A 72089-nucleotide genomic window follows, 5' to 3' on the forward strand; every position below is an offset into this window, starting at 1 on the left:
TCTTTTCATGTGTGTTGGCTGCATAAATGCCTTCTGAGAAGTGTTCGTTCATCTTTTGCCCACGTTTCCTTTTTTTTTTTTTGAGATGGATTCTTGCTCTATCTCCCAGGCTGGAGTGCAGTGGCACTACCTCTCCTCACTGCAACCTCCACCTCCTGGGTTCAAGTGATTCTCCTGCCTCAGCCTCCCGAGTACCTGAGACTACAGACGCCCACCATGATGCCTAGCTAATTTTTGTATTTTTAGTAGAGGCGGGGTTTCACCATATTGGCCAGTCTGGTCTTGAACTCCAGACCTCAAATGATCCACCCACCTTAGTCTCCCAGAGTGCTGGGATTATAGACATGAGCCACTATGCCTGGTCTTTGCTCACTTTTTGATGGAATTGTTTTTTTTCTTGTAAATTTTTAAAAGTTTCTTGTAAATTCTGAATGTTAGATCTTTGTTAGATGGGTAGATTGCACAATTTTTCTCCCATTCTGTAGGTTGCCTGTTCACTCTGCTGATAGTTTCTTTTTCTGTACAGAAGCTCTTTAGTTTAATTATATCTTATTCTTCAATTTTGGCTTTTGTTGCAGTTGCTTTTGGCATTTTCGTCATGAAGTCTTTGCCCATGCCTATGTCCTGAATGGTATTGCCTAGGTTTTCTTCTAGGATTTTTATGGTTTTGAGTTTTACATTTAAGTCTTTAATCCATCTTGAGTAAATTTTTGTATAAGATGTAAGGAAGAGGTCCAGTTTCAGTTTTCTGCATATGGCTAGCCAGTTTTCTCAGGACCATTTATTGAACAGAAAATCCTTTCCCCATTGCTTGTTTTTGTCAGGTTCGTTGAATATCAGATGGTTGTAGATGTGTGGTGTTATTTCTGAGGTCTCTTTTTTGTTCCATTGGTCTATATGCCTGTTTTGGGACCAGTACCATGTTGTTTTGCTTACTGTAGTCTTGTAGTGTAGCTTGAAATCAGGTAGTGTGATGCTGCCATCTTTGTTCTTTTTGCTTAGGATTGTCTTGGCTATATGGGCTCTTTTTTGGTTCCATATGAAATTTAAAGTCATTTTTTTCCTAATTCTGTGAAGAATGTCAATAGTAGTTTGATGGGAATAACATAGAGTCCATAAATTACTTTGGGCAGTATGGCCATTTTCATGATGTTGATTCCTTCTATCCATAAGGATGGGATGTTTTTCCATTTGATTGTGTGCTCTCTTACTTCCTTGAGCAGTGGTTTGTAGTTCTCCTTGAAGAGGTCCTTCACATTCCTTGTTAGCTGTATTTTTAGATATTTTATTCTTTTTGTAGCAGTTGTGATGTTTATTTATGATTTGGCTCTCTGATGGTCTATTGTTGGCTTATAGGAATGCCTGTGATTTTTGCACATTGATTTTGTATACTGAGACTTTGCTGAAGTTACTTATCAGCTTAAGGAGTTTTTGGGCTGAGATGATGGAATTTTCTAAATATAGAATAATATCATCTGAAAAGAGAGAGAATTTGACTTCCCCTTATCCTATTTGAATACTCTTTCTTTCTCTCGCCTGATTGCCCTGGCCATAACTTTTAATACTGTGTTCAATAGGAATGGTGAGAAAGGACATCCTTGTCTTGTACTGGTTTTCAAAGGAATGCTTCCAGCTTTTTCCCATTCAGTATGATATAGGCTGTGTGTTTGTCATAAAAGCTCTTATTATTTTGAGATATATTCCATCAACACCTGGTTTATTGAGAGTTCTTAACATGAAAGAAAGTTGAATTTTATCAAAGGCCTTTTCTGCATCTATTGAGATGATCATGTGGTTTTTGTCTTTAGTTCTGTTTATGTCATGAATTTTGTTTATTGATTTGCATATGTTGAACCAGCCCCACATCCCAAGGATGAAGCTGACTTGATCGTGGTGCATAAGGTTTTGTTTTTGTTTTTTTGAGACGGAGTTTTGCTCTTGCTGCCCAGCGCAATGGTGCAATCTTCGCTCACCGCAACCTCTGCCTCCCAGGTTCAAGTGATTCTCCTGCCTCGGCCTCTCGAGTAGCTGGGATTACAGGTATGCACCACCACACCCGGCTAATTTTTTGTACTTTTAGTAGAGACAGAGTGTTTCTCTGTGTTGGTCAGGCTTGTCTCAAACTCCTGTCCTCAGGTGATCTGCCTACCTCAGCCTCCCAAAGTGGTGGGATTTCAGGCATGAGCCACTGCACTTGGCCTGGTGGATGTTTTTTGATGCGCTGCTGGATTCGGTTTGCCTTTTTTTTTTTTTTTTGACAGTTTCATTCTTGTTGCCTAGGCTGGAGTGTAATGATGCAGTCCCAGCTCACTGCAACCTCCGCCTCCTGGGTTCAAGTGATTCTCCTGCCCCAGCCTCCCAAGTAGCCTAGATTACAAGTGCCTGCCACTACACCCAGCTAATTTTTTTTTTTCTTTTTACTTAGAGACGGGGTTTCACCATGTTGGCCAGGCTGGTCTCGAACTCCTGAACTCAGGTAATCTGCCTGCCTCGGCCTCCCAAAGTGCTCAGATTACAAGTGTGAGCCACTATGTCCGGCCTTGGTTTGTCAGTATTTTATTGAGGATCTTCACATCAATGTTCATCAGGAATATTGGCCTGAAGTTTTGTTGTTGTTGTTGTGTCTCTTCCAGGTTTTAGTATTATGATGATGTTGATGTCATAAAATGAGTTAGGAAGGAGCCCCTCTTTTTCAATTGTTTGAAATAGTTTCAGAAGGAAAAAAAGCTGCTCTTTGTACCTCTGGTAGAATTTGGCTATGAATCTGTCTGGTCCTGGGCTATTTTTGGTTGGTAGACTATTCATTACTGCCTCAATTTCAGAACTTGTTATTGGTCTATTCAGGAATTTGACTTCTTCTTGGCTTAGTCTTGGGAGGGTGTATATGTCCAGGAATTTATCCATTTCATCTAGATTTTGTAGCTGATTTCCACAGAAGTGTTTATAGTGTACTAGTCTAGCCAGCAGTCTATTTTGTTAATTTTCTTTTTCTTTTTTTTTTTTTTTTTGAGACAGAGTTTTGCTCTGTGGCCTGGGCTGGAGTGCAGTGGCACAGTCTTGTCTCACTGCAACCTCCACTTCCCAGGTTCAAGCAATTCTGCTGCCTCAGCCTCCCAAGTAGCTGGGATTACAGGCGTGCGCCACCATGCACAGTTAATTTTTGTATGTTTAGTAGAGACAGGGTTTCATCATGTTGGCCAGGTTGGTCTCGAACTCCTGACCTCAGGTGATCCCCCCATCTCGGCCTCCCAAAGTACTGGGATTACAGGGGTGAGCCACCGCGCCTGGCCCTATTTTGTTAATTTTTTCAAAAATATCTCCTCTATTCATTGAGGTTTTTTTTTTTTTTGAGGGTTTGTCATGTCTATCTCCCTCAGTTCTGCTCTCATCTTAGCTATTTCTTATCCTCTACTAGCTTTTGGAATTGGATTTCTTTGCTCCTGCTTTCTAGCTCTTTCAGTTTTTCGTGTTTTTTTTTTTTTTTTTTTTTTGAGATGGAGTCTCACTCTGTCGCCCAGGCTGGAGCGCAGTGGCATGATCTTGGCTCACTGCAACCTCCGCCTCCTGGGTTCAAGCATTTCTCCCTGCCTCAACCTCTTGAGTAGCTGGGATTATAGGCATCCACCACCACAGCTGGCTACTTTTTCTATTTTTGAATAGAGATAGGGTTTTGATATATTAGCCAGGCTGGTCTTGATCTCCTGATTTCAGGTGATCTGCCTGCCTCAGCTTCCCAAAATGCTGGGATTACAGGCGTGAGGCACTGCACCATGACTTATCACTTTTCATTGTGATGTTAGGGTGTTGATTTGAGATTTTTCTAGCTTTCTGATGTGGGCATTTAGTGCTATAAATTTCCCTTTTAACTCTGTCCCAGAGATTCTAGTGTGTTGTGTCTTTGTTCTCATTGGTTTCAAAGAACTTCTTGATTTCTGCCTTATTATTTACCCAGGAGTCATTCAGGAGCAGGTTGTTCATTTTTATGTAAATGTGCGCTTCTCAGTAAGTTTCCTAATCCTGAGTTCCAATTTGACTGTGCTGTGGTCTGAGAGACTGTTTGTTACCATTTCAGTCCTGTTGCATTGGCTGAGGAGTGTTTTACTTCCAATTATGTGGTTGATTTTAGAAAAGTGCCATGTGTCACTGAGAATAATGTATATTCTGTTGATTTGGGGTGGTGAGTTCTATAGATGCCTATTAGGTCCACTTGATCCAGAGCGGAGTTCAAGTCCTGAATATCCTAGTTAATTTTCTGTCTTATTGATCTGTCTAATATTGACAGTGAGGTGTTAAGTCTCCCACAATGATTGTATGGGGATCTAAGTCTCTTTATAGGTCTCTAAGAACTTGTTTTATGAGTCTGAGTGCTCCTGCATTGGGTGCTTATATATTTAGGATAGTTAACTCTTCTTGTTGAATTGATTCCTTTACTATTAAGTAATGCCCTTCTTTGTCTTTTTTAAATTGTTGTTGGTTTAAAGTCTGTTTCATCAGAGACTGGAATTCCATCCCCTGCTTATTTCTGCTTTCCATTTGCTTGGTAAATTTTGCTTCATCCCTATGTGTGTCTTTGCACATGAGATGGGTTTCCTGAATATAGCACACTGATGGGTCTTGACTCTTTATCCAATTTGCCAGTCTATGTCTTTTATTTGGGGCATTTAGCCCATTTACATTTAAGGATAGTATTGTTCTATGTGAAGTTGATCCTGTCATCATGATGGCAACTAGTTATTTTGCACACTAGTTGATGCTGTTTCTTCATAGTGTCATTGGTCTTCATGGTGAGTTTTGTAGTGGCTGGTACGAGTTTTTCATTTCCATATTTAGTGCTTTCTTCAGGAGCTCTTGCAAGCCAGACCTGGTGGAGACAAAATCCCTCAGCATTTGCTTGTCTGGAAAGGATTTTATTTCTTTTTCTACTCATGCAGCTTAGTTTGGCTTGGTAAGAAATTCTGGGTTCAAAATTCTTTCCTTTAAGAATGTTGAATATTGGCCTCTATTGTCTTCTGGCTTGTAGGGTTTCTGCTGAGAGGTCCACTGTTAGTCTGATGGACTTATTTTGTAAGTGACCTGGCCTTTCTCTCTGGCTACCCTTAACCTTTTTTTGTCATTTCAACCTTGGAGAATCTGATGATTATGTTTCTTGGGGTTGATCTTCTTGTGCAATATCTTAGTGGTGTTCTTGGTATTTCCTGAATTTGAATGTTAGCTTGTCTTGCTAAATCGGGGAAATTCTCCTGGATGATATCCTGAAGCGTGTTTTCCAGCTTGTTTCCATTCTCCCCCTTTCCTTCAGATATTCCAGTCAGTCAATTGTAGGTTTGGCCTTTTTTTGTAGTCCCATATTTCTCGGAGGCTTTGTTCGTTCCTTTTCAGTCTTTTTTCTCTAATTTTGTCTGCATGCCTTATGTCAGCAAGGTGGTCTTCAAACTCTGATATTTTTTCTTCTACTTTGTCAGTTTGGCTATTGATACTTGTGTATGCTTCATCAAGTTCTCATGCTGTGTTTCTTAGCTTCATCGGGTCATTTCTGTTCCTCTCTAAACTGGTTGTTCTAGTTAGCAGCTCCTCTCTCTATCTTTTTTTCAAAGTTCTTAGGTTTTTTGCATTCAGTTAGAACGTGCTCCTTTAGCACTCAGTGGAGTTTGTTATTGCCCATCTTCTGAAGCCTACTTCTCTCAATTTGTCTATCTCATTCTCCGTCCAGTTCTGCACCCTTGCTGGAGAGGCACTGCAATCATTTGGAGAAGAAGAGGCACCCTTGCCTTTTGGGTTCTCAGTGTTTTTTTTATTGTTTCTTTCTTGTCTTCATGAGTTTGTCTAGTTTCGATCTTTGAGGCTGCTGACTCTTGGATGGGGTTCTTGTGGGGACTTTTTTGTTGCTGTTGTTCATTTCTGTTTGTTTTTCTTTCAGTGGTCAGGTCCCTCTTCTGTATGGTTGCTGTGGTTTGCTGGGGGTTCACTTTAGGCCCTATTTATCTGGTTCACTCCTGCACCTGGAGATAATACTCAAGGAGGCTGGAGAACAGCAAAGATGGATGCCTTCTCCTTCCTCTGGAATGTCTGACCTCAAGGAACACCAATCTGATGCCAGTAGGAACACAGCTGTATAGGGTGTCTGACAACCCCTGTTGGAGTATCTCACCCAGTTGGGTGGCACGAGGAACAGGACCCATTTAATGAAGCACTTTTATTGTCCCTTGGTGGAGGGGGTATGCTTCACTGGGGTTAAACCCACTCCTCTGGGTTGCTTGGATTCCTTAGAACTAGCAGAAGGAAAAGCTAAGTCTGCTCATCCACAGAGACTGCAGTCACCTCTCCCCTTAGGGACTCAGGCCCAGGGAGATCAGAGTTGTGTCCCTGAGCCTCTGGCTGAAGCTGTTGGAGTTCCTGCAGGGTGGCCCCACAAAGTGAGGAGGGATGGGTCAGAGTCAGGCCTAAAGAGGTGCTGTAGCTGCAGTCTGGCACAGCCGGTGTGTTGGGCTGTGGGGGACACCTCTTGGAACCAAGCCGTCCAGCATCCCTGTCTCCAGCAGGGGAAAAGCACCGCCAGGAGCTATAGAGATGGCTGCCGCCCTTCCCCTGCCCAGGGAGCCTAGTGTGTTAGACAGCTGTCAGTCCCAGTACTGGTTGCTGCCCCACCCCCAGGAGCTCAAATGGCTTAGACAGCAGGCAGCCACAGCTGTGGTGCTGGTCACCCCTCCCCTGGGAACTCAGCAGGCTGAAACCGATTTTAGCGGAGAGGTTGTTGAGAATCTGCACAGCTCTGGGGTTGGGACCGTAGGTCCTGGTGGCATGGGTTCCCGAGTGAAATCTTTCAGTCTGTGGGTTGCACAGTTCCTTGGAAAATGCATGGTTTTGTCAGCTAAGTAGCACACTCATTCACCGCCTCCCTTGGCAGGAGGGTGGGGGCTCCCCTGCCCTGTGCGGCTGTCAGGTGGGTGGCTGCACCACACTCTTCTTTCTTCCTCTCCATGGGCCATGCCAGCTGCCTAGTCAGTTCTGATGAGAGAACCTGGATACCTCAGGTGCCAGTGCAGGATGCACAGGCCATTATGGTTCTTTTCGGTGGGAGCCTCTGATCGCCGCTGCTTCTAGTTGGCCATCTTTGCCCCGCCCCTAAAAAATTTTTTTTGTTTCTTGTTTTTTAAGCTAAACATGTCTCAGGTGAAGAGCTGTGTCCACTCTGCCTCCTGGAATGCCATGTGTTCAATACTTGCAGAGCTTTACTTTTCTACTTGTGCTTTTTCTTCCTAATGAGTTTAACTACTTTTTCATTCTTATTATAGTCAAGGGGGTCTGAAAAATATTTCTTTCCTGTATACCAGAGTCTTCTCTACATTCTCAACATCATGCCTTCTTATATGTCATAAAGAATTCTCACCGTGAATTTATGAACTGCAATATTAAGAATGTTTCTTTCGTGGCTGTGGAACATGGAAAGGTGTGGATACTCAGTATTCCTATTGGGGAAAAGCTGGGGTCCTTAGTAAAGACGGAGAGCATGTGATGTTCAGGTTCCATCTCTGTTCTCCATTAGGTGTATGCAAAACAGGATTAAGAAAATACTGGTTTAAACGGGATGGCATTTATTACCCAGACAGTTTTGAAAAAAAAAAATTATTAGGAGATACTTACTCTTTAGGGTCTGAAAATCACTATTAAAATGTACAGAACATGGCAGATACTGGTATCTGGAACTTTGCATAAAACCAATGTTTCTATATGATTAAATTCAGGCTGTAATTTACTTTTGGCTGGGAGTTACCATAGCAGTGATGCCGTGTCCTTCTCTGTGCATCAGCACACCATAAACATTTGTCTTCGTGCAGTTGATGTTAATAACTCACTTGGTTAATGAGCTCTGTGACATAATTTTTTTTTCTATAGAGTTAATTATTTTTCTCTTAATTATTATCTTTATTCAGCAGATGTGCATGAACAATCACATTTAATCTGGTAGCTGACCTTTCTTAGGTTTTCTTTTCATTTATCTGTCTTTAGAAAATGAAAGCTCTCATCTTTGTTTATAGGCCAGAAAAACTGAAAAACACACAGGCTCTTCCACTTACTGGATGTTTGACAAAATAGTTTCCTTGGACCAAAAACATGGGCATTACTGGTGAGCTTGTTAGAGATTCAGAAACTCAGATTTTATTCCAGATTTTCTTTTCTTTTCTTTTCTTTTTTTTTTTGAGACGGAGTCTTGCTCTTTCACCCAGGCTGGAGTGCAGTGGCGCGATTTCACCTCACTGCAAGCTCCACCTCTGGGGTTCACGCCATTCTCCTCCCTCAGCCTCCTGAGTAGCTGGGACAACAGGTGCCCGCCACCACGCCCGGCTAATTTTTTGTTTTTTTTTTTTTTTTTTAGAGACGGGATTTCACCGTGTTAGCCAGGATAGTCTCGATCTCCTGACCTCATGATCCATCCACCTCAGCCTTCCAATGTGCTGGGATTACAGGCGTGAGCCACCATGCCCCAGCCCAGATTTTCTGAAAAAATAATCTGCATTAACAAGATCTCCAGTTTATCATACACATTAATATTTGAGCAGTGTTTTCTGAATATGTCTTTTCCATCTGAAACATTTACACAACTTATTCTGTATGATGTAAATATAGCACTAAAAAATGTACATGTTAGTGTTAATGCCCTCAATTTTATACTTCATCATCCAGAAAAGTATCATCTATACATTGATGTTGTGGATCTTATACTACTCTCTTTTCTCAGAGTTAGAGAATACATTAGAGAATATTTCTGTGTTGAAAGTTATTTATTAAATATTTTCGGTCACTCCTATAAGTAAGAACCAGTTCTCTTTACTCTTGTTTTGCCTTGAGTCAAATTAAAAATTCTGTTCCTGGCCACTTGGTAAATATGTGTGTGTGTGTTTGTATGTTTTTCAGGGAGTGTTGACATTTAGGGATGTGGCCATAGAATTCTCTCTGGAGGAGTGGCAATGCCTGGACACTGCACAGCAGAATTTATATAGGAATGTGATGTTAGAGAACTACAGAAACCTGGTCTTCCTGGGTGAGGATAACTTCAGTACACAATTCCCTAATATACCCTATAAGTTTTATTTCTCTTTTTTGTAGAATGGTTTTTGGTAATGTATGCTTTCAGATCTCTGTTTTTTTGTTTGTTTGTTTGTTTTTTTTTTGTTTTTTAAACTTCAAGATTTGTCTATGTAGAAAGGAATTTCAAGATGTTTCATTTTGACCTGAACTTTCCACACTCCTGAGCTGATCTGTGTCCTTCACTCTGGATTAGTGTTAATTTTAGAAATTTAGTGGCATAACATAACTGTTGCCCACATCTTAAAATGTAATTGCCACTACCAATTTTTGATTTAGTAGAACCAGGTAGTAAATTTAAGAACGTACAAAATTAGGCCGGGCGCAGTGGCTCAAGCCTGTAATCCCAGCACTTTGGGAGGCCGAGACGGGCGGATCACGGGGTCAGGAGATCGAGACCATCCTGGCTAACACGGTGACACCCTGTCTCTACTAAAAACTTCAAAAAACTAGCCGGGCGAGGTGGCGGCGCCTGTAGTCCCAGCTACCCGGGAGGCTGAGGCAGGAGAATGGCGTGAACCTGGGGGGGCGGAGCTTGCAGTGAGCTGAGATCCGGCCACAACACTCCAGCCTGGGTGACAGAGCGAGACTCCGTCTCAAAAAAGAAAAAAAAAGAACGTACAAAATTAAAATATTTCCTAAATATTTAACATTTTTTGTTGTAAATTAGTATTTTGGAATTAATTCACTAGAATATTCTATTACATCCTTTTCACTGAACCCATTACCAAATTGATAATTGGAGGATATGAGCATGATTCATGCTATTTTTAGTAAAACAGGTATTGCTGCCTCTAAGCCAGACCTGATCACCTGTCTGGAGCAAGGAAAAGAACCTTGCAATGTGAAGAAACATGAAGTGGTAGCTGAACCCCCAGGTAGGTGAGAGTGAAAGTGAATACAACAGACAACACAGATGAGAGGTCCAAAGCAGAAAAAAGAAAAGTCCTTAAAATGATTTGAAATCTGTGTTCCAAAGGAAATAGTTTCTAGGAAGCCTGAATTTTTTTTTATTTTGCTCTCACAAAGAAGCATCTTCTGTCTTATCTTTGTAAAATTGCTAAAGATTTTACTTTCCCTTTGGTGACCTTCCTTCAAGTTTACAGTGACAGCCAAGACAGTCCTCTTCGTGGCATATAAGAGACTGCAAAATCTGACTGCTTGTTTTTGAAAACACACAGATAACCTGCATAATTTTGAGAAACTCTGTTAAACTGTTTTTTAAGTTCTCTTTTTACATCATGTCCTAAGTGTGTGAGAGTAGTGGTTTCTGTTCCGTTGTCTTTTTATTGCTAATTTTTCTGCACATTGCATTCTGTCTTCTTCTTATAGTCTTGAAGTATAGTTTGCAATTACAAAGTATGATGTTCTTGTGCTTTGTTCTTTTTTTTTTTTCAAGATTGCTTTGGCTATTCAAAGTTTATTGTAGTTCTGTGTGAGAATTGTATTTTCTTTTTTCTGTTGTTGTTTGAGATGGAGTCTCGCTTTGTCACCCAGGCTGGAGTGCAGTGGCACCATCTCGGCTCACTGCAACCTCTGCCTCCTGGGTTCAAGTGATTCTTCTGCCTCAGCCTCCCGAGTAGCTGGGACTACAGGTGCGAGCCATCACACCTGGCTAATTTTTGTATTTTTAGTAGAGACGGGCTGTCACCATATTGGCCAGGCTGTTCTTGAACTCCTAGACCTCATGATCCGCCTGTCTTGGCCTCCCAAAGTGCTAGGATTACAGTCATGAGCCATCACCCTAGCCGAGAATTGTATTTTCTATTACTGTAAAAAAAAAAACTGGAATTTTGATAGGGAATTTATTGAATCTAGAGATCACCGTGGATAATATGGCACTTTAATAATATTCTTTCAGCTGGGCGTGGTGGCTCACACCTGTAATCCCTGCACTTTGGGAGGCCAAGGCAGGCAGATCACCTGAGGTGATTTTTGACCCTGACTCAAAAACACTGTACATTTCAGGCATGTGAAGTATATTTACATTGTTTTATAAAAGACTTCTAGAAATTTTACAATACACATTAAACAACTACCAATTTTTCCCATTTCCTGGCACTTTTCAAATACCATTCTGCTTTCTGTTTCTAAGAGTATAACTGCTTTATATATCTCATAAAATCTCTTGTTTGTGGCTGGCTCATTTTATTTTGCATAAAGTCATCAAGATTTACTTTTTTTTTTTTTTTTTTTTTGAGACGGAGTCTCGCTCTGTCGCCCAGGCTGGAGTGCAGTGGCCGGATCTCAGCTCACTGCAAGCTCCGCCTCCCGGGTTTATGTCATTCTCTCGCCTCAGCCTCCCGAGTAGCTGGGACTACAGGCGCCCGCCACATTGCCGGCTAATTTTTGTATTTTTTAGTAGAGACGGGGTTTCACCGTGTTAGCCAGGATGGTCTCGATCTCCTGACCTCGTGATCCACCCGTCTCGGCCTCCCAAAGTGCTGGGATTACAGGCTTGAGCCCCGCGCCCGGCCAAGATTTACTTTTATAGTTGTTAGAATATTTCCTGGTTTTTTTCAAACTGAGTAATATTTTGGTATTTTTATATTTCAAATTATATCTGCTGAACGATTTGGTGACCGAAATTTGCCTTGCTTTTACCTATTGGCTTTTAGTAACAATGCTAAAATAATTGTGGGTATGCAAGTTGACTCTTCATGTGACCATGTATGTGAGAGTTTATATATGTGCTGCATTCTATTTTATTAGTCTACTTTTTCACCTTTATACTCATACCAAATTGTTTTAATTCTGTAGCTTTGTGATGTGTTTTGAAATCAGGAACTGTAATGCCTCCAACATTGTTTTGTTTCATTTTTAATATTTTTGGGTATTTTACTGTCTGTAGAGATTCTGTATACTCGAGGGATTGCTGTTTCTGTTTCTTCAAAAATGTAATGAGAAATTTGAAAAACATTGCATTAAATCTGTAGATTGTATTGAGCAGGATGGACATCTTTACAATATTACCTTTTTCAACCTTTCACAAGAGCGTGCTCAAGAGTGTGTTAATTTCTATATATTTGTTAATTTTTCAGTTTTTTTTCCTCTTATTGTTGTATACTCATTTCATTTTGGTGATAGAAAGTAATTTATAAAATTTCAGTTTTAAAAAATTTGGTGAGACTTATTTTCTTTTTTTGGCATAAGAGGTGGTCTATCAAGGAAAACGTTGTATTAGCTATTGAGAACCATGTGTGTCGTGGTGTTGAGTGTTTTCTATACCTCTGTTAGAAATAATTGTCTTATACTGCCTGGAAGCCCTCTATTCCCTTACTAATATTCTCATTTAATTTTTATTGCAGAAAGTGCAGTGTTGAAATACCCTACTATAATTACGTTGCTGTCTATGTGTCTCTGTTGTTCTGTCAATATTTGCTATATATGTTTGGAGCCCTAATGTGAGATGCGCACACACACACACACATACCCACACAGATGTATATACATATTTTTCATAGGTTCCCAGTGAGTAAATCTAAAGTCGTTGTTGTTGTTGTTGTTTTGAGACAGAGTCTCACTCTGTGTCCCAGGCTGGAGTGCAGTGGTGTGATCTCGGCTCACTGCAACCTCTGCCTCCTGGGTTCAAGCAATTCTCCTGCCTCAGCCTCCTGAGTAGCTAGGATAACAGGTGGCCGCCACCATGCCTGGATAATTTTTCTATTTTTAGTAAAGACAGGGTTTCGCCATGTTGGCCAGGCCAGTCTCAAACTCCTGACCTCAAGTGATCAGGAAGATCACTTGATCCTGCCTCGGCCTCCCAGAGTGCTGGGATTACCAGCGTGAGCCACTGTGCCCAGCCTAAATCTGTAAGTTTTAATGTCCTTTTTTGTCTCCTTGGAGTTTTGACTTCAAGTACATTTTATAAAATATGACAGTTTTTGACGTAAGATGCAGCTTGCATAATATTGATTTCTTCTGCTCTCATTTGATTAATATTTGCATGAAATGTATTCTTCCGTCTTGCCCCTTTTAGTGTTTTTTATCATTAGATCTCTACTGACTTTTGTAGAAAAAAAAGTTGGATCTTGGCTTTTAAAAATTTTAATAAATCTATTTATTGAAAGTGTCTCTTGATTTGAAAGTTAATTTGATATATATATTTAAGTAATTATCTGATAGAGACCTTACTGTTATGTTTTTAATTATTTTATTTGATTCTTGCATCTTTGTTTCTCATTTTCTCTCTTTGTGTCTTGTGATTTTTGTATTGATATGCTTTTACTTATTTCTAATTCACTTTTGTATATTTGTACAGATTTTTTTTGTGTGTGTGATACCTTGGGGCTTCCATAAAACCTCTATAAGAAACAACAGTATATTTTTAATTTGGTACAAAATCAACTTCAGTTGAATAAAAAATTCTTCCTCATTACATCTGCCCTGAAATTTGTCATTGATGTTGCTAATTATGTTTTTGCATTGTATATTCATTAACAGATGTTTATAATTTCTGTGCTTTTATTTTCCAAAATTTAGAGAATAATTTAAAATGTTTTCTGCACCATTATATAATGCCACAAGATTCTATTTTTGTGTATGTGCATATTTTTCCCAGAAAATAATGTATTTTTATTTGAGTATTTTTTTTTTTTTTAATCCTTTTACTTTCAGGTTAAGGAGCTTCTTTCATCATCTTTTATATGCAGGGCATATGCAGTGCTAATATACTTTTTCAGATTTTGGTTGTTTTGGAAGGTTTTTCCTTTTTATTTGGCAGGACAGATTTGTTGATGGTATTATTCTCACTTCATAGCAGTTTTTTGTTGGTTTTTTTTTTTGTCTTTTTTGTTTTTCAGGACTTTGTGTCACACAGTTTCTTTCTGGCCTGCAAAATTTTTGTTGATAATTCACTGGTTATGTCATAAGACTATGTTTGTAAATGACACATTACTTTTATCTTGCAGCTCCTAAGACTTTCTTCTTGTGAGTGATTTTTGAAAATGTGCTTAACATGTATTTGTTATAAATATCTTTGTGTGTATCCTAATTTGCTTGTTGAACTTCATTTTAACATCATTTTTCTTTTAGGATTTTCCAGTTATTTTTTATTTTTCTATTTTTTACCTCCAAATTGTTTTTTTAAATATTTTGATATTTTTGTTTTTATTCTCATTTTTGTGATTTTCTACAGTGGACTGACTGTATTCCTGTTTCACTCATTGGATATTATTCAATTTATTAGTGTTTAAAATTAATGTATACATCTTTTTTATGGTTTCTGTCTGGAATTTACACAATGTTTTTGATGAAATCATACTGCTCTGTTTTGTATACATTGTAATCTTTGAGATTTGGACATTTTAAAAAGCTACCTGTCACAGTCTTTAAAATGCATTTTTTTCTGACATAGTCTGAAAACAATTATCTTGGCTAGAGATTCTAGGAGTCTCTCAAACATGTTCTTAGGATGTGCCTTGTCTAAAATTTTATGTTTACTTTTAGTCAAAGGAGTTTATTCGTGTTGTTTCGTCTTCTTTTTTTTTTTTTTTTTGAAACAGAGTTTTGCTTCTGTCACCCAAGCTGCAGCGCAGTGGCATGGTCTCAGCTCGCTGCAGCCTCCGCCTCCTGGGTTCAAGTGATTCTCTGGTCTCAGCCTCCCACTTAGCTGGGATTACAGGCATGTGACCCCATGCTCAGCTACTTTTGTATTTTTAGTAGAGACAGTTTCACCATGTTGTTCAGGCTTAGTCTCAAACTCCTGACCTCTATTGATCCACCCACCTTGGCCTCTCAAAGTGCTAGGATTACAGGTGTGAGCCACCACACTCAGCCTATTCATGTTTCTTCTTAATAACCAATAATCACTTGCTATAATTGTTTCCTGTCTGTAATACCACAGTCTTTCTGCTGCTGTAAAACTTACCTTTCTTATTTATTTATTTATTTATTTTTATTATACTTTAAGTTCTAGGGTACATGTGCACAACGTGCAGTTATATTACATAGATATACATGTGCCATGGTGGTTAATGCTATCCCTCCCCCAGCCCCCACCCCCCAACATGCCCAGTGTGTGATGTTCCCCACCCTCTGTCTAGGTATTCTCATTGCTCAATTCGCACCTATGAGTGAGAACGTGTGGTGTTTGGTTTTCTGTCCTTGTGATAACTTGCTGAGAATGCTGGTTTCCAGCTTCATCCATGTCCCTGCAAATGACATGAACTCATCCTTTTTCATGAGTGCATAGTATTCCGTGGTGTATATGTGCCACATTTTCTTAATCCATTCTATCATTGATGGACATTTGGATTGGTTCCAACCAAGTCTTTGCTATTGTGAATAGTGCCGCAATAAACATATGTGTGCATGTGTCCTTATAGTAGCATGATTTATAATCCTTTGGGTATATACCCAGTAATGGGATGGCTGGGTCAAATGGTATTTCTAGTTCTAGATCCTTGAGGAATTGCCACACTGTCTTCCACAATGGTGAACTAATTTACACTCCCACCAACAGTGTAAAAGCATTCTATTTCTCCACATCCTCTCCAGCACTGTTGTCTCTGACTTTTTATGATCGCCATTTTAACTTGCCTGAGATGGTATCTCATTGTGGTATTGATTTGCATTTCTCTAAGATCAGTGAGATGAACATTTTTCATGTGTCTGTTGGCTGCATAAATGTCTTTGTTCACATCGTTTGGCACTTTTTTTTTTTTTTTATTATACTTAAGTTCTAGGGACATGTGCATGACGTTTATATCATGTATAACTCCCAATGCAATCCCTCCCTCCTCCCCCTCCCATGATAGGCCCCGTGTGTGATGTTCCCCTTCCCGAGTCCAAGTGATCTCATTGTTCAGTTCCCACCTATGAGTGAGAACATGCGGTGTTTGGTTTTCTCTTCTTGTGATAGTTTGCTAAGAATGATGGTTTCCAGCTGCATCCATGTCCCTACAAAGGACGCAAACTCATCCTTTTTGGTGGCTGCATAGTATTCCATGGTGTATATGTGCCACATTTTCTTAATCCAGTCTGTCACAGATGGACATTTGGGTTGATTCCAAGTCTTTGCTATTGTGAATAGTGCCGCAATAAACATACGTGTGCATGTGTCTTTGTAGTAGAGTAATTATAATCCTTTGGGTATATACCCAGTAGTGGGATGGCTGGGTCATATGGTACATTTAGTTCTAGATCCTTGAGGAATCGCCATACTGTTTTCCATAATGGTTGAACTAGTTTACAATCCCACCAACAGTGTAAAAGTGTTCCTATTTCTCCACATCCTCTCCAACACCTGTTGTTTCCTGACTTTTAATGATTGCCATTCTAACTGGTGTGAGATGGTATCTCATTGTGGTTTTGATTTGCATTTCTCTGATGGCCAGTGATGATGAGCATTTTTTCATGTGTCTGTTGGCTGTATGGATGTCTTCTTTTGAGAAATGTCTGTTCATATCCTTTCCCCACTTTTTGATGGGATTGTTTGTTTTTTTCTTGTATATTTGTTTGAGTTCTTTGTAGATTCTGGATATTAGCCCTTTGTCAGATGAGTAGGTTGCAAAAATTTTTCCATTCTGTAGGTTGCCTGTTCACTCTGATGGTAGTTTCTTTAGCTGTGCAAAAGCTCTTTAGTTTAATTAGATCCATGTGTCAATTTTTGCTTTTGCTGCCGTTGCTTTTGGTGTTTTAGACATGAAGTCCTTGCCCATGCCTATGTCCTGAATGGTACTACCTAGATTTTCTTCTAGGGTTTTTATGGTATTAGGTCTAACATTTAAGTCTCTAATCCATCTTGAATTAATTTTTGTATAAGGGGTAAGGAAAGGATCCAGTTTCAGCTTTCTACTTATGGCTAGCCAATTTTCCCAGCACCATTTATTAAATAGGAATCCTTTCCCCATTTCTTGTTTCTCTCAGGTTTGTCAAAGATCAGATGGCTGTAGATGTGTGGTATTATTTCTGAGGACTCTGTTCTGTTCCATTGGTCTATATCTCTGTTTTGGTACCAGTACCATGCTGTTTTGGTTACTGTAGCCTTGTAGTATAGTTTGAAGTCAGGTAGCGTGACGCCTCCAGCTTTGTCCTTTTGACTTAGGATTGTCTTGGCAATGCGGGCTCTTTTTTGGTTCCATATGAACTTTAAAGCCGTTTTTTCCAATTCTGTGAAGAAAGTCATTGGTAGCTTGATGGGGATGGCATTGAATCTATAAATCACCTTGGGCAGTATGGCCATTTTCACGATATTGATTCTTCCTATCCATGAGCATGGTATGTTCTTCCATTTGTTTGTGTCCTCTTTGATTTCACTGAGCAGTGGTTTGTAGTTCTCCTTGAAGAGGTCCTTTACATCCCTTGTAAGCTGGATTCCTAGGTATTTTATTCTCTTTGAAGCAATTGTGAATGGAAGTTCATTCCTGATTTGGCTCTCTGCTTGTCTGTTACTGGTGTATAAGAATGCTTGTGATTTTTGCACATTAATTTTGTATCCTGAGACTTTGCTGAAGTTGCTTATCAGCTTAAGGAGATTTTGGGCTGAGACGATGGGGTTTTCTAATATACCATCATGTCATCTGCAACAGGGACAATTTGACTTCTTCTTTTCCTAACTGGATACCCTTGATTTCTTTCTCTTGCCTGATTGCCCTAGCCAGAACTTCCAACACTATGTTGAATAGGAGTGGTGAGAGAGGGCATCCCTGTCTTGTGCCAGTTTTCAAAGGGAATTTTTCCAGTTTTTGCCCATTCAGTATGATATTAGCTGTGGGTTTGTCATAAATAGCTCTTATTATTTTGAGGTACGTTCCATCAATACCGAATTTATTGAGCGTTTTTAGCATAAAGGGCTGTTGAATTTTGTCAAAAGCCTTTTCTGCATCTATTGAGATAATTATGTGGTTTTGTCTTTGGTTCTGTTTATATGCTGGATTACGTTTATTGATTTGCGAATGTTGAACCAGCCTTGCATCCCAGGGATGAAGCCCACTTGATCATGGTGGATAAGCTTTTTGATGTGCTGCTGAATCCGGTTTGCCAGTATTTTATTGAGGATTTTTGCATCGATGTTCATCAGGGATATTGGTCTAAAATCTCTTTTTTTGTTGTGTCTCTGCCAGGCTTTGGTATCAGGATGATGTTGGCCTCATAAAAGAGTTAGGGAGGATTCCCTCTTTTTCTATTGATGGAATAGTTTCAGAAGGAATGGTACCAGCTCCTCCTTGTACCTCTGGTAGAATTCAGCTGTGAATCCATCTGGTCCTGGACTTTTTTTGGTGGGTAGGCTATTAATTGTTGCCTCAATTTCAGAGCCTGCTATTGGTCTATTCAGGGATTCAACTTCTTCCTGGTTTAGTCTTGGGAGAGTGTAAGTGTCCAGGAAATTATCCATTTCTTCTAGATTTTCTAGTTGATTTGCGTAGAGGCATTTATAGTATTCTCTGATGGTTGTTTGTATTTCTGTGGGGTCGGTGGTGATATCCCCTTATCATTTTTTATTGCGTCTATTTGATTCTCTCTCTTTTCTTCTTTATTAGTCTAGCTAGCGGTCTGTCAATTTTGTTGATCTTTTCAAAAAACCAACTCCTGGATTCATTGATTTTTTGGAGGGTTTTTTGTGTCTCTATCTCCTTCAGTTCTGCTCTGATCTTAGTTATTTCTTGCCTTCTGCTAGCTTTTGAATGTGTTTGCTCTTGCCTCTCTAGTTCTTTTAATTGTGATGTTAGAGTGTCAATTTTAGATCTCTCCTGCTTCTCTTGTGGGCATTTAGTGCTATAAATTTCCCTCTACACACTGCTTTAAATGTGTCCCAGAGATTCTGGTATGTTGTATCTTTGTTCTCATTGGTTTCAAAGAACATCTTTATTTCTGCTTTCATTTCGTTATGTACCCAGTAGTCATTCAGGAGCAGGTGTTCAGTTTCCATGTAGTTGAGCGGTTTTGATTGAGTTTCTTAGTCCTGAGTTCTAGTTTGATTGCACTGTGGTCTGAGAGACAGTTTGTTATAATTTCTGTTCTTGTACATTTGCTGAGGAGTGCTTTACTTCCAATTATGTGGTCAATTTTGGAATAAGTGCGATGTGGTGCTGAGAAGAATGTATATTCTGTTGATTTGGGGTGGAGAGTTCTATAGATGTCTATTAGGTCCGCTTGGTGCAGAGATGAGTTCAATTCCTGGATATCCTTGTTAACTTTCTGTCTCGTTGATCTGTCTAATGTTGACAGTGGAGTGTTGAAGTCTCCCATTATTATGTATGGGAGTCTAAGTCTTTGTAGGTCTCTAAGGACTTGCTTTATGAATCTGGGTGCTCCTGTATTGGGTGCATATATATTAGGAGAGTTAGCTCTTCCTGTTGAATTGATCCCTTTACCATTATGTAATGGCCTTCTTTGTCTCTTTTGATCTTTGATGGTTTAAAGTCTGTTTTATCAGAGACTAGGATTGCAACCCCTGCTTTTTTTTGTTCTCCATTTGCTTGGTAGATCTTCCTCCATCCCTTTATTTTGAGCCTATGTATGTCTCTGCATGTGAGATGGGTCTCCTGAATACAGCAGACTGATGGGTCTTGACTCTTTATCCAGTTTGCCAGTCTGTGTCTTTTAATTGGAGCATTTAGTCCATTGACATTTAAGGTTAATATTGTTATGTGTGAACTTGATCCTGTCATTATGATATTAACTGGTTATTTTGCTCGTTAGTTGATGCAGTTTCTTCCTAGCCTCGATGGTCTTTACATTTTGGCATGTTTTTGCAATGGCTGGTACTGGTTGTTCCTTTCCATGTTTAGGCTTCCTTCAGGGTCTCTTGTAAGGCAGGCCTGGTGGTGACAAAATCTCTAAGCATTTGCTTATCTGTAAAGGATTTTATTTCTCCTTCACTTGATGAAGCTTAGTTTGGCTGGATATGAAATTCTCGGTTGAAAATTCTTTTCTTTAAGAACGTTGAATATTGGCCCCACTCTCTTCTGGCTTGTAGAGTTTCTGCCGAGAGGTCTGCTGTTATTCTGATGGGCTTCCCTTTGTGGGTAACCCGACCTTTCTCCTGGCTGCCCTTAAGATTTTTTCCTTCATTTCAACTTTGGTGAATCTGGCAATTATGTGTCTTGGAGTTGCTCTTCTGGAGGAGTATCTTTGTGGCGTTCTCTGTATTTCCTGAATTTGAATGTTGGCCTGCCCTACTAGGTTGGGGAAGTTCTCCTGGATGATATCCTGAAGAGTGTTTTCCAACTTGGTTCCATTTTCCCCCTCACTTTCAGGCACCCCAATCAGACGTAGATTTGGTCTTTTACATAATCCCATACTTCTTGCAGGCTTTGTTCATTTCTTTTTCTTCTTTTTTCTTTTGGTTTTCTCTTCTCGCTTCATTTCATTCATTTGATCCTCAATCGCTGATACTCTTTCTTCCAGTTGATCGAGTCGGTTACTGAAGCTTGTGCATTTGTCACGTATTTCTCGTGTCATGGTTTTCATCTCTGTCATTTCGTTTATGATCTTCTCTGCATTAATTAGTCTAGCTGTCAATTCTTCCACTTTTTTTTCAAGATTTTTAGTTTCTTTGCGCTGGGTACGTAATTCCTCCTTTAGCTCTGAGAGTTTGATGGACTGAAGCCTTCTTCTCTCATCTCGTCAAAGTCATTCTCTGACCAGCTTTGATCCGTTGCTGGCGATGGCTGCACTCCTTTGCAGGGGAGAGATGCGCTCTTATTTTTGAATTTCCAGCTTTTCTGCCCTGCTTCTTCCCATCTTTGTGGTTTTATCTGTCTCTGGTCTTTGATGATGGTGACGTACTGATGGGGTTTTGGTATAGGTGTCCTTCCTGTTTGATAGTTTTCCGTCTGACAGTCAGAAGGACTGTCTGTTGGTCTGTTAGAGATTGCTTGAGGTCCACTCCAGACCCTGTTTGCCTGGGTATCAGCAGCAGAGGTTGCCGAAGATAGAATATTGCTGAACAGCGAGTGTACCTGTCTGATTCTTCTTTGGAAGTTTCCTCTCAGGGGTGACGCCACCCTGTGAGGGTGGGGTATCAGACTGCCCCTAGTGGGGGATGTCTCCCAGCTAGGCTACTCAGGGGTCAGGGACCACCTGAGCAGGCAGTCTGTCCGTTCTCAGATCTCAACCTCCGCGTTAGGAGATCCACGGCTCTCCCCAAAGCTGTCAGACAGAGTCGTTCACGTCTGCAGCGGCCCCCGCTCTTTCCCCATGGACTGCAGCTGTGCGCTGTCCGCAGAGGTAGAGTCTACAAAGACAGGCAGGTTCCTTGAGCTGCTGTGAGCTCCACCCAGTTCGAGCTTCCCAGCGGCTTTGTTTACCTACTTAAGCCTCAGCAATGGCGGGCGCCCCCCCCAGCCTCGCTGCTGCCTTGCGGATAGATCGCGGCAGACGGCTGTGTTAGCAGTGAGGGAGGCTCCGTGGGCGTGGGACCCTCCCGGCCAGGTGTGGGATATATTCTCCTGGTGTGCCTGTTTCCTTAAAGCGCAGTATTGGGGTGGGAGTTACCCGATTTTCCAGGTGTTGTGTGTCTCAGTTCCCCTGGCTAGGAAAAGGGATTGCCTTCCCCCTTGCACTTCCAGGTGAGGCGATGCCTCGCCCTGCTTCAGCTCACGCTGGTCAGGCTGCAGCAGCTGACCAGCACCGATTGTCCGGCACTCCCTAGAGAGATGACCCCAGTACCTCAGTTGAAAATGCAGAAATCACGGTCTTCTGTGTCGCTCGCGCTGGGAGTGGAGACTGGAGCTGTTCCTATTCGGCCATCTTGCTCCGCCCCTGTTTGCTCACTTTTTGATGGGATTGTTTGATTTTTTCTTGTAAATTTGTTTAAGTTCTTTGTAGATTCTGGATATTAGCCCTTTGTCAGATGGGCAGATTGCAAAGATTTTCTCCCATTCTGTAGGCTGCGTGTTACGCTGATGGTAGTTTCTTTTGCTGTGCGGAAGCTCTTTAGTTCAATGAGATCCCATTTGGCGGTTCTGGCTTTTGTTGCCGTTACTTTTGATGTTTTAGTCATGAAGTCCTTGCCCATGCCTCTGTCCTGAGTGTTATTGCCTAGGATTTCTTCTAGGGTTTTTATGGTTTTGGTCTAACATTTAAGTCTTTAATCCATCTTGAAGTAATTTTTGTATAAGATGTAAGGAAGGGATCCAGTTTCAGCTTTCTACATATGGCTATCCAGTTTCTGCAGCACCATTTATTAAGAAGCGAATCCTTTCCCCATTTCTTGTTTTTGTCAGGTTTGTTAAAGATCAGATGGTTGTAGATGTGTGGTTTTATTTCTAAGGGCCCTGTTCTGTTCTATTTGTCTGTATATCTGTTTTGGTACCTTATCTTTCATCTCAGCACACTCAAACTGTCATTTGAAAGAATACCACTATTTCTTTCAGAACTTTTATGCAGTGAGAGACAGGAACCAGTGTCTGTAAAAGTGCCTGCCATGGAGAATATAAAGATGTAGAAGCCATTAGTTTACTTGTCTTTTAAAAATGAAACCAGGAGGGATTGCATTGGGGAGTTATACATGATATAAACGTCATGCACATGTACCCTAGAACTTCAAGTATAATAAAAAAAAAAAAAGAAATTAAGTAGATATTTCCTGATTTTATACCATCAATATTTTCTTATCATATAGTGAAAAAAAAAAATGAAACCAGGAGTTGGCAGTTTATTTCTAAAGTCACTATATTATATAGGGAAGCAGGAAGATCTGTGTTGGGTAAATGTAACAGACTTTACTTTCTTCTATGTGCCTCTTTGCATTGGACTCACCTGGGGCGCTGCACACACTTAAATTTTTCACAAATGTAATTTGGTCTATATGTTTTTGTTACGTTATATAGCTGTGAAAATGTTACAGCATGTAATATTTGGCTGTGCCGTCTTGTGATGTAGTCTATCATTTTATAGGTTAGATTTGTAAAGTATATTCGTCTGAGTCTAGTAAGTAAAGTAATTTATTGTTTTTATTTCTTTCAGTTGTATGTCCTTATTTTGCCCAAGACCTTTGGCCAAAGCAGGGCATAAAAAATTATTTCCAAAAAGTGATACTGAGAAGATACAAAAAATGTGGACATGAAAATTTACAGCTAAAAAAATACTGTAAAAGCGTGGATGAGTGTAAGGTGCACGAAGAATGTTACAATGGACTTAGCCAGTGTTTGACAACTGCCCAGAACAAAATATTTCAATGTGACAAATACATGAAAGTCTTTCATAAATTTTCAAATTCAGACAGACATAAGATAAAACATACTGGAAAGAAAGCTTTCCAATGTAAAGAATGTGAAAAGTCATTTTGTGTGCTTTCACACTTAGCTCAACATGAAAGAATTCATACTGGAGAGAAACCCTACAAATGTAAAGAATGTGGGAAAGCCTACAATGAGGCCTCAAACCTTTCTACACATAAAAGAATTCATACTGGAAAGAAACCCTACAAATGCGAAGAGTGTGGAAAAGCCTTTAACCGGCTCTCACACCTTACTACACATAAGATAATTCACACTGGAAAGAAACCCTACAAATGTGAGGAATGTGGCAAAGCTTTTAACCAGTCTGCAAACCTTACTACACATGAGATAATTCATACTGGAGAGAAACCCTACAAATGTGAGGAATATGGCAAAACTTTTAGCCAGTCCTCAACCCTTACTACACATAGGAGAATTCATACTGGGGAGAAACCCTACAAATGTAAAGAATGTGGGAAAGCCTACAATGAGGCCTCAAACCTTTCTACACATAAAAGAATTCATACTGGAAAGAATCCCTACAAATGCGAAGAGTGTGGAAAAGCCTTTAACCGGCTCTCACACCTTACTACACATAAGATAATTCACACTGGAAAGAAACCCTACAAATGTGAGGAATGTGGCAAAGCTTTTAACCAGTCTGCAAACCTTACTACACATAAGAGAATTCATACTGGAGAGAAACCCTACAAATGTGAGGAATGTGGCAAAGCTTTTAGCCAGTCCTCAACCCTTACTACACATAAGATAATTCATGCTGGAGAGAAACCCTACAAATGTGAAGAATGTGGCAAAGCTTTTAGCCAGTCCTCAACCCTTACTGCACATAAGATAATTCATGCTGGAGAGAAACCCTACAAATGTGAAGAATGTGACAAAGCTTTTAGCCAGTCCTCAACCCTTACTGCACATAAGATAATTCATGCTGGAGAGAAACCCTACAAATGTGAAGAATGTGGCAAGGCCGTTAGCTGGTTCTCACACCTTACTACACATAAGAGAATTCATTCTGGAGAGAAACCCTACAAGTGTGAAGAATGTGGCAAAGCTTTTTTTTTTTTTTTCCCCCATCAATTCGTCATTTATATCAGATATAACTCCCAATGCAATCCCTCCCCCCTCCCCCCTCCCCATGATAGGCCCCGATGTGTGATGTTCCCCTTCCCAAGTCCAAGTGATGTCATTGTTCAGTTCCCACCTATGAGTGAGAACACGCGGTGTTTGGTTTTCTGTTCTTGTGATAGTTTGCTAAGAATGATGGTTTCCAGCTGCATCCATGTCCCTACAAAGGACACAAACTCATCCTTTTTTATAGCTGCATAATATTCCATGGTGTATATGTGCCACATTTTCTTAATCCAGTCTGTCACAGATGGACATTTGGGTTGATTCCAAGTCTTTGCTATTGTGAATAGTGCCGCAATAAACATACGTGTGCATGTGTCTTTATAGCAGCACGATTTATAATCCTTTGGGTATATACCCAGTAGTGGGATGGCTGGGTCATATGGTACATCTAGTTCTAGAACCTTGAGGAATCGCCATACTGTTTTCCATAATGGTTGAACTAGTTTACAATCCCACCAACAGTGTAAAAGTGTTTCTATTTCTCCACATCCTCTCCAGCACCTGTTGTTTCCTGACTTTTTAATGATTGCCATTCTAACTGGTGTGAGATGGTATCTCATTGTGGTTTTGATTTGCATCTCTCTGATGGCCAGTGATGATGAGCATTTTTTCATGTGTCTGTTGGCTGTATGAATGTCTTCTTTTGAGAAATATCTCTTCATATCCTTTGCCCACTTTTTGATGGGGTTGTTTTTTTCTTGTAAATTTGTTTGAGTTCTTTGTAGATTGTGGATAGTAGCCCTTTGTCAGATGAGTAGATTGCAAAAATTTTCTCCCATTCTGTAGGTTGCCTGTTCACTCTGATGGTAGTTTCTTTTGCTGTGCAGAAGCTCTTTAGTTTAATTAGATCCCATTTGTCAATTTTGGCTTTTGCTGCCGTTGCTTTTGATGTTTTAGTCATGAAGTCCTTGCCCATGCCTATGTCCTGAATGGTACTACCTAGGTTTTCTTCTAGGGTTTTTATGGTATTAGGTCTAACATTTAAGTCTCTAATCCATCTTGAATTAATTTTCGTATAAGGAGTAAGGAAAGGATCCAGTTTCAACTTTCTACTTATGGCTAGCCAGTTTTCCCAGCACCATTTATTAAATAGAGAATCCTTTCCCCATTTCTTGTTTCTCTCAGGTTTGTCAAAGATCAGATGGCTGTAGATGTGTGGTATTATTTCTGAGGACTCTGTTCTGTTCCATTGGTCTATATCTCTGTTGTGGTACCAGTACCATGCTGTTTTGATTACTGTAGCCTTGTAGTATAGTTTGAAGTCAGGTAGCGTGATGCCTCCAGCTTTGTTCTTATGACTTAGGATTGTCTTGGCAATGCGGGCTCTTTTTTGGTTCCATATGAACTTTAAAGCCGTTTTTTCCAATTCTGTGAAGAAAGTCATTGGTAGCTTGATGGGGATGGCATTGAATCTATAAATAACCTTGGGCAGTATGTCCATTTTCACGATATTGATTCTTCCTATCCATGAGCATGGTATGTTCTTCCATTTGTTTGTGTCCTCTTTGATTTCACTGAGCAGTGGTTTGTAGTTCTCCTTGAAGAGGTCCTTTACATCCCTAGTAAGTTGGATTCCTAGGTATTTGATTCTCTTTGAAGCAATTGTGAATGGAAGTTCATTCCTGATTTGGCTCTCTGTTTGTCTGTTACTGGTGTATAAGAATGCTTGTGATTTTTGCACATTAATTTTGTATCCTGAGACTTTGCTGAAGTTGCTTATCATCTTAAGGAGATTTGCTTATGAGCTTAAGGAGATTTGGCAAAGCTTTTAAGCAATCCTCAACCCTTACTACCCATAAGAGAATTCATGCTGGAGAGAAATTCTACAAATGTGAAGTATGTAGCAAAGCCTTTGGCCGGTTCTCACACCTTACTACACATAAGAGAATTCATTCTGGAGAGAAACCCTACAAATGTGAAGAATGTGGCAAAGCTTTTAACCTATCGTCACAACTTACTACACATAAGATAATTCATACTGGAGAGAAACCCTACAAATGTGAAGAATGTGGCAAAGCTTTTAATCAGTTCTCAACTCTTTCTAAACATAAGGTAATTCATACTGGAGAGAAACCCTACAAATGTGAAGAATGTGGCAAAGCCTTTAACCAGTCTTCACACCTTAGTACACATAAGATAATTCATAGTGGAGAGAAACCCTACAAGTGTGAAGAATGTGGCAAAGCCTTTAACAACTCCTCTATTCTTAACAGACATAAGATGCTTCATACTGGAGAGAAACTCTACAAACCTGAAAGTTGTAACAATGCTTGTGACAACATCACAAACATTTCCAAACATAAAAGAAAGTGTGCTGGTGAGAAATCACAGAAATATGAATAATGCGACAGAGGCTTTAAATGGTTATCACACTTGCTTGCAGGTTAGGTAATTCACACTGGAGAAAACTTCTACAAGTGTGAACAATGTGGCAAAACTTACACAATGCTCATACCTTATTGCACATGAAAGCCTTTATACTTGAAAATAAATGCACAAATATAAAAAAAGTTAAAAAGTGATTAATATCTGCTCACATCTTACTCAACATCAGAGAATTTATACTTAATAGCATTAAAAGTGGCAATTACTGTCAAAAGACTCTTGAGAAAATGTAAGCTTTTAAAGTGCTGAAGAGGATTTATTTTGAAGACAAGCATTACAAATATAAACAAAGTTGTGGTAACTTTACTTGTAACACAGATCCTGTTGTATTCATTTTGTATTAGAGGCACACCCTGAAGCAATTGCTCAAACTTCATTCAATGTCAGAAAATTTATATAGAAGAAAAACCCTGCAAATATAATAAATTCGGAAAAAAACATTTATTCAAAAACTACAGGTTAGAAAACTCCAGAGAGTTCGTATTAAAATATATTTTTGCAGTTGCAGTAAATAGAAAAAAATATTTAATTCTATATTGTCTGTAAATATCAGAGAATTTACATTAGAAATATATAAAGCACTGACACTTCAGACTTTACACTGAATCAGAGTTCTGAGTTTACAATACAATACAAAACTAAACTTGGTAGAAAAATTATTTGTTTATAACTTTAAAAGAGTAGAAGATTTTTTGGAGAGTTACAAGTATACTTTTTTTTTTTTTGGAAAGATTACAGGTTTTTTGAAAAGTAAATAATGTAATTAACTCTCAAATTGCTTCATACAAATAATGTTGTAATTAACTCAAATTACTTCATGTTAATGTTGTTATTAACTTTCAAATTACTTCATGCTAAAGAAACTAGTTTCTTTTCCTTTTTTTTTTTTTTTTTTTTGAGATGGAGTCTTGCTCTGTCGCTGCCCAGGCTGGAGTGCAGTGGCATGATCTTGGCTCACTGCAACCTCTATCTCCAGGGTTCAAGTGATTCTCTTGCCTCAGCTCCCCGAGTAGCTGGGATTACAGGCGCACACCACCATGCCCGGCTAAGTTTTGTAGTTTTAGTAGAGCCAGAGTTTTGCCATGTTGGCCAGGCTGGTCTTGAACTCATTACCTTAGGTGATCCACCCAGCTCTGCCTCCCACAATGCTGGGATTACAGGTATTAGCCACTGTGCCTGGCCCATGCTGTTTCTTTATTCCTATTGTATTCATAATATGAAAGCATGTGACCAAAAGATATGAGGCATTATTTTTTATTAGGTGAGCATTTATCACCTCTTCTATGAAAGAGTAAGGACGTTAAAATGTAAGATGCAAGAGGAAAATCTAAGTAAAGAGGTTCTTTGTGATTCACTTACAGTATTAAGTGATGCGTGAGGTAGGTGTTCAGAGTAATATTCTGCATTGTATTGAGAGACAAATATTTTGTTTTAGTTAAAATTAAAAATAAATTAGTATATTTTACTAATTGTACTTTTATGAATAAAAAGCAGTACATGTAAAAATTTTAGATTATGTCTGAACTTAATTTCTTAATTCAGCATTTTTAACAGTTAAAATATTGTGCATTCAATCAAGTCACATTATTCCACTTACTTTAACCTAGTCCACCTTACTCAAGGGTGTAGGTAAAAGGTGGTAACAAGGCCAGGCACGGTGGCTCACGCCTGTAATCCCAGCACTTTGGGAGGCCAAGGTGAGTGGAACACCTAAGGTCGGGAGTTCAAGACCAGCCTGACCAACATGGAGAATCCCAATCTCTACTAAACATACAAAATTAGCCAGGCGTGGTGGTGCATGCCTGTAATCCCAGCTACTCGGGAGGCTGAGGCAGGAGAATCCCTTGATCCCAGGGGGCAGAGGTTGCAGTGAGCTGAGATCATGCCACTGCACTCCAGCCTAGGCAATAGAGCGAGACTCTGTCTCAAAAAAAAAAAAAAAGACACCTTATTAAAATGATTTGTCTTGTTCCAATATTGATTATTCTGAAAATAGCTACAAATTCATACTCAAACGCACTTACTCCATAATCTTCTTACACCTAAGGTTTATATTTAGACTAATAGCTGTGTATACTTAACTCTGTAAATCAAAACAAAAAGTCTATGCATTTGCAAGCAGAGAGGTCATATATTCAAAGAAAAACATACAAGAAATTATTTTTAAGTATTTATCCAGGACTCAGAAATGTGTAAATTTTATACACGTATATAATTTTTATTATAAAAATAACTATTATAAAAACATAAAATTATAAAAAATATAAAATATTGTATATTTTAAAATATACGATCGTTATTGTATATTTTAAAATAACTAAAGCTGTACAGTTGAACTGTTCATAATACAAAAAACAAATTCTAAAGGTGATGGATACCTCATTTGCCCTAATGTAATTATTATATGCCTCTATCAGAATATGCCATAGGTAACATAATTATGTTGGCAAGATTGTGCCACTGCACTCCAGCCTGGGCGACTCCAGCCTGGGTGACAGAGCAAGACTCCATCTCAAAATAAAATAAAATTTGGTCATGTACACAAAACAATTTTTACCTGTAATTCTAAAATTAGTGCATTAAATTATATTTTATTTAGTTGGAACTTTCCATTTTGTTCTTTTAATTGGAGGACCCTATATAAGCCTACTTATGTTATTTTTTTTCACTTTTTATGATGGATATAAGTAAATTCATTGATTGGGCAATTTGTTCAGGTAAGTACTAGGGAAGCTTCATAAGTCATGAGAATGTTTTTATACATAAATGTAGCAAACAAACATGACAGTGCTTGCTGTGTAACAGATACTCCATAATAAGGCATAAATATTCATGTGAAACTTGCAACTTCAAGTCAGGTAGAAAATATCATAGGCAAACAAATAACATTGATTCTTCATGTGGAGAGGACATTTTTTTCAGGCTGCAAAGCTGAATTTTGCTGAATTTAAAAAGAAATTGTGCTTCATTTATTTTCTAATTATCTTAAGCTTTGTTTGTCTTTTTATGTGTATTCCACCCATGTATGCATCATAGCCCTTCTCCTTTTTCTGTATTATGGCTACAGTCCTCCCAGTTTTCTTCACGCCATGTCATTTCACATGGTATTTTGTGGGTTTTGATGAGAACTTTGATATTTTTTAATGCACTGAAAAATTGGTTTTAACTGGAGAGTTTGCTTATCAATGTAACTTTCAGATCAGTTAATTAAGATAAATGGCATACATGTCCACAGGCGCAAGGATTAAATCAGTTCGCATGGAGCTGCTGTCTTTGTAAAAAGAAAAAATATTGTTTGAAAAAGAAAGTCTTACTAGATTCTTACCCAAAATGTGACAACTATAAAATTTGCTAGAAAATATAGAAATTAGAATATTAAGAGTTTATGGTAAGTGAACCATATTAAATTATTATTATTGTTTTTTAAGATGGAGTCTCGGCCGGGCGCGGTGGCTCAAGCTTGTAATCCCAGCACTTTGGGAGGCCGAGACGGGCGGATCACGAGGTCAGGAGATCGAGACCATCCTGGCTAACATGGTGAAACCCCGTCTCTACTAAAAAAAATACAAAAAAACTAGCCGGGCGAGGTGGCGGGCGCCTGTAGTCCCAGCTACTCGGGAGGCTGAGGCAGGAGAATGGCGTAAACCTGGGAGGCGGAGCTTGCAGTGAGCTGAGATCCGGCCACTGCACTCCAGCCTGGGCGACAGAGCGAGACTCCCTCTCAAAAAAAAAAAAAAAAAAAGATGGAGTCTCACTCTGTCACCCAGTCTGGAGTACAGCGGCACAATCTGGCCTTACTGCAACCTACATCTTCCAGTTTCAAGCAATTCTTCTGCCTCGGCCTCTGGAGTAGCTGGGATTGTAGGCACCTGCCATCATGCCTGGCTAATTTTTGTATTTTTGTGGAGATGGAGTTTCACCATGTTGGCCAGGCTGGTCTCGAACTCCTCATGATACGCCAGCCTCGGCCTCCCAAAGTGCTAGGATTACAGGCATGAGCCACTGGACCCAGCAAAGAAAACTAGTTTGTAACAATAAAAGAGCCCAAATAGCCAAGGCAACTTTAGGGAAAACAAACAAACAAACAAAAAAACAGAGACCTCGTATTACCTGGTTTAAAATTGTACTACAAGCTGCAGTAACCAGTATATGATTCTGATGTGAAAATATACATACAGATCAATGGAGAAGAAGAGAAAGCCCTGAAATAAAGCTACACTTTTACAACCAAGTTAATTTTCACAAAGCCCACAGAAATTAACAAAGGGAAAATAACTCCCTATTTAATAAATGGGGGTTAGACACAGTGGCTTATGCCTGTAATCCTAACACTTTGGGAGGCTGAGGCTGGCGGATCACAAAGTCAGGAGTTGAAGACCAGCCTGGCCAACATGGTGTTACCCCGTCTACTAAAATACAAAAATTAGCCAGGCGTGGTGACAGGCACCTGTACTCCCAGCTACTTGGGAGGTGGAGGTTGCGGTGAGCCAAGATGGCGCCACTGCACTCCAGCCTGGGTGACAGAGTGAGACTTTGTCTCAAAAGTAATAATAATAATAAATGGTACTAGGGAAACTGGTTAGTCATATGCAGAAAGAAGTGGACTCCTACCTCTTTCCATATAGAAAATATAAGTCAAGATAGATTAAAGACTTATCTGTGAGTCTTCAAGGTACACAAATCCTAGGAGGACTAACAGGTATTTTTACCTGTGGAAAAACAGGTATCTGTTTCAACTTCATTCTGACTTCAGGAGAAATGGGTGCCTATAAATCTTAGATTGGATAAGGAAAAATGAGGTACTTATACAGCCTGCAATACTATGCAGTCACAGAAAATAATGAAGTAATGTCCTTTATGTCAACATGAATGCAGCAGAAGGCCATTAATGTAAGCAACTTAACAGAGATCAGTAAAACAAATAACACATGTTCTCACTTATATGTGGAAGGTAAACATTGGGTGCACATGGAAGCAAAGATGCAAACAGTAAACACTGGGAATTCTAAAAAGATGGAAGAAGAAAGGGAGACAAGCATTGAAAAACTACCTATCAAGTGTAGTGTACACTGCTTGGGCAATGGGATAGTTAAGTGTCCAAACTTCCAACACCATGTAGTATACCTATGCTACCAATCTGCATGTGTATTCCCTGAATCTAAAATAGAAATAACAAGATGTTTTGTGGTATAATGACATGTTATATTTCTGTAGTTCCAAATTAATAGTTGGAATTAGCAGTGAAAGACAGAATTACTCCTTAAGGCATAGGGGTAAATGTTTCTATACCATGTCTCCCCACAATTTTTTTTTTTTTTTTTTTGAGGCGGAGTCTCGCTCTGTCGCCCGGACTGGAGTGCAGTGGCCGGATCTCAGCTCACTGCAAGCTCCACCTCCCGGGTTTATGCCATTCTCCTGCCTCAGCCTCCCGAGTAGCTGGGACTACAGGCGCCCGCCACCTCGCCCGGCTAGTTTTTTTTTTGTATTTTTAGTAGAGACGGGTTTCACTGTGTTAGCCAGGATGGTCTCGATCTCCTGACCTCGTGATCCGCCCGTCTCCCCGCAATTTGTAAGTTATCTTCTCTGAAAGTTCTTGGCCTATAGCCCAAGATGTGTTTTATTCCCAAGTGTGCAGTTAAAATAAATGACTCTGGATTTAAGGGAGGTTCCAAGATGGCCCAATAGGAACAGCTGCAGTCTACAGCTCCCAGTGTGAGTGACACAGAAGATGGGTGATTTCTGCATTTCCAACTGAGATATCGGGTTCATCTCATTGGGGCTTGTCGGACAGTGGGCACAGCCCACGGAGTGAGAGTGGAAGCAGAGTGGGGCATCATCTTACCTGGGAAGCGCAAGGGGTCAGGGAATTCCCTTTCCTAGCCAAGGGAAGCTGTGACAGATGGTACCTGGAAAATCGGGACACTCCCATGCTAATACTGCACTTTGGCAATGGTCTTAGCAAACGGCACACCAGGAGATTATATCCCACACCTGGCTCAGAGGGTTGTACGCCCATGGAGCCTCGCTCACTGCTAGCACAGCAGTCTGAGATAGAACTGCAAGGCTGCAGCAAGGCTGGGGAAGGGGCGTCCACCATTGCCCAGGCTTGAGTAAGTAAACAAAGTGGCTGGGAAGCTCAAACTTGGTGGAGCCCACCGCAGCTCAAGGAGGCCCACCTGCATCTGTAGACTCCCACCTCTGGGGGCAAGGCATAGTGGAACAAAAGGCAGCAGAAACTTCTGCAGACTTAAACGTCCCTTTCTGACAGCTTTGAAGAGAGTACTGGATCTCCCAGCATGGAGTTTGAGATTTGAGAATGGATAGACTGCCTCCTCAAGTGGGTCCCTGACCCTTAGGAAGCCTAACTGGGAGACACCTCCCAGTAGGGGCCGACTGACACCTCATATGGCCGGGTGCCCCTCTGAGACAAAGCTTCCTGAGGAAGGATCAGGCAGCAACATTTGCTGTTCTGCAATATTTGCTGTTCTGCAGCCTCCGCTGGTGATACCCAGGCAAACAGGGTCTGGAGTGGACCAAAACCCCAACTGTACGTCACCATCATCAAAGACCAAAGGTAGATAAAACCACAAAGATGGTGAGAAACCAGAGCAGAAAAGCTAAAAATTCTAAAAATCAGAGCACGTCTTCTCCTCCAAAGGAACGCAGCTCCTTGCCAGCAATGGAACAAAGCTGGACAGAGAATGACTTTGACGAGTTGAGAGAAGAAGGCTTCAGATGATCGGTAATAACAAACTTCTCCGAGCTAAAGGAGAATGTTTGAACCCATCACAAAGAAGCTGAAAACGTTGAAAAAAGATTAGACGAATGGCTACCTAGAATAAACAGCGTAAAGAAGGCCTTAAATGACCTGATGGAGCTGAAAACCGTGGCATGCACAACCTGCAGTAGCAGGTTGATCAAGTGGAAGAAAGTATCAGTGATCAAAGATCAAATGAATGACATGAAATGAGAAGAGAAGGTTAGAGAAAAAAGAGTGAAAAGAAATGAACAAAGCCTCCAAGAAATATGGGACTATGTGAAAAGACCAAATCTACGACTGATTGGTGTACCTGAAAGTGACAGGGAGAATGGAACTAAGTTGGAAAACACTCTTCAGGGTATTATCCAGGAGAACTTCCCCAACGTAGCAAGGCAGGCAAATATTCAAATTCAGGAAATACAGAGAACACCACAAAGATACTCCTCGAGAAGAGCAACTCCAAGACACATAATTGTCAGATTCACCAAAGTTGAAATGAAGGAAAAAAATGTTAAGGACAGCCAGAGAGAAAGGTCAGGTTACCCACAAAGGGAAGCCCATCAGACTAACAGTGGATCTCTCGGCAGAAACTCTACAAACCAGAAGAGAATGGGGGCCGATATTCAACATTCTTTTTTTTTTTTTTTTAACACTCTTGAAAGAATTTTCAACCCAGAATTTCATATCCAGCCAAACTAAGCTTCGTAAGTGAAGGAGAAATAAAATCCTTTACAGAGAAACAAATGCTGAGAGATTTTGTCACCACCAGGCCTGCCTTACAAGAGTTCTTGAAGGAAGCACTAAACATGGAAAGGAACAACCAGTATCAGCCACTGCAAAAACATGCCAAATTGTAAAGACCATCGATGCTAGGAAGAAACTGCATCAACTAACGAGCAAAATAACCAGCTAACATCATAAAGACAGGATCAATTCACACAACAATATTAACCTTAAAAGTAAATGGGCTAAATGCCCCCAATTAAAAGACACAGACAAGCAAATTGAATAAAGTCAAGACCCATCAGTGTGCTGTATGCAGGAGACCCATCTCATGTGCAGACACACATAGGCTCAAAATAAAGGGATGGAGGAAGATCTACCAAGCAAATGGAAAACAAAAGACCAGGGGTTGCAATCCTAGTCTCTGATAAAACAGACTTTAAACCAACAAAGATCAAAATAGAGAAGGCCATTACATAATGGTAAAGGGATCAGTTCAACAAAGAGAGCTAACTATCCTAAATATATATGCACCCAATATAGGAGCACCCACATTCATAAAGGAAGTCCTTAGAGACCTACAAAGAGACTTAGACTCCCACACAATAATTAGGGGAGACTTTAACACCTGACTGTCAACATTAGATCAACAAGACAGAAAGTTAACAAGGATATCCAGGACTTGAACTCAGCTCTGCACCAAGCGGACCTAATAGACATCTACAGAACTATCCACCCCAAATCAACAGAATATATGTTCTTCTCAGCATCACATCACACTTATTCCAAAATTAACCACGTTGTTGGAAGTGAAGCACTCTTCAGCAAATGTAAAAGAACAGAAATTATAACAAACTGTCTCAGACCACAGCACAATCAAACTAGAACTCAGGATTAAGAAACTCACTCAAAACCGCTCAACTACATGGAAACTGAACAACCTGCTCCTGAATGACTACTGGGTACATAATGAAATGAAGGCAGAAATAAGGATGTTCTTTGAAACCAATGAGAACAAAGACACAACATACCAGAATCTCTGGGACCCATTTAAAGCAGTGTGTACAGGTAAATTTATAGCACTAAATGCCCACAAGAGAAAGCTGGAATGATCTAAAATTGACACCCTAACATCACAGTTAAAAGAACTAGAGAAGCAAGAGCAAACACATTCAAAAGCTAGCAGAAGGCAAGAAATAACTAAGATCAGAGCAGAACTGAAGGAGGTAGAGACACAAAAAACCCTTCAAAAAAATCAGTGAATCCAGGAGCTGGTTTTTTGAAAAGATCAACAAAATTGATAGACTGCTAGTAAGAACAATAAGAGAGAAGAATCAAATAGACACAGTAAAAAAAAAAAAAAAAAGATAAAGGGGATGTCACCACTGATTCCACAGAAATACAGAGATACAGAGTACCATCAGAGAATACTATAAACACCTCTACACAAATAAACTAGAAAATCTAGGCCAGGCGCGGTGGCTCAAGCCTGTAATCCCAGCACTTTGGGAGGCCGAGACGGGCGGATCACGAGGTCAGGAGATCGAGACCATCCTGGCTAACACGGTGAAACTCCGTCTCTACTAAAAATACAAAAACTAGCCGGGTGAGGTGGCAGGCGCCTGTAGTCCCAGCTACTCGGGAGGCTGAGGCAGGAGAATGGCGTAAACCCAGGAGGCGGAGCTTGCAGTGAGCTGAGATCCAGCCACTGCACTCCAGTCCGGGTGACAGAGCGAGACTCCGCCTCAAAAAAAAAAAAGAAAATCTAGAAGAAATGGTTAAATTCCTGGACACATACACCCTCCCAAGACTAAACCAGGAAGAAGTTGAATCCCTGAATAGACCAAGAACTGGCCCTGAAATTGAGGCAATAATTAATAGCCAACCAACCAAAAAAAGTCCAAGACCAGATGAGATTCATAGCTGAATTCTACCAGAGGTATAAAGAGGAGCTGGTACCATTCCTTCTGAAACTATTCCAATCAATAGAAAAAGAAGGAATCCTCCCTAACTCATTTTATCAGGCCAGCATCATCCTGATACCAAAGCCTGGCAGAGACACAGCAAAAAAAGAGAATTTTAGACCAATATCCCTGATGAACATCGATGCAAAAATCCTCAGTAAAATACTGGCAAACCGAATCCAGCAGCATATCAGAAAGCTTATCCATCATGATCAAGTGGGCTTCATCCCTGGTATGCAAGGGTGGTTCAACATATGCAAATCAATAAACGTAATCCATCATAATAAACAGAACCAAAGACAAAAACCACATGATTATCTCAATAGATGCAGAAAAAGCCTTCAACAAAATTCAACAGCCCTTTATGCTAAAAACTCTTTTTTTTTAAATCCAAAATATGTTTATTGAGATGGTTTCCCACTCATCTTGATTCAGAGTGCTTTTAGTGCTGCTTCCTCCTAAAGGAACATCCTTCTGTAAGCCTTGCTTTTCCTCCTGTAGGCTGGCAGAGGACAGTGGAGTAGCCAACACACAAAACTACTGTTTGTGCATGGCTAAAGACCGTGGTGATTTTATAGCATCCTGGGGATTTCACATCCATAAAGTAGGAATTGGGGTTCTGCACCAGGCATTTCTTCTTGTGTTTCCTCTTCTCCTCTTCTGGAGAGAGATGAAGGAGATCCTTTGTGAGAGCCATGTTCTCGTGTGGGTAGGTCATCACTGCCGGAAAGGGCGCTAAAACCTCTTAGTAAACTAGGTATTGATGGGATGTATCAAAGTAATAAGAACTGTTTATGACAAACCCACAGCCAATATCATACTGAATGGGCAAAAACTGGAAGCATTCCCTTTGAAAACTGGCACAAGACAGGGATGCCCTCTCTCACCACTCCTATTCAACATGGTGTTGGAAGTTCTGGCCAGGGCAATCAGGCAGGAGAAAGAAATAAAGAGTATTCAGTTAAGAAAAGAGGGAGTCAAATTGTCCCTGTTTGCAGATGACATGATTGTATATCTAGAAAACCCCATTGTCTCAGCCCCAAATCTCCTTAAACTGATAAGCAACTTCAGCAAAATCTCAGGATACAAAATCAATATGCAGAAATCAAGCATTCCTATACACCAGTAACAGACAAACAGCAAAATCATGAGTGAATTCCCATTCACAATTGCTTCAAAGAGAATAAAATACCTAGGAATCCAACTTACAAGGGATGTGAAGGACCTCTTCAAGGAGAACTACAAACCACTGCTTAACGAAATAAAAGAGGACACGAACAAATGGAAGAACATTCCATGCTCATGGATAGGAAGAATCAATATCGTGAAAATGGCCATACTGCCCAAGGTAATTTATAGATTCAATGCCATCCCCATCAAGCTACCAATGACTTTCTTCACAGAATTGGAAAAAAAAACTAAAGTTCATATGGAACCAAAAAAGAGCCCGCATTGCCAAGACAATCCTAAGCCAAAAGAACAAAGCTGGAGGTATCACACTACCTGACTTCAAACTATACTACAAGTCTACAGTAACCAAAACAGAGATATAGACCAATGGAACAGAACAGAGCCCTCAGAAATAACACCACACATCTACAACCATCTGATGTTTGACAAACCTGACAAAAACAAGAAATGGGGAAAGGATTCCCTATTTAGTAATGGTGCTGGGAAAACTGGCTAGCCATATGTAGAAAGCTGAAACTGAATCCTTTCCTTACACCTTATACAAAAATTAATTCAAGATGGATTATATACTTAAATGTTAGACCTAAAACCATAAAAACCTAGAAAAAAAACCTAGGCAATACCATTCAGATATAGGCATGGGCAAAGACTTCATGACTAAAACACCAAAAGTAATGGCAACAAAAGCCAAAATTGGCAAGTGGGATCTAATTAAACTAAAGAGCTTCTGCACAGCAAAAGAAGCTACCATCAGAGTGAACAGGCAACCTACAGAATGGGAGAAAAGTTTTACAATCTACCCATCTGACAAAGAGCTAATATCCAGAGTCTACAAAGAACTTAAACAAATTTACAAGAAAAAATCAACCCCATCAAAAAGTGGGCAAGAGATATGAACAGACACTTCTCAAAAGAAGACATTTATGCAGCCAACAGACACATGAAAAAATGCTCATCATCACTGGCCATCAGGGAAATGCAAATCAAAACCACAATGAGACACCGTCTCACACCAGTTAGAATCGCAACCATTAAAAAGTCAGGAAACAACAGGTGCTGCAGAGGATATGGAGAAATAGGGACGCTTTTACACTGTTGGTGGAACTGTAAACTAGTTCAACCATTGTGGAAGACTGTGGCAATTCCTCAAGGATCGAGAACTAGAAATACCATTTGACCCAGCCATCCCATTACTGGGTATATACCCAAAGGATTATAAATCATGCTGCTGTAAAGACACATGCACATGTATGTTTATTGCGGCACTATTCACAATAGCAAAGACTTGGAGCCAACCCAAATGTCCATCAATGATAGACTGGATTAAGAAAATGTGGCAAATATACACCATAGAATATTATGCAGCCATAAAAAAGGATGAGTTCATGTCCTTTGTAGGGACATGGATTAAGCCAGAAACCATCATTCTGAGCAAACTATCGCAGGGACAGAAAACCAAACACTGCATGTTCTCACTCACAGGTGGGAATTGAACAATGAGAACACTTGGACACAGAGTGGGGAACATCACACACTGAGGCCTGTCGTGAGGTGGGGGTAGGGGGGAGGGATAACATTAGGAGATATACCTAATATAAATGATGAGTTAACGGGTGCAGCACACCAACATGGCACGTGTATATGTATGTAACAAATCTGCACATTGTGCATATGTACCCTAGAACTTAAAGTATAACAACAAAAAAAAGACTCTACATCTGTATTTTTAATGTATTAACTATACACTAGACTATATTTAATTTGTTACTCTTTTGAGATAGGTGATTTAATCACTTTTCTTTTTTTAAAAAAGAATGAACCATTTTTGAAAATTTGAGGCTGTGAAGATCATGCTAAATTACTAAGTTAACGAAAGAAAATATTTTTCTTAAAAAAAAAAGCACAGAAGTCTTATGACCATAGCCAAAGAATGATGAAACAGAGATTGCTAGTTAAAAGCACACTGCTGCAACCATTCCATCACAATCATTCTCAGGAAAAAATAATGGGTCAGAAGGAATTTTTAGAATTTTTTTGATTCTATATGTGCTGCATTCTTTTTCTTTTTTCTTGTTTTGAGATGGGATTTCGCTCTTGTTGCCCAGGCTGGAGTGCAATGACATGATCTTGGCTCACTGCAGCCTCCGCCTCCTGGGTTCAAGTGATTCTCCTGCATCAGCCTCCCACGTGGCTAGGATTACAGGTGCTCGCCACCACACCCAGCTAATTTTTGTATTTTTAGTAGAGACAGTGTTTCACCATGTTGCTCAGGCTGGTCTCGAACTCCTGACGTCAGGTGATCCATCGCCTTGGCCTCCCAAAGTGCTGGGATTACAGGCATGAGCCCCTGCGCCCAGCCCATTGTTTTTCATATGGAAATCTATACTTCAACAAAAGATGCCGTGAATTTCAAGTTAACATGCTCACACATATATGTTCTCCCTAGAAAGCTACTGCTGTGTTTACAGTAAATGTGTAACATTTCTGATCTTTGGGCTGCTGTGTTTGTGTGAAATAAGAAGACAGCAAGTAAAGCAGAGTCAACCATGACTTTCTAGTTTCAACAGCCACAGCTTCTGAAATTTAATGTTACGTCAACTGGAATAATGGCAGTATTTCAAAACTGAAAAAAATTGATAACTTTATATTTTTAGTTAATTATAGTTCATAAAAACTAGTTTCTGAATTGTTATATGTTAAACAACCGGAAAATGCAGATATCTAAAAGTTTCATCTAGATGATAGTATTAATATTTTAAGAGCGCTTGATTGTGAATCAAATTTGCTTCTTTGTGTTTCCTGGAAAGCAGTTGTTTATCTTCTACGTGTAAATAAAGGAAAGGCTCTCTGTAATACTAATCATACAGATCTCCTAAAATTAGCACTATGTTTAGATTTGAATAAAATTCATAGGCCTGTAAGTAATGTAAATGTTAATATTTATTTCTAATAAAAGTGAAATAGCAATATAAATAAGTTGTTAAAATGAGTTTTAAAAGCTTCACGTATTTATTAAATAACATTTAATGCCACATTATAAGTGACTATTCAGTAATTTCAATCTATTCACTGTGAAGACTTAATATTCTTAAATTATTCAATCAAAAAAAGCTATACTCTTTCTGAAACTTTCAGACACTGTAGACCACTCAATATATAATAATGTACATGGATACCACAGATATTCTATATAATAATAGGCTCATTCTTGCTTTTAATATAAAAATTCAATATATTTCAAAAGTGAAATTGGTAGCTCCTAGAAATCATGAGAGGAAAACCATTGTTAGTATCCCTTTACCAAAGTGTGCTAAGCTTAGCAATGAGTACTTTTTTTCCCTTTGTTTCTTTCTTTTTTTTTTTTTTGAGATGGAGTCTCACTTTGTTTCCAAGGCTGGAGTGCAGTGGCGGGATCTCAGCTCACTGCAATCTCCACCTCCTGGGCTCAAGCAATTCTGCCTCAGCCTCCTGGGTAGCTGGGATTACAGGTGCCCGCCACTATGCCCGGCTAATTTTTTGTATTTTTAGTAGATGGGGTTTTACCATGTTGACCAGGCTGGTCTCAAACTCCTGACCTCAAGTGATCTGCCCGCCTCTGCCTCCCAAAATGCTGGGATTACAGGTGTGAGCTACTGTGCCCAGCCAGTAGTGAATACTTTAAGCCAAAAATCAAGTTGTAAATACTATCTATGGGTAAAAAGAAGTGGTTTTTAAATTCCTATGCATTTCTATTAAATTTTTAAAAATTTAGAGCCAAAATATAGGTCAAGAATAAAAACAAGCATTGGTTGAAATGGGGTTGAACATAATGGTTAAAATTGAAACTCAGTATTTGGTTGTTCCTGATTGCATCCCAGTTCGGCCATTTACCAGTTGTATGACCTAAACACAGTTTCTTGCCTCTCTGTGCATGGCTCTTCAGCTGTACAGTAAGGATAACAGTGTCTAAATCCAAGGGTTTTGGTAAAATTAAAGAAGGTTATGCAAATAAAGGTGCCAGAAAATTCCCAGCACCTAGCTAGTGTACAGGAAATGTATTAGCTCTTATTTGTTGATTCTGGTAGATCATGACAAATGTTAAGCCTGAAAACAAGATGGCCATACCACTGGCTTGTAACCCACATTGATTCTAATTTGTCCGTCTGGGGCTATAACAGTAGTTGAAAGTTTCTAACACTATCCTTGGCAAACTCCCATATATTCACATACAGCATGGATATAAATATTATGAAAAAATGTCTCATTGAAAACTGCTGTCTAGGACACTAGTAACACTAGATATACAATCACTTAAATGCTGAGTGTCAGTTTTATAATTAGATAATTAAGCAAACTGTTTCATTGTATAATAAACATGATTTTTGTTTATTTGGTTAAATTTATTTATTCATTTATTTATTTAGAGACAGAGTCTCACTCTGTCATCCAGGCTGGAGTGCAGAGGCGTGATCTCGGCACACTGCAACCTCCACCTTCCAGGTTCAAGCAGTTCTCCTGCTTCAGCCTCCCTAGTAGCTGGGATTACAGGCACCCGCCAACACCCCCAGCTAATTTTTTGTATTTTTAGTAGAGACAGGGTTTCACCATGTTGGCCAGGCTGGTCTCAAACTCCTGACCTCAGGCTATCCACCCGCCTCGGCCTCCCAAAGTGCTGGGATTACAGACGTGAGCCATCGTGCCTGACCTAAATGTTTTTTACATATATATATTTAAATAACTTTTTTTCTCTAACAAGTGAAAAAAATTATTTATTTACAAATTTAGAGAGGTGTTACTCCAAACAGTTGTTTACAGTCTGTGTTTTAAGGTATTACATTATTTTGAACAATAAAAATCAACATACTTTGTTGGTTCAGACTATTCATAATTTTAAAAGTTTACTACTTACATCACTAACTGAACAAGCCATTTGAAATAAAATGTGTATGTTTTCTGAAATTTTAAGGTGAACGAACACTTTTTTCTCTGGTGCAATTTCTTAAAGTTTCTCTCATTTAAAAAAAACCCAGTAGTAATAGTGTTTTTGATTGGCAAATCAGAGTTGTATAATTTATGGGGTACAATGTGATGTTTCAATATATGCATATAATATAATAATATAAGTCAAGTTTAATAACATATCTATCAACTTGCTTACCATTTTTTGTGGTGGTACATTTGAAATTTAGTTATTTTGAAATACAGTACTTGGCCAGGCACTGTGGCTCATGCCTGTAATCCCAGCACTTTGAGAGGCCGAGGGGGCAGGCGGATCACCTGAGGTTGGGAGTTCAAGACTCAGCCTGACCAACATGGAGAAACCCCGACTCTACTAAAAATACAAAATTAGCCAGACGTGGTGGTGCATGCCTGTAATTCCAGCTACTCGGGAGGCTACGGCAGAAGAATCAATTAAACCCAGGAGGCGGAGGTTACCATGAGCCGAGATCGTGCCATTGCACTCCAGGCTGGGCAACAAGAGCGAAACTCTGTCTCAAAAAAAAAAAAAAGAAAAGAAAAAAGAAAAAAGAAATACATAGTACTTTATAGTTTACTGTAGTCATCCTGCTGTGCAATAGATCTGGAAATCTCCTTTTCCTTTCTATTTAAAACCTTGTACCCTTTGATCAACAACTTCCTATTTCCTTCCCACCACACCCAGCCTCAGGTAAACATTATTCCACTTTCTACTTTTTTGAGTTAGAATTTGTTAGATTTTACATATAAATGAGATCATGCAGTATTTGCCTTTTTGTGTCAGTATTATTTCAGCTAGCATAATTCTTCCAAATCTATCTACATTGTTTTAAAGGGCTGGATTTATCCCTTTTATGGCTGAATAGTATTCCATTTTGTATTTATACTTTTTGGGTTTTTTTTTTTCTTTTTTTTTTTTTTTGAGATGGAATCTCAGTCTGTCACCCAGGCTGGAGTGCAGTGGCATGATCTTGGCTCACTGCAACCTCCACTCCCAGGTTCAAGCAATTCTCCTGCCTCAGCATCCCAAGTAGATGGGACTACAGGTGCCCACCACCACGCCTGGCTATTTTTTCTATTTTTTAGTAGAAATGGGGTTTCCCCATTTTGGCCAGGCTGTTCTCAAACTCCTGACCTCAGATGATCCATCCACCTTGGCCTCCCAAAGTGCTGGCATTACAGGCGTGAGTCACTGCGCCCAGCCTAACAATCATTTTTAATAAAAATTGACACATTGAATAATTGAATACATTTTCATTGTTACATATGTGTGTAAATGTATAAAATGGTACATGAAAAAGAAATAAGCCAGAAAAAATATATTAATGTTTGTAATAAAATAGGAAGGTAGTTAATTATTATTTGTAAATGATATCTTTGTTTACTTAGATAACAAAAGAAACTACAAGACTATTTTAATAGTCTATTCAGGTGAGGAGGCAAAATTCTAAGATGGTCGCCAGGATTCCCAATCTGTTGCACACCTGCTGTGTAATCCTCTCCTTTGGCATGTAAAAAAAAATGTGACTGTGATGGAAAATCACTCATGAAATTAGGTTGCTGATGTGTTGACTTTGTGTTCATCAAAAAGGAGATTATCCTGATTGGGCTAAACTTAATCAGAGGTGCTTTAAAAAGAAAGACACATCGTAGAAAAACACCCCTGCTGGCCTGGAAATAAGTGACTTCTAGGTGGAGCATATTGTAAGCTGCTCTTGGTGGCCACATGGCAGGAAACATGTTTGTATATTGTCATCATTCCTGCCTCCCACATGTTGCTTCCAATAGGGAGGAAGGGAGGATCCCATGACAGAGATAAAACGGGGATCTCCTTCATGTAAGAAATAATCACTTCTCATCTGGGATAGCTTAAGAGAAAGAGAGATCACAACATGAGCACATCAATGGCAGGAAAAGGGCAATCTGGCTGAAAGGGCTCACTGGCATGATGGAGCAACAGTTACTAAGTCATAGTGAATGATCAACCTCTGGGATAGCAATAGTCAGCCAAGAAAACTGAACTCATTCTTATTCTGATTAAATCAGTGTATCTGCACCATTCTGGTGGCCCAGTGTTACACTACACATTACAGAAATAACATGGAGACAGTGAGTAACTTCCTAGAATTGAGCTTATCATGAAAAAGCATATCTTATTTGTTTTCACAATTGAAAAACCTCAAAAACATAATGAATTTATTAATAATGAACTTCTCATTTTAGAGGATTCTACTATGCTGTCATATAATATTAAACTTTAAACACTTTAATATTAATATGTCTTGAATGCATAAATAGTATGCAGATAATTTCTCTTATATTAACATGATAAAAGTAACAATTAGAAAAAATTTTGAAATGGGATAGAATTTATCAAAATCACTTGATAAAATTGTGGCTTAGCATAATTGCCATGCTTTTTGAATATTTTGAATTGCCATGCTAAGCCATAATTCAATGGCTTAGCATAATTGCCATGCTTTTTGAAATGGCTAGATTATTGACAAGAAGCAAAGACAATCTCAGCTTTGTTTAATCATTAAGTTCTTGTCCATTTAAAATCTAAAATTCTGGCTAAAGGATTTAAAGGCCATATTCTTTAGTGGCTTCTTCGGGTTTCACAGGTAATACAAAAATAATTTTGATAGGCAGAAAAATGCATTCTACATATATACACAGTGCTCTTCTCGAATTTTCTTTAACATTAAAAGATTGAAGATTTCAAATCTAGTCTTTCAATTTAGAGTAAATTGAAAAAAGTTGCATTTTTCAGCCAAGCAAATAATTGTATAAAATAGGTAACAAAATGATGTCATTAGCTGCCAAAAAATAGTATGACTAGATTCAGTAAGTATCTAGCCATGCAAACGACAGCCCAATTAAATCCAGATCCGTATAGGTGCATGTGGAAAGCATTTATGGGCAATGTGGTGCCCCTCCACTCAGCACCTTCTGCCCCTTTGCAGAGATACCAATTTACCCTGAGTGACTCAGGGTGAATACTGGGAACTGAGAATGCTGTGTTCAGAGTTATTACTGGGAATATGATTAACAAATTTCTTTCACATTTTAAAAATGTTATGAATCGGTCTGGTGTGGTGGCTCACACCTGTAATCTTAGCACTTTGGGAGTCCTAGGTGGGCGGATCACGATGTCAAGAGATGGAGACCATACTAGACAACAAGGTGAAACCCCGTCTCTACTAAAAATACAAAAATTAGCTGGGCATGGTGGCGCATGCCTGTAGTCCCAGTTACTTGGGAGGCTGAGGCAGGAGAATCGCTTGAACCTGGGAGGCAGAGGTTGCAGTGAGCCGAGATCGTGCCACAGAACTCCAGCCTGGCAACAGAGCAAGACTCCGTCTCAAATATATATATATATACACACACACACACACACATATATATACACACACACATATATACACACACGCACATATATATACACACACACGCACATACATATATACACACACACATATATATATGTTTTTACTCTGCCTCACAAAGGCTTTTAGTAAAAGATTGTTTATAGTGCTCAATTTGGATTCATAAAAATTTCAATATCCCCGGTAAATCAGTAACTCTTAAATGTCAACCAAATTTTAGAAAACATACTTCAATGAGATAGAGTCTTTTTAGCTAAGAATTTTATTTTATTCATAAATGTGGAGAAAAATAGAAAACCAGTACTTTGAGCCAAATAACAGTGTTTGGCCTGAGAGTACCACCCAAACAAGTGCTCTTCATCATCATCATTAGCATAGCAGTGGCACCATGTGCTCTCCTTGAGCATAAAGTGGAGAAGGCATTGAAATCGTGAACAAAGGTGATATAATTGGAATATTTATATTAAATACAGTTTTTAATAAAAAGCATTTGATGTTGTAAGACTATAGATGAAATTATTAGTATGAGGACATAATATTTTTACTTCTATTGACAGGATAACTTAATTCACAATATTCTTATTTCAAATCATATTCCTTTTTTTGCTGTGTATTTGCTAGCTTTTGGTCAAATATTACCGGAACTCAATAGAAATCAAAAAAATTCATCTTTATTTTACCACAAGCATTTTATTATTGATGCATATGCTTATTTTGCTTAAAATCCATTAGCTTTTGTACTTTTCTTTCAGTGTGTTGTTTATTGCTGAGAAGTGGCTGTCCTGCCAGGAAACTGCTATTCTCAGCTCTATCCACATTGACTAGTAGTGAGTGGAAGTGAAGTGTGAATAAGAACCAAATGCGTCTTCTCTGCATGTATTTTTTCATCCCATTGGCTGAAGAAAGAGAAGAACGCAGAAAGAAGATATGATCCCTGAAAGATCATATAGAAGTCCTCTTAATGAGAAAAAAAATGGTTATGTGACAATAATTTTTTTATTTTTCTAAGCCTCTGAAATTTTAGTATACAACTTGCATTGCTTTAATGAATGTATTATTTATTCAGCTTTGATTCTTTAGGATATGATACAATTCCCTGGTGAATCAAAACTGAGAAAAGAATAATTTACTTATTAAGAGATACAGGAAAGACCCATTACCTTTGACCAATATCTCCACCCCTAGTCTTTTTTTTTTTTTTTTTTTTTTGAGACAGAATTTCGCTCTTGTGGCCCAGGCTGAAGTACAATGGAGTGATCTCAGCTTACCGCAACCTCCGCCTCCCGGGTTCAAGCGATTCTCCTGCCTCAGCCCCCCGAGTACCTGAAATTACAGTCATGCGCTACCACGCCTGGCTAAGTTTGTAATTTTAGTAGAGACGGGGTTTCTCCATGTTGTTCAGGCTCATCTCAAACTCCCGACCTCAGGTGATCCGTCCGCCCGGCCTCCCAAAGTGTTGGGATTACAGGTGTGAGCCACCGAGACTTTTCTTTTCTTTTTTTTTTTTTTTTGAGACGGAGTCTCACTCTGTCGCCCAGGCTGCAGTGCAGTAGCGCGATCTCGGCTCACTGCAACCTCTGCCTCCCGGGTTCAAGCAATTCTCCTGCCTCAGCCTCCCAAGTAGCTGGGACTACAGATGCCCGCCACCTTCCCTGGTTACTTTTTGTATTTTTTTAGTAGAGATGGGGTTTCACCATGTTGGCCAGTCTGTTCTCGAAATCCTGATCACAGACGATCCACCTGCTTCAGTCTCCCAAAGTGCTGGGATTACAGGTGAGCCACCACACCCAGCCGAGTTAGAATTTGTCTACATAGAAATGAGATCATGTGGCTCTTCGGGGACGTTGTCTGCAGGCACTCAGAATGGTCCAGCGTTTGACATAGGCTTTCCTACAACACAGCCTCTAACAAAACTAGGCTGTCCCAAACCCCTGCTAATAGAATTGTTTACCTTTATACCAAGAAGGTTGGGAAAGCACCAAGATCTGCATGTGGCCTGTACCCAGGCCGACTTCGAGGGGTTAGTGCTGTAAGACCTAAAGTTCTTATGAAATTGTCTAAAACAAAAAAACATGTCAGCAGGGCCTGTGGTGGTTCCATGTGTGCTAAATGTGTTCGTGACAGGATCAAGCGTGCTTTCCTTATCCAGGAGTAGAAAATCATGAAAATGTTGAAGGCACAAGCAGAGTTTTCTGACTCATTTTATTTAGCTTTCTAGCTAAATAAAAAATGAAACTTTTTTGAGAAAGAAAAAAATGAGATCATGTGGTATGTTTTTGTTTTCTTTTTTCTTTGTGCTGGCTCTTTTTGCTTAGTCTAATGTTCTCCAGGTTCATCAATATTGTTGCAGATAACAAGATTTCTTTATTTTTAAGGGCTGAATAGCAGTCCATTGTGTAAATACACGAAATTTTCTTCATCCATTCACCGGTTGATGGACACTTAGGTTGATTCCTTATCTTAGCTGTTGTGAGTAACCTACTTCCTTCCTTCTCTTTCATTTCTTTTTATATCTTTTTTATTTCTTTTTTATTTCTAAAAGTATTTTAATTTAAAATACAAATTATAACTGTTAAATATCTTCGTTTCTCTGCCTTCTTTTGGATAATATTTTGGCTAATTTTAAAAACAAATTCTTTAAAAAGCTCTTGGGGGCTGGGCATGGTGGCTCATGCCTGTAATCCCAACACTTTGGGAGGCCGAGGCAGGAGGATCACGAGGTCAGGAGATTGAGACCATCCTGGCTAACATGGTGGAATCTTGTCCACTAAAAATACAAAAAATTAGCCAAGCCTGGTAGCATGCGCCTGTAGTCCCAGTTACTAGGGAGGCTGAGGCAGGAGAATCACTTGAACCCAGGAGGCAGAGCTTGCAGTGAGCTGAGACTGTGCCACTGCACTGCAGCCTGGGTGACAGAGTGAGACTCCATCTCAAAAATACCAAAAATTTCTTGGATCAAGGTTATTGCTTCATTATTAACATAATTTGAGACAAAATAGCAATAAAAATAAACATTGATTAGTGAAACAACAATTGTCTAGCCCCTGGTAATCGTTTCATCTCTCACCCAACATGAAAGCGGCATCTTTCTGTCATCTCTCCCAGTTGTGCGAAAGAGGTTTCTGATTAAATTGTTTGGTGTGAAATTTTGTAAAATTTTACTCTTTTGGGCCGGGCCCGGTGGCTCAAGCCTGTAATCCCCACTTTGGGAGGCCGAGACGGGCGGATCACGAGGTCAGGAGATCGAGACCATCCTGGCTAACACGGTGAAACCCATTCTACTAAAAATACAAAAACTAGCGGGCGAAGTGGCGGGCGCCTGTAGTCCCAGCTACTCGGGAGGCTGAGGCAGGAGAATGGTGTCAACCGGGAGGCAGAGCTTGCAGTGAGCTGAGATCCGGCCACTGCACTCCAGTCCCGGCGACAGAGCGAGACTCCGCCTCAAAAAAAAAAAAATTTTACTCTTTTGGTGTGAAAATCAAACTGCTTTATTACTAGAAAAGTTTACCTTTTGATAAGTATAATTTTACTCTATTCTATTTAAATTCTTTAGAAAATCCTGAAATAGAATGCACTTAAATTTTTTTGAAAATTACAAATGCTTAAACATTTTTTATACAAACTAAAACAAAATAATTTTAGATTCTTAGCTGACGGTCGATACTTTTTTTTATTATAACACAGCTTTTCTGTCCTTTGTGGCCAACTCTGTCATTTCTATCCTATTTAGTTGTGCAGTACTTATGTTTTGCATTTTACATTTTAAAAGCTGTAATTCTTGCAATGCAATTTTCAAACATTTTATTTTTACTCTTCGGAGGCATTTCCACTCCCTGAAAAGCAGAGTGAAAGTTCAAGTGACTGTGCTGAGCTGGTCCTCGCCGGTGTCGGTCTATTCACATTCACACAGGTGACCTTCTGGTGAAAGACGGTTCACTTCGACAGCCTTCTTACAGCAATGTGGAACAGTTTTAATAGAGTAAAATGTTAATCAGTGAATTTCAGAAAAAAAGTTTTGTTTTTTTTATTCTTTGTATGTGAGTATGTGGTGGTCGTAAAGTTTATAATAAAGACTAAAGTTAGAGAGCACACTTTACATGAGGAGTATAGTGCAGGTTCTGTGCAACCTTCTTTTTGCCAAACAGGCCCTTAATGCTTTTTTCAAGTAGTATGTTGCTGTATCCATCACTTCTCAGGCTCTGATGATCATTTCCTAATTTATCAATTTAAATATGCAGTCAATATCACCCAGAGTTCTGTCCTTGACGTTTAACTGCTCAGACATAAAACTATTCAAATATTCTTGATAAAAGATGAGGTTTTATTTGATGCCAGTAAGCTTAAGTTTCATGAAACTTGAAAACATGCTTCAGTTTTTTACCTTAGTTTGGAAAGCCAAATTTGGCCAAAAGTGAATACAACAATAAACTTGAATATAAATCATTTTGAAATTGAATTCAAATCATTAAATAAAATATTAAAATTGATAATGTAATTGACTATGTGTCAAATTTTTTTTAATTTTTGGATAAAAAGTGTAATAAAGTTGGAACTTGAAAAATATGTGTGCTTTTATGACAAATCATTTTGTGATTAAAGTCTCAATTTAGCAGTTTAGACTGTTTAAAATGTGAATACTGACATATCAGAGAAGAAAATATTGATAACAAAGAATACAAAACAAAGCATGATAGTGTTGATAGCTGTTGTGAGTCCTCGGCTCTTGTCTTAGTTTCAAAAAATTTAAACGAGACAAACTGCAAAGAAGATGAAGCACAGAGTAATTTATCGCAAAGGAGAAAGACTATTTTAAAAGTTAGATGCAGAATACCCAGTACACCCTGAGCGAGAAGGGATTCAGGGCGGGCGGCAGCTTACAGGAATGAAACGCAAAGACTAGAACTAGGAACACTCCGTTTATGGGAATCTTACATAATTATTCATAAGGATGTTCTGGGTGGTCCTCTTGGTGCACATACACAGTGGCTGTACATGCTTGTTTATATGTCACATATCATTAGCATCTTAAATCTCAACCATGGTGTGTTTTTTACTATTTATAATAGTAGTAATGAGTAAAAGGTCACTTTAAGGACAGGTAAAATCAAAATGTGCATGCTATCTACAAGGGAATTTCTCTACATGAGAGAGCTTTGCTTGAATGAGTTGAAATACGATGCAAATGCTGGGGCTTGCTGGGTTGACAATATGCAGTTGTCACGCATTCGCCATGGCTAGGCTGCATCCCAAGGACATTATCAGTATGCCAACGTGGTATACTGTTGTAGTCACTTTCTTGACTACCCATCCTGCCTCAATAGTACTTGTACTGATTTATTCCCAACAACTGATTCTGAAACTAAGATTTAACTATCGTGTCAACATTGTCAACAGTAGGAAAATCAAAACTTTAAAATCAAACATATTTGAGTTTGATTTGGGTAATTAGCTGTGTGCCCAGGAAAAATTATTTTACACTTGTGAAGCTTCAATCTTCATTATTAATAAAAAAAAATACTATCTCCCTCAGGGCTGTTGTAATTAACACATGGTAGCTATAAGTATTTTTCACTGGAAATCTTGTCTAAATATTATAGTAAATATTTAAGAATATTCGTATTTCAAAGATATTATGTGAATTGGTTTATTTTGTCATGTTTGATGTATTTATCCTTTCTAGAAAATACCAAAATAATATTTTTTTTATTTTCTCTGGAATAAAAGACTAAGGGGTTTCTACATTGTGACTGTGCTAATTTTTGCATAGGATTCTGACTGTTACTGTTGAATTGAGGTTGAATTTCCAACCCACTGTTGTTTAGCTTGTGTAGTTTCTGGTTCATTTCGCGAACCAAATATATTAGACGTGAACTGTTTGGGGGTAACTTGACCTCATCGCTACTGTTCTTCTGTTATTACATCTAGGGCTTTAGAAATGACTAGGATTCAAATAAGGTTGGTTTGGAATCAAGCAACAGAAAATCCCCCAAAATACTCAGGGAAATATCTACTGAATAATCCCTTTCAGTGAGATTTATACATGAAACAGAGTTCAATGAAATTCATAAAATTGTTGCAAGTTTCTAAATTTAGAAACTGACTGCAAACAACATATGAAGCACTTGTAGTTTGTCTGTAGCATCTGTAGGCTCAGGAAGCTGACATTACAGGAAAGCATATTGCTACTGTAATAAGATTTGGAACAAAAACTTACGTGCTTATAAACATTCCCCCTTAGTAATCCTTAGATACTTATCATTCTGGCGCACTCTTTTTGGCACAACTGTCTATGAATTCAGAGATTCTGTCTCACCAATTTCAAGCCATGGTGTTTTCAGCTCTTAATGTTTACTTGTACCCAGCAAGCTTCATGGTTACGTCATTATATTGGGGTCCCCCAGGCAATCCCTGAGCCTTAGAGCTGACCATCCTACCTCATCCTTTTTGCTTCACATGCTGTTATTGAGTCCCTTTCACTCCATATTTGAGCCTTAATGAGGCTTCCATTTAAGGAAACCAGAGGAATGGGTTGCCCATATATATTGAGTTGAGAATCAGGATCCTCTTGAGTATAAAGACTTTACAGCTGGGCGTGGTGGCTCACACCTGTAATCCCAACACTTTGGGAGGCCGAGGCGGGTGGATCAGGAGGTCAGGAGTTTGACACCAGCCTGACCAACATGGTGAAACCCCATCTCTACTAAAAATACAAAAATTAGCCAGGTGTGGTGGTGCATGCCTATAGTCCCAGCTGCTCAGGAGGCTGAGGCAGGGGAATCACTTGAACCTGGGAGGCGGAGATTTCAGTGAGCCCAGATTACCACCACTGCACTCCAGCCTGGGCAACAGAGCAAGACTACATCTCTAAATAAATAAATAAATAAATAATAAATAGACTTTACATTTATTATTCATAGTACAAAGCAGTATATATATATATTTTTTAACATAGAGTCTCACTCTGTCACACAGGCTGGAATGCAGTGTCATGGTCTTGGCTCACTGCAACCTCCGCCTCCCAGGTTCAAGCAATTCTCCTGCCTCAGCCTCCTGAGTAGCTGGGACTACAGGTGCATGCCACCACACCTGACTAATTTTTGCATTTTTAGTGGAGACGGGTTTCACTATGTTGGCTAGGCTGGTCTTGAACTCCTGACCTCGTGATCTGCCAGCCTCAGCCTCCCAAAGTGCTGGAATTACAGGCATGACCCACCGCGCCCGGCCACAAAGCAGTGTTTTTACGATGTGAACATGTTTTACTCAAATTAAATATAAATGATTTTATCAGTATTCTAATGTGGTGAAAATAACTGCATGAAGTTCACCAAATGTTCTGCTTCAGACTGTTTTGAAACAAAGATCAATATGTATGCACTGGTGGATATTAGTATTTTGGTGTTGGTTTTCATTTTTAAAGATTTTTTTGTGGCCAGGCGCGGTGGCTCAAGCCTGTAATCCCAGCACTTTGGGAGGCCGAGACGGGCGGATCACGAGGTCAGGAGATCGAGACCATCCTGGCTAACACAGTGAAACCCCGTCTCTACTAAAAAATGCAAAAAACTAGCTGGGTGAGGTGGCGGGCGCCTGTAGTCCCAGCTACTGGGGAGGCTGAGGCAGGAGAATGGTGTGAACCCGGGAGGTGGAGCTTGCAGTGAGCTGAGATCCGGCCACTGCACTCCAGCCTGGGTGACACAGCGAGACTCCGTCTCAAAAAAAAAAAGATTTTTTTTCTACTTTATGCTGCTGTTAAGCTACACAAAGCATACCAAAAGGTATACTTTACCACACTTTTTACCAAAATTTCAAATACTTAAATATTGAAAGTGACATTATTGATTACCATTTTTATGTGATGTAGTCTGCATTTATTAGTACTACATCACAGTTTTTTTAATGTGGTGCAAAGTTATAAAAATTCCTTCCAGTTGATTTCTTAGGTAACAGTAGAATCTGTTTTCTTAAGACAGTAACATGGTAACTCTTTGCATACTACCTTTGGAGGTACTAAAAGCAACTGGTTAAATGTACTAAAATCTATCCTTATTAATGGAAATTTAATTCAAAGACTATGCAAATGAAAGTCATACAGGCACCCTGAAAGTAAATTGGAATCTGGTTCCTGACACTGATTAACAGGTTGAGCAGATTAGAGTAGACCTAAATCCCTTTAAACAATATTGAAACACATTTTTTTTTTTTTTTTGAGACAGAGTCTTGCTCTGTTGCCCAGGCTGGAGTGCAGTGGTACAATCTCGGCTCACTGCAATCTCCAACTCCTGAGTTCAAGCAATTCTTGTGCCTCAGACTCCTGAGTAGCTGGGATTACAGGCGCCTGCCACCACGGCCAGCTAATTTTTGTGTTTTTAGTAGAGACAGCATTTCACCATGTTGGCCAGGCTGGTCTTGAACTCATGACCTCAAGCAATCTGCCTGCCTCGGCCTCCCAAAGTGCTGGGATTACATGTGTGAGCCACCACACTCGCCCCAAAATTTTTAAATTAAAAATGTCTTCTGGAATTTAATGGGCCTGAGATTTGAAAAAAAATTGTTTACTCATCATTAATAATTAATATCATTAATTGATATTAGGTTAAATTAGAACATTTTAAACACACTGTACAAAAATGTAAATAAAATTAGTCAACTTTCCCTAGACTTAATCTGATTAAAACAAGACATCTGGGTATTTAAAGACACCAAATTAGTAATTAGTGACAAAAAATATTTATTTTTAACAGATTTTTGATCTTATATATATATCAACAGTAGTCAAACCTAACACAGATTTTCTTTCTTTTTTTTTTTTTTTTTTGAGACAGATTCTCGCTCCGTTGCCCAGGCTGAAATTCAGTGGTGCAGTCTTGGCTTACTGCACCCTCTGCCTCCCAGGTTCAAGTGATTCTCCTGCCTCAGCCTCCTGAGTAGGTGGAATTACAGACACTTGTGACCATACCCAGCTAATTTTTTGTATTTTTAGTAGAGACAGGGTTTCACCATGTTGGCCAGGCTGGTCTTGAACTCCTGATCTCGTGATCCACACACCTCAGCCTCCCAAAGTGCTGGGATTACAGGCGTGAGCCACCACGCCCAGCCAGATTTGATTTTTTAAATGTTTGTGAATGTGTATCACTGTAGTGAAAAATCAAATTATTTAAATCTACTTTCTAAATAATTTTGATTAAAGTATTATGTATTGTTGAGTGCCAGTATTCATATAGTATGCCAAACCATCCATTTGTTTACTATTTTGCCATTTTATAAAATCAGCCTGATTTTATATTTAATCTTTTTAAATATAAATTTATTTAAAGATTTTTAAAAATTTAATATATTTAAATATGTGGAGACACTTTTAAAGAAACCAATTTTTTTTTACAAAAAGATTTAGACATCGAAAATAGAGAATTGGGTTTCACATTATGTAGTTTCCTGAACCCTACAGTAATTTGTAAAGTTTGCTTGTGTACGCCAATCTTAGATTTTCTAAAACAAAATAAAGGGTTTTTGTTTTATGTTGCATTTAATATACAAAGTCCAAAATATGCTCAGACAAAAAGTGTGGCTGCCACTTTAAAGAACAAATGTTTCCACACGATACACTCCTCTGTGTATGTACAGATGGAAAACCAAACTTCGAAGTTTTCAAATCATAAACAGGAGAATTGTTTGTGAGTCTGAGCCTTAAATATGTATAACACATACAGTTTCCTCTTCTTAATTTAAAATATACCGTACTTTGAACAATGCAAGTATTGTAAGACTGTTGAAAACTTCATAAGCCATACAAGTGGCAACTGAATTTTGAAAATTATAAGAACTTTCAAAAAGTAAACTAAACCACGACAGCTTAATTTTTTTAATGACTTTTTTATTTGTCCTTGTGATGAGAATCACCTTTATTCATTTTGGAACAAACAGAAAATGATGCGGTTGTAGCTTGCCGGGTGGTGACCGTGATGGGATGGCGGGATCCAGTGGACCAGAATCGTCAGCACCTTGCCATGGTCACTGCTGTCCTTTCTGTGACTAAGATTCGTTTCCCAGACTCCTTCATTAACTCCGTTGCCATCGTGACGTGAATGATTTTGCACTGCTTTAGCATCTGCCTTTGATTTCTACTAATTTTCTTTGACTTTGATTTTTCTTGTCCATCTCTGCTGGTTGCTTTGCGGCTCCACTTTGAGGAGTTCGGGCAGCTTCACCCTCAGCCGCTCCAACAGTCCGTCCATTTGGCTCAAGCTCTAGGCAGTTTCTCCCGGTTCTTCTGTTCCTGGCATCTGAGATTTGTCGGCAGGGCCTGATTTTCAGAAACCACGCATGGCTATCGCCTCCTCCCGCCTGAAGAGCTTCTCCTGCGCCTCTGACCGGTGCTGGTTCCAGCCGCGGCCCAGCAGAGCACAGCATGAACCGCAGCAGCAGCCGAAGCTCCCACGCCCGGGCTCGCCCAGCTCAGGGACGCCTTAGCTGCAACCCTGGGTCGAGGCCCAGCTCCGTTGCGCGGAAAGCCGAGGCCAACCAGAGCATTTCCTGGACGAGACCTCTGGGCCCACGGGGCCAGTTCCTCCTACCAGCTTCCTGCTGTCACCTCCCCTTCCATCAGAGGGACGCTCAGGATGGCGCAGGGGCCCGGAGACATTGTGAAGAGTCCAGGGAAGTGAGGAGGGACTGGGCCGGGCAGCCTCAGGCCCATCGCAGGACAGCACTTCTCACTCCTGAGCAGAGATCAGCCACTGCCAAGGTGGTAAGACAGAGGGACCCAGGCTCCCCAGCCTCCCTCTGCACCAGGAGTGTAGGAAACTACTAAAAAAAAAAAAAGTATGGAATAGAACTTGCAGATCTAACCCAACCAAGTTTTCATTCTTTTTCCTTTTCCTTTTCTTTTTTCTTAATGTCTTTTTCTCTCATATTATGCTCGCCTGACAGAAGATTTTGTTCCATCCTCACCTGGAAATTTAAATGTAATCATAATGGTCACAAATTTAGAAACTAAATTTTACTTTATTTTGCCTGAGAATGCTGGGGTAACATTAAATTTTCAATAGTGCTTTCTGAATCTTAAAGTTGATTACCTTTTATTTGAGTCTATTAACTAAACTGTAGTAAGTAATAATGATAAATTCTTGATTTGCATAGGGCTTGACAGTTTACAAAGGGCATGTATTCATTCATTTAACCGATAAATGTGCATTGAGCATACACGTTGTGCTATACTTTTTGCTAGCCTTGGGAGATAAAATTAAGAAAAGAAAGTATTGGCCAGGTGTGGTGGCTCATGCCTGTAATTCCAGCACTTTGGGAGGCCAAGGCGGGCGGATCACGAGGTCAGGAGTTCGAGACTAGCCTGGCCAACATAGTGAAACCCCATCTCTACTAAAAATACAGAAATTAGCCGGGCATGGTGGCACGCGCCTGTAGTCCCAGCTACTCAGGAGACTGGGTAAGGAGACTCTCTTGAACCCAGGAGACAGAGGTTGTGGTGAGCTGAGATCTTGCCATTGCACTCCAGCCTGGGCAACAGAGCGAGACTCCGTCTCAAAAAAAAAAAAAACAACAAAAAAAGAAAGTGTTGATGTCTCAGGAAACTTTCAGTCTGGCTTCATAAAATCCTCACACACTCTCATAAAGTACATACCTCTGAAGTCTTCTATAAACCTACTACCCCAAAGTAACCACTATCTGAATTTTGTGTTATCATTTACACAAGAGTCTCGCTCTGTCCCCCAGGCTGGAGTGCAATGGTGCCATCTTGGCGCACTGCAACCTCTGCCTCCCGGATTCAAGCAATTCTCCTGCCTCAACCTCCTGAGTAGCTGGGATTACGGGCACCCACCACCATGCTTGGCTAATTTTTTGCATATTTAGTCTGGTCTCAAACTCCTGACCTGGTGATCCACTGCCTCGGCCTCCGAAAGTGCTGAGATTACAGGCATGATCCACTGTGCCCAGCTTGAAGCATTTATTTTCTTAAAAATAACTTGGGGCTGGGCGCGGTGGCTCAAGCCTGTAATCCCAGCACTTTGGGAGGCCGAGATGGGCGGATCACGAGGTCAGGAGATCAAGACCATCCTGGCTAACACGGTGAAACCCCGTCTCTACTAAAAAAATACAAAAATCTAGCCGGGCGAGGTGGCGGGCGCCTGTAGTCCCAGCTACTCCAGAGGCTGAGGCAGGAGAATGGCGTGAACCCGGGAGGCGGAGCTTGCAGTGAGCTGAGATCCGGCCACTGCGCTCCAGCCCGGGCGACAGAGCGAGACTCCGTCTCAAAAAAAAAAAAAAAAAAAAAAAAAAATAACTTGGGTAGGTGGGGCTCAGTGGCTCATGCCTGTAATCCCAGCACTTTGGGAGGCCGAGGCAAGAGGATCACCTGAGGTCAGGAATTCGAGACCAGCCTGACTAACATGGAGAAACGCCATCTCTGCTAAAAATACATTAGCCGAGTGTGGTGGTGCATGCCTGTAATCCCAGCTACTCGGGAGGTTGAGACAGGAGAATTGCTTGAACCCAGGAGGTGGAGGTTGCAGTGAGCTGAGATTGCGCCATTGCACTCCAGCCTGGGCAACAAGAGTGAAACTCTGTCTCAAATAAATAAACACATAAATGTAACTGGGGTAAAATTTATTTATTTATCCTTCTCTGAACATTTTTTCTCCATACCTCTGTTTCTTTGTACATAAGACTTATCTGTCAAAATTTTTTTTCTTATTTTGACCATTCTCAGTGAGGATCATTTCACCCCAGGAGATACTGTAACCAAGCAGGTGCAATTTCAGCATGGTCTTGAAGAAGGCAGGCCTTGGCTGACCAGGTGGGCTCTAAGCAATTGTAAATAACTACCTTCTAAATATATATAATTTATATTTTTATTTATATACCATAAACATTTATTAAGCTGTAATATTTACAATATTATTTTCTGTTCTGAGATCTCCAAATATATCTACATAACACCAATGACAATATTTTCATAAACAGGAGGAATATATATATATAGCTTTGCAAGAAGAAAAACAAGCGTGATACATTTGCATCTGTATAAGATACTGTAGAATCAATTTCCAAAGCTCAAGGAACTAAAACACACATGCACACACAAAACATCCTAATACAAGATTCAACATTTCTTCTCTTTGCTAGGTCCAGGTATGAGAGTCATCATTATGCCTATGAGCTGGGTCCAGAAATAAGACATCTACCTGTGGTAAGATCCGCATGTAAAAGTCACAATACAAACTGTGAGCTTTATCCACAAGTGAGACTCATAACCTCAGCAGTAGACTCTGTCCATGTGTGAGGGTGATAATCCTGTCAGCTGGGTGTGCATAGAAGAGTCACAACCTCAACTTTGTACTGGGCCCTGATATGAAGCTCTCGGTGAAACATAAGGCCTTTATATTATACGCTTGAGTGTGGTAATATTCTAAGAACTTTCTGCAAGCAGAAGACTCAGGACCTTACCCATTGCCCTAAGCCCAGCTGCAAGAATCAACACCTTTTCTATTGGCTAAATCCAAGTATATGAGAGTCATCATTGCAACTGTGAGCTTGACCCAGAAATGAGTCATCATCTCACACATTGCTAAATTTACATATGACAGTCACAACTCTAACTGTGGATCATGTCCACATGTGAGATTCAGGACCTCACCAGTGGGTTCTGTCCGTGTGTGAGAGTGACAATTCTAATTGTCCGCTGGGTGTGCCTATGGGATACACAATCTCACCTGTGTGCTGGGTCCTGTTAGGACTCTCTGTGTCACTCAAGGATATTATAACATATGCATGAGCGTCGTCATCTTCTATGACATTACCACAAGTAGGAAACAGAAGACCTTACCTATTCCCTTAATTCTAGCCATGAGAGTCAAAATCTTTTCTGTTGTTTGGGTCACATATGAGAGTCAACATCAGGCCTGTGAGCTAGGCCTAGGTATGTTACAGTCCCACCTGTGGGAAGACCAGACAGGACAGTCACATTGCTTGAATGTTGGTCTAGGAATATGTCAGTAACCCTCCATGTTCAGGACCCTGGCAAGAAAGTCACATTACTTGAGTGCTGATCTCAGCAATATGTCACAATGCCTCCTGTGGGCAGGGCCTAGCCTAGAGAACCCTATCACCCAGGTCGTGTGCGAAGCAATATTTCACAATTAACTCTGTTTACAGGGTTCGGGAAGGAGAGGAAAGTCATGTCATCTAGGTTCTGGCCTGTTGGATAGGTCACAATGCTTCCTTTGGCAGAACTGAGGCAGCAGAGTCACATCGTTTGCGTGTAGGTCCCAGTAATATTGTCAAAATCCTCGCTGCAGTCAGGGCCCATGAAGGAAGAAAAAGTTATGTCACCTAGTGCTGGGCAAGGAATATGTCACAATCCACCTGTGGACTCAGCTCTGGCCCCAGCATCACATCTCCTGAGCACTAAGTTCAGCAATATGTCACAGTGCCCTTTCTGGTACAGGCCAGAGCAGATGCATCGTTTCACCTAGGTGCTATGCCCAGCAATATGTCACTATTTATTCTGTGGGCAAGGCCCAAGCAAAAGAAGAATTATATTATCTAGGTGATGAGCCCCATGATATATCACAGTGCCCCCTTTGTGTAGGGTCCAAGCAGAAGTGACAAGTCACATCATTGTATCTTAGGCCTAGGAATACATCACAATGGGTTACATAAGCAGAGCTTAGGCAGAAGAGTCCCATTACCTAGGCACTGGGCCCAGAGATACGTGGAAATCTTCCTATGGGCAGAGCACAAGCAGGTGAGGAAGGTCACATCACCTAGGTGGTAGACCCAGAGATATGTCACAATTTCCCCTTTAGGCCAGGCCAATGCAGAAGAGTCACATCACCTGGGAGACAGTCCCCGCACTATGTCACCTTGCCCCTTGTAGACAAAGCCCTGGTAGGAGCTGAAAATCGCATTACCTAAGGGCTAGTCTCAGCAATATCTCACAATTCTCTTTTAGGACAGAGTCCAGACAGGAGAGGAGAGTCACATCACCTAGGTACTGAGCCCAGTGACATGTCACCATTCTCTTTTATGGCAGGGCCCTGGAGAGTCTCATCACCAAGGTGCTGGGTTCAGTGATATGTCAAAATCTCCCCTATGGACAGGGTCCAGGCAGGAGAAAACATTGATATGGTTTGACTGTGTCCCCACTCAAATCTCACCTTGAATTTTAACAATCCCCATGTGTTAAGAGCAAGGCCAGGTAAATATAATTGAATTATGGAGGTGGTTCTCCTATACTGTTCTTGGAGTAGTGAATAAGTTTCGTGGGATCTAACGGTTTTATAAAAGGGAGTTCCCATGTGCAGGCCCTTATGCCTGCCACCATGTAAGATGCCTTTTTGCTCTTCCTTTGTCTTTTACCATGATTGTGAGGCCTCCTCAGCCATGTGGAATGTGAGTCCATTAAACCTATTTCTTCTGTAAATTACCCAGCCTTGAGTATGACTTTATTAGCAGTATGAGAACAGACTAATACAGAAACTCACAATTTTAGTTGATGGGCCCACACATATATCACAATGCCGTCTGTGGGCAGAACCCATGCAGCAGAGTCAAACCACTTGAGTGCTGGGCCCAGCGTTTTGTAACAATCACAGCTGTGGGCAGCGCCTATTCAGAAGAGGATAGCCACTTCACCCAGGTGATGGGGCCAGAGATATGTCACAATGCCCCTTTTGGGCAAGGCCCAGGTAGTAGAGGAGAGTCACCTCACCTAGGTCTGCGGCCCAGTGATATTTTCTATTTTTTTGTATGTAAGGTACAGGAAAAAAGTCACATCCCCTAGGTTCTGGGTTCAGTGATATGTCACAGTTCTTCCTGTGGGCAATGCAGAGGGAGAAGAGTCACCTCAGTTATATGCCAGATACAGTAATATGTCACAATTTGCCCTAAGAGCAGGGCTCTGGCAGGTAAAAAGACTCCCATTACTTGGGTGATGAGCAGAAAGATGTGTCACAATGCCTTTGTAGGCAGGCAAGGCCAGGCAGGAGAGTAACATCGCCTGGGTCCTGGGCTAATCAATATGTCACAATCTCCCCTTGGGCATTGCCCAGGCATGGAAAGAGAGTTACATCACCTAGGTGATACATCCAAATACATGTCACACACAAAAAGCAGGGCCTAGAAAAAAATAGAGACATATTACCTAGGTGCTGGGTCCAGTGATGTTACATTCCCTTCTGTGGGCCAGAACCAGATGGGAGAGGAGAGTCACATCACCTAGATAATGGGTGCAGAGGTATGTCACAATGTTCTCCATTGGCAGAGCCCGGGTAGGAGAGTTAAATCATCTGGGTTCAGGCCAAGCTATATGTCACAATGCCCCCTATGGGCAGGGCTCAATCAGCAGTAAAGAGTCACATCATTTAGCTGTTGATCATGGTAATATGTCACAATACCCACTGTGGGTGGGTCAATAAAGGGAAGAAGCATCACATCACCTAGGTGATGAGCCTGGTGACATCTCACATTTTCCACTGTGGGGAGGGCCCAAACAGGAGAGGAGAGTCACATTACCTAGGTGCTGCGCGCAGCGATATGTAACTCTCCCCCGCTGAGCAGATTCCAGGCAGGAGAGGAAAGTGACATCTGGTTGCTGGGCTCAGCAGTTTGTTACCATTCATACTGTGGATGGGGTCCAGGCAGTAGAGGAGAATCAAATCACCTAGGTTCTGGGTTCAGTGATATGTCATAATCCCCCCGAGGGAATGAACCAGGGATAAGAGGGGAGTTCCTTAATCTAGTTAATATTCCCAGAGATATGTCACAATGTCCCTGTAGGAACAGGGAGGAATGTCCCTGGAGGAAGAAACCTAAATGCTGGGCTTAGCAATGTGTCACAATCTTTTCTGTTTGCAGATCCCAGGCAAAAGAAGAAAGTCACAGCATTTAGGTGTTTGGCCCAGGAATATGTCACAATTCCAGTTTTGGTCTGGGCCCAGGCAGGAAAGCCAAATTACTAACATGTTGGGCAAAGGCATATGTCATAATCACATTCATGGGAAGGTAGAAGGATGAGATTGACAATCCTGTATATGTCCCAGCTCTAGGTATGAGATTCAACATCTGTGTGTTGGGTCCTTGTACATGAGTCACAAACTCAACGGTGAACTGGGCATGTGCATGAGACCTCAATCTCACCAGCAGACTATATCCCAGTAGGGAACCCACAGCCTCACGGGGGGCTAAATCCAGGTCAGAGAGTCAATATCTCACTTGTGGACTGGATTCTTGTCTGAAACACAATTCCAAATTTTGACTACCTCCAGCTATGAGATTTAGGACTTCAACAGTGTGCTGTATTCAAGTGGGAGGGTGACAGTTCTTACTGTCACCTGGGTGTACATATAAGAGTCACAATCTCATCAGTGTACTGGGCCCTATTATGACACATTGTACAACTTGATGGCTTTAAAATAGACACCTGATAGTCACAATCTGCTCTGAGACCTTCATGCTTGTATGGATCCGTGATCTTACTCATTGCCCTAGAATCAGGTATGAGATTGAACATCTCTCTTATTGACTGGATCCAGGTATGAGAGGTATCACCATTCCTGTGATCTGAGTCCTCATGAGTCACCATTGGAACAGTGGCCATATTCACATATGATAATCACAATTCCAACTGTGGACTGTGTTCGCAATTCAGGCTTAGAATTTTGCCATCAGGCTCTGTCCGTGTGAGGGAGTGACAGTTATAACTGTGGCCTGGGTGTGTATAGGAGAGTCACAATCTCAACTGTGTGCCTAGCCCTGTTTTGATACTCGCTGTACCACTCAAGTGCTTTATATAGTATACATGGGTGATGTAATTCTTTGTGATCTTTATACAATTAGGAAACTAAGGACCTTATAGGTTGCCCTAATCTTGGCTATGAAACTTACCATCTCTCCTATTAGCTGAGTTCCAGTGTAAGAGCCATCCTCATCCCTGTTAGCTGGAAGCAGGGATGAGGCTGGATCATCACATCCTGTGGGTGCTGGACCAGGAATATGTCACAATTCCCTCTATGGGCAGGACCCAGGCAAGAGAGTCATATCGCCTCAGTGCTGGGCCCAGTGAAATGTCACAATGCCCCCTGTGGGCAAGGCCCAGGAAAAAGAGTCACATGACCTGGGTACTCAGCCCAGTGATATGATCCAGGCTTTCCTGTGGGCAAAGCACAGGCAGAAGAAAAGAGTCACATCATCTAGGTAATGAACCCAAAGATATGTCAAAATGCCCCTCTGAGCAGGGCTCAGGCAGAAGAGTCACATCGCCCAGGTGCTAGACTCAGCAATATGTCATAATTCCCCATATATGCAGGGCCCAGGCAGGAGGGAGTCACATCATCTAGGTGCTGGGTCCAGAGATATGTCACAATGCTCCCTGTGGACATGACCCATAAAGTCAAGTCACATGACCTTAGTGATGGGCACTGCATTATATTACCATGTCCCCTGTATGCAGAACCCAAACAGAAAAGGATATTTACTTCAGCTGGGTGCCAGGCCCAGTGCTATGTCACAACACCTAAAATGGGCAGGGCCTAGACATGAGAAGAGAGTCATATCATCTACGTGTTGGGCCCAGTGATATGTTACAGTGCTCCCAGTGTGCAGGAGCCAGGCAGGAGAAAAATCACATCACTTACATGCTGAGCCCAGAAATATGTCAAAATCTCCCTTGAGGGCAGTGCCCAGGAAGGAGAGTTATGTCACCTAGATGCTTGATTTAATTGATGTCACTGTAGGCTTGACCTACCCAGGCAAGTGGAATTCCTCAAATGCTAGGCAAACGTATATGCAAAAATCACACCTACAAGAAGGGTCCTATGGTTAGATTACAATTCTGCACACGTCCCAGCTTTAGGTATGAAAGTCAACACCTCCTGTGAGTTATGCGCAAATACAGGACTCATCATCTCAATAGTAAATTGGATCCGTGCATGAGGGTCCCAACCCCACCCAGGGGCTGTGTCCTGATATGAAAGTAACAGGCTCATGGGTGTGCTGAATTTTGACCCAAGAGTCACCACCTGACCTGTGGATGGGATCCATGTATGAGAGTCATGATTTTAACTGTCAACTTCTCTGGATGTCAGATTCAGAACCTCAAAAGTGAGCTGTGTCCATGTGGGAGAGTGGCAACTCTTATTTTGGGGTGGGTGTGCATTTAAGGATCACAGTCTCACCTGTGTGATTGGCAACGTTATGACATTTTCTGTATCAGCCAAAGGCTTTCTATGATATGCATGAGAGTCACAGTCTGCTCTGAGAGTTTTGTGCTGGTATGAGCCATGATTTTACCTGTTGCCCTAAGCCCAGGTATGAGAGTCAACCTCTGTCTAATTTGCTGCATCCAGGAATGAGAATCAGCACTGTGCCTGTCAGCTGGATTCAGAAGTGAGTCACCATCCTACCTGTGGCTGGATTCACAAATAAGTCACAGTTTTAACTGCAAACTGCACTTACATGTGAGATTTGCAATCTTAACAGTGTGTAAGTTAAAATCCTAACTGTCAGCTGGGTGTGCATGTGAGAGTCACAGTCTCATCTGTGTGCTGAGCCCTGTTAAACTCTCTCTTTACCAACTGAAAGCCTTATACAATATGCATGAGTATTGTAATTTTCTCTGACCTTCGTATAAGAAAGACACCCAGACCTTACTCATTGCCCTAAGCCCAGCAAAGAGAATCAATGTCTCTCTTATTTGCTGGGTTCAGGTATGACTGTCATCTTTGCACCAGTGAGCTGAGCCCAGATGTATGTCACAATCCCACCTGTAGACAGAGACCAGGCAGAAGAGTCACATCACCTGGATCCTAGGACAGGAATATGTCAGTCCTCAGTATGAGCAGGATCAGGGAATAAAAGTCATATCAGCTGGGTTCTGGGCCTAGTGATATGCCACAATCCTTCATGTGGGCAGGTCCCAAGCAGAAGAGAACAGTAACATCACTTAGGTGATGAGCCCAGCAATATGTAACAATGCCCAATGGGGCAGGGCCCAGGCGAGAGAGGAGAGTCACACCATCTAGTTGCTGGTTCCCATAATATGTTGTAATTCCCACTGTTTGCAGGACTTATCAAAAGAAGTGAGTCACAAAATTTAGGTGCTGAACCGGGCATTGTGGCTCATGTCTGTAATCCCAGCGCTTTGGGAGGCTGAGGCAGGAAGGTCACCTGAGGTCAGGAGTTTGAGACCAGCTTGACAAACATGGAGAAACCCCATCTCTACTAAAAAAAAAAAAAAAAATCCAAAATTAGCTGGGCGTGGTGACACATGCCTGTAATTTCAGTGACTCAGGAGGCTGAGGCAGGAGAATCGCTTGAACCTGGGAGGCGGAGGTTGGAGTGAGCTGAGGTTGCGCCATTGTACTCTAGCCTGGGTAACAAGAGTGAAACTCTGTCTCAAAAAAAAAAAAAAATTAGATGCTGGATTAAGCAATAGTTCAAACAGTTCACAATCCCCACTGTTGGCAAAGATCAGGCAGCAGAGGACTCAAATCACCTTGGTGCTGGGTGCAGCAATATGTTACATGTTCATTCTTCTGAAGCTGAGACCCAGGCAGGACAGAAGAGTCACTTCACCTAGGTGTTTGACTAAGAAATATGTCATAATGTCCCATGTGGGGAGAATTAAGGCAGAATAACACATCATCTAGGTGCTGGGCCCAGTGATATGTCACAATTTTCTGTGTGATCAAAGCTTTGGCACAAGAGGAGAGTCACATTACCTAGGTGTTGAATTCTGAAATATGTAACAATCACTTCTAAGTAATGGGTTCAGGCAGATGAGGAGACCCACATTACCTTGGTCCTTGACCTTGGTATATGTCACAATTTCATCTGTGGGTTGGGCCCAGGAAGAAAACGAAAATCACTCAGGGTATGGGCAAAAGCACGCATCACAATCACACCTGCAGAAAAGTCCAGGGATGAGATACACAATCCCTAACATGCCCAGCTCTAGGGAGAACAGTCAACACCTCCTGTGTGTTCAGTCCGAGTGTGCAAGTCAGAATCTGGATACCGGGCTGGATTTGGGCCTGAGAGTCTAAATCAACCTTCAGATTGTGTCCTGGTAGTAGTCACAGCCTCAGAGGTGTGATAAATCTTGGCCCGAGAGTCATTATCTCATATGTGGACCTGATTCGTGTATGAGACTCACAATTCCAACTTTTAGTTACCTCCGAGTGTGAGATTCAGAACCTCAACAACAGGCTGTGGCTATTTAAGAGGGTGAAAATTCTTACTGTGAACTGGGCGTGCATACGAGGGTCACTATCTCACCTGTGCACTAGGCCCTGTTATCACAGTCTTGGTGCCACCCAAGGGCTTTCTATGGTATGCCTGAAAGTCACAATCCACACTTAGATCTACATGCTGGTATGAACTCATGATCTTACCCATTGTCCTAAGCCCAGGAATTAGAGCTAACATCTCTCTTATTGGCTAGGGCCAGATATGAGAGTTCTCACTGTGCCTGTGAGTTGGCTGCAGAAAGAAGTCATCATCCCACCTGTGCCCAGATCCACGTATGACAGTCACAAATTCTTTTTTTTTTTTTGAGATGGAGTCTTGCCCTATTGCCCAGGCTGGAGCACCATGGCATGATCTCAGCTCACCACAACCTCCGCCTGCCAGGTTCAAGTGATTCTCCTGCCTCTGCCTCTCAAGAAGCTGGGACTACAGGTGCATGCCACCATGCCCAGCTAATTTTTGTGCTTTCAGTAGAGATGGGGTTTCACTATGTTGGCCAGGCTGATCTTGAACTCTTGACCTCGTGATCCACCACCTTGGCATCCCAAAATGCTGGGCCACTGGGCCCGGCTGACAATCAAAATTTCAGCTGTGGATGGCATCCACATGTGATACTCAGGACCTCACCAGTGGTCTCTGTCCATGTGTGAGAGTGACAGTTCTCACTGTTGTCTGAGTGTGCCTATAAGAATCACAATTTTTCCCAGCACTTTGGGAGGCCGAGACGGGCAGATCACGGGGTCAGGAGATCGAGACCATCCTGGCTAACACGGTGAAACCCCGTCTCTACTAAAAATACAAAAAATTAGCCGGGCGAGATGGCGGGCGCCTGTAGTCCCAGCTACTTGGGAGGCTGAGGCGAGAGAATGGCGTAAACCGGGAGGCGGAGCTTGCAGTGAGCTGAGATCCGGCCACTGCACTCCAGCCTGGGCGACAGAGCGAGACTCCGTCTCAAAAAAAAAAAAAAAAAAAAAAAATCACAATTTTAACTTTGTGCTGGAATCTATTATGACACTCTCTGTATCATCGGAAGGGATCATACAATATGTGTGAGTTTTGTAATCTTCTGTGACCTTCACACAAGTAGAGAGCCCAGGAGCTTGCCCATTGCTTGAAGGCTACCTATGAGAGTCAACATATCTCCTATTGGCTAGATCCAGGTATGTAGCTAATCACTGTGCCTCTGAGCTGGGTCCAGAAATCGGTCAATATTCAACCTGTTTCCAGATGTACACATGACAGTCAGACTTTTGACTGTGGACTGCATCTGTGTGTGAGGTTCAGAAGCTCACCAGTGTCCTTCTTTGATGTTTGGAAGTGACAATCCCAATTGTTGGTTTGGTAGGCCTGTGAGAGTCACAATCTCACCTGTGTGCTGAGTCCTATTACATTCTCTGTAGCACACAAAGTATTTATAAGGTATGCATAAATTTTATACATCTCTGTGACCCTTCTTAAAGCAGGAAACCCAGGACTACCTACTGCCTAAAGTCTAGCTAAAAGCGTCAAAATCATTCCTATTGTCAAATAACCTAGGTGCTGGACCCAGTGATATATCACAACACCTCCTTGGACAGAGCCCAAGCAGTAGAGGAGAGTCACATCACCTCAGTGCTGTGTGCAAAAATGTGTCACAATACCAACTGAGTGGATGGCTCACTCATGAAAGTCACACCACCTAGGCGAGGGTCTCAAAAATATGTTGCAATGCCCCCTGTGGGGAGGGCTCAGAAGGAAAAGAAGAGTCACATAACTTAGGGGCTGGGCCCAGCTTCATGTCACAATCACTCCAGTTGAAAGAGACAAGGCACGAGAGGAGTGATGTATCACATAGATGCCGGGCCCAGCAATATGTCGCATTCCTCATGTGGACAGGCCCTGTGAAGAAAAGAAGAGTCACATCATCCAGGTGATGGGCTGAGAGATATGTCTCCAAGACCCCTGTCACCTGTGTGCTGGGCCCAGTCTTAAGTAACTGCCTTCTGTGGGCATGACCAGGCAAGAGAGGAGAGTCACATCACCTAGGTGCTGGTCCTAGAGATATGCTACAATCTATCCTATGGGCACAGTTCAGGTAAGAGAAGAGGAAAGTCACATTAACTAGGTGATTGGCTCAGAGCTATGTCACAATGCTCTTACAAGGCAGGGTCCAGGCAGGAGACTCAAATCACCTTGGTGCTGAGCCCAGCAATATGTCACAATCTCCCCTGTAGGCAGAACCTGAGAAAAAGAGTTACACCAATTACCTGTTGGCCTACTTACAGGACATAATCTTCCCTGTGAGCAGAAACCAGGCAGTAGAAAAGGTTCATATCATCTGTGCGATTGGCACATAGATTTGTCAAAATGCTCCCTACAGGCAGACCCCTGGAAGGAGGCTTACATAACATGGATGTCAGCCCCAAAAGTATGTCACAATGACCCACACGGACTGGGCACAGGCAGAAGAGACTTATAACCTGAGTGCTGAGTGAGCAGCCTAGAAACATGTGACAATGCTCCATGTAGGCAGGGCCAAGGCAGAAGAATAGAATAACATCACCTACGTTCTGGGTCCAGAGATATGTCACAATTTCATCTGCGAGCTGGGCCCAGGTGGGAGACTCAAATCATGCTGAGTGCTGGGCACATGGTATGTCAGTCACACCTGCAGGTAGGTCCAGGGACGAGATTAACAATCCTGCACATATCCCAGTTTTAGGTATGAGAGTCAACGCATCCTGAATGTTGGGTCCAGCTACGTGAGGCACATCTCATCAGTGAACCGGATCTATGCATCATAGCCTCAATTCCTATTGCAGATTGTGTTGACTTAGTGGAGTCCCAGCCTTGTTGGTGTGCTGAATCCTGGTCTGAGAGTCACCAACCCACCTGTGGACCATGTTTATGTACAAGAGCCTTTAAAAAATTTTTTTTTTTAATCTTGACTGCCTCTGGGTGTGAGATTTAGAACCTCAACAGTGCACTGTGTTGATGTATGTATGACTTACATCTTTACTTGGCCATCTTTACTTTCAGCTGGGTTTTCATGAAGGTCACAATCCCACCTGTCTGCTGGGCTCTGTGAACACATTCTCTGTGAACACACCTACTGATGGCATTATACGGTGTGCATTAGTGTCACCATTCACTCTGAGACATTCATGCTGGTATGGACCAATGATTGTACCCGTGGCCCTAAGCCAAGATACGAGAGTCAACATCACTCCAGTTGGCTCGGTCCAGATAGGAAAGTCCTGCCTATGAGTGGATTTAGAAATGAGTTGCCATTCCAAGTGTGGCCAAATCTTCACATATGTGAGTCATAATTCCAATTGTAAGCTGCATTCCTGTGTGTTTTAAAACTTCACCAGTGGGCTTTGTCCATGTATGAATGTGATTAATGAAATGGTTGGCAGGGTGTGTGTATGTAAAACACAATTTCACCTGTGTGCTGGGCTTTGTGTTGACTCTCTGTACCACCCAGGGTCTTTATATGATATACAACCAAGTGGTAACCCTCTATTACCTTCGAACAAAGTGAAGACCCACAATGTTACCCATATTGGCTGGTTTGAAGTATAAAAGTCATCATCACACCTGTAAACTGAGCAAAGATATATGTCACAATCCTACTTGTGGGTAAGGAGAAAACAGGAGAATCATATCATCTGGTTCCTTCTCCAGGAATATGTCACAATCATTTCTGAGGGCAGGGAATTGGCAGGAGAGTCACATTATCTGTGTGCTGGGCTCAGTGATAAATCACTCTCTATTTTGTGCAGATGGTCCAGGGCAAAGCTCATGGGAGAGAAGGTCTCATCAATGAGTTGATGGGTCCAAAGATATGCCAAAATACTCCTTGTGGGCAAGATCCAGGCAGGAGACTCACATCACCTTGGCGCTGGGCCCAGAAATATGTCACAATGTCTTGTGATTGCAGTGTGAAGGCAAAAGAGTAACATCAACATAGTGCTGGGACAAGGGACATGTTCCAATCTCCCCAGTGGGCAGAAGCTAGGAAAAAGAGAAAAGTCACATCAGCTAGCAGCTAGTCTCAGTGATACGTCACAATTTTTCTTGTAGACTGAGACAAGGCTGGAGAAGAGAGTCACATCACCTGGATAATAGGCACAGAGATAGGTCAAATGCCCCTTGTAGAAAGGTCCCAAGCAGGAGAGTTACATCACATGGGTGATGGGACTTAGCAATATACATCTCAATGGCCCATGTGGGCAGGGCACAGGCAGGAGAGCCAAATATCCTGAGTGCAGGCCCAGTGATATGTCACAATGCCTTCTGGGGCATTGCCAAGACGAGAGAGGAGAGTCACAGCACCTGAGTACAAGGCCCAGAAATATATCACAATGTCCCCTGTGGTTAGAGACAAAGCAGAATAGTTACATCAATTAGACACTGAGCTCAATGATATCTCACAATTTTATCTTTGAGCCAGGCAGAAAACTCAAATCACTCATGTGGTAGGCAGGAGCATATGTCACACTCACCTGCAAGAAAGTCTAGTGATGAGATTAAAAATTTAGTTGCTGGGCATGGTGACTCACACCTGTAATCCCAGCACTTTGGGAGGCTGAGGCAGGCAGATCATCTGAGGTCAGGAATTCAAGACCAGTCTGACCAACATGACAAAACCCTGTGTCTACTAAAAATACAAAAAATTAGCTGGTCGTGTTGGCATGTGCCTATAATCCCAGCTACTCAGGAGGCTGAGGCAGGAGGATCACTTGAACCTGGGAGGCAGAGGCTGCAGTGAGCAGAGATCATGCCACTGCACTCCAGCCTAGGCAACAGAGTGAGATTCTGTCTCAAAAAGAAAAAAGAAAGAAAAATAATAATAAGAAGAAAAGTATTTAGCACGTGTCTTGGTTCTAGGTACGAGTCAACAACTCTTGTAGACTGAGTCTAAATACAGGAATCACAATCTCAATGGTGGACTGGAATCGTGCATGGGAGCCTCAATCCCTTTTGTGGACTGTGTGAGCCTCAATCACTTTTGTGGACTGTGTCTCCTCAGTCACAGCCTTACAGGTATGCTGAGTCATGGTCCAAAAGTCACCAGCCCTCC

The 72089-nt window shown here is 40.9% G+C and overlaps 2 protein-coding genes, 2 long non-coding RNA genes and 1 pseudogene across 4 annotated transcripts; 2 read left to right on the forward strand and 3 right to left on the reverse strand.

Moving 5' to 3' along the window:
• Positions 1-5691: 5691 nt before the first annotated feature.
• Positions 5692-7448, reverse strand: LOC117093763. Its single transcript, XR_004441226.1, has 3 exons — positions 7329-7448; positions 6766-6767; positions 5692-6011 (listed from the first exon to the last, which is right to left on the reverse strand). It is a non-coding gene; the product is annotated as an uncharacterized LOC117093763 (long non-coding RNA).
• On the forward strand, positions 5980-27693 carry LOC117093745 (zinc finger protein 492-like). The gene is made up of 5 exons (XM_033229260.1): positions 5980-7447; positions 8914-9040; positions 9867-9962; positions 22999-24315; positions 26134-27693. Exons 1-5 carry the CDS (start codon positions 7397-7399, stop codon positions 26742-26744), a joined length of 2202 nt encoding a protein of 733 aa, XP_033085151.1. The 5' UTR covers positions 5980-7396; the 3' UTR covers positions 26745-27693.
• An 8917-nt stretch (positions 27694-36610) lies between these two features.
• On the reverse strand, positions 36611-36947 carry LOC117093749 (40S ribosomal protein S27-like). Its single transcript, XM_033229264.1, has one exon. It carries the CDS (start codon positions 36928-36930, stop codon positions 36676-36678), a length of 255 nt encoding a protein of 84 aa, XP_033085155.1. The 5' UTR covers positions 36931-36947; the 3' UTR covers positions 36611-36675.
• A 10412-nt stretch (positions 36948-47359) lies between these two features.
• Positions 47360-48360, forward strand: LOC117093739 (annotated as a pseudogene).
• A 7979-nt stretch (positions 48361-56339) lies between these two features.
• On the reverse strand, positions 56340-62003 carry LOC117093761. Its single transcript, XR_004441224.1, has 3 exons — positions 61923-62003; positions 59604-59713; positions 56340-56566 (listed from the first exon to the last, which is right to left on the reverse strand). It is a non-coding gene; the product is annotated as an uncharacterized LOC117093761 (long non-coding RNA).
• Positions 62004-72089: the final 10086 nt, after the last annotated feature.

Source organism: Trachypithecus francoisi, unplaced genomic scaffold (genome assembly GCF_009764315.1).
Source record: "Trachypithecus francoisi isolate TF-2019V2 unplaced genomic scaffold, Tfra_2.0 Lachesis_group12, whole genome shotgun sequence".
Lineage (NCBI taxonomy): Eukaryota > Metazoa > Chordata > Mammalia > Primates > Cercopithecidae > Trachypithecus > Trachypithecus francoisi.

Excerpts from the sequence above, each read along its gene's own strand:
- LOC117093745 (XM_033229260.1), top strand. The coding sequence starts at position 7,397 with ATGAACTGCAATATTAAGAATGTTTCTTTCGTGGCTGTGGAACATGGA. Across the intron at positions 9,041-9,866 it reads CAGAAACCTGGTCTTCCTGG|GTATTGCTGCCTCTAAGCCA; the intron begins GTGAGGATAACT and ends TTAGTAAAACAG. Across the intron at positions 24,316-26,133 it reads CTACAAGTGTGAAGAATGTG|ATTTGCTTATGAGCTTAAGG; the intron begins GCAAAGCTTTTT and ends CATCTTAAGGAG.
- LOC117093749 (XM_033229264.1), bottom strand. The coding sequence starts at position 36,930 with ATGGCTCTCACAAAGGATCTCCTTCATCTCTCTCCAGAAGAGGAGAAG.